The 55311-nt window shown below is 30.1% G+C and overlaps 6 protein-coding genes across 6 annotated transcripts; 2 read left to right on the top strand and 4 right to left on the bottom strand.

Annotated features, from left to right (window-relative positions):
- The first annotated feature begins 17128 nt into the window (after positions 1–17128).
- Positions 17129–17599, top strand: LOC133031535 (uncharacterized). The gene has a single exon (XM_061105058.1). It carries the CDS (start codon positions 17129–17131, stop codon positions 17597–17599), a length of 471 nt encoding a protein of 156 aa, XP_060961041.1.
- Positions 17600–19592: 1993 nt separating this feature from the next.
- On the top strand, positions 19593–26686 carry LOC115722263 (DExH-box ATP-dependent RNA helicase DExH12). Its single transcript, XM_030651424.2, has 3 exons — positions 19593–22645; positions 22885–23274; positions 23403–26686. The coding sequence occupies exons 1-3, from the start codon at positions 19730–19732 to the stop codon at positions 26571–26573; spliced, it is 6477 nt and encodes a 2158-aa protein (XP_030507284.2). The 5' UTR covers positions 19593–19729; the 3' UTR covers positions 26574–26686.
- Positions 26687–27126: 440 nt separating this feature from the next.
- Positions 27127–30574, bottom strand: LOC115722264 (probable O-methyltransferase 3). The gene is made up of 2 exons (XM_030651426.2): positions 29644–30574; positions 27127–27620 (listed from the first exon to the last, which is right to left on the bottom strand). Exons 1-2 carry the CDS (start codon positions 30460–30462, stop codon positions 27618–27620), a joined length of 822 nt encoding a protein of 273 aa, XP_030507286.2. The 5' UTR covers positions 30463–30574; the 3' UTR covers positions 27127–27617.
- Positions 30575–34344: 3770 nt separating this feature from the next.
- On the bottom strand, positions 34345–37204 carry LOC115721959 (probable O-methyltransferase 3). The gene is made up of 2 exons (XM_030651083.2): positions 36350–37204; positions 34345–34951 (listed from the first exon to the last, which is right to left on the bottom strand). Exons 1-2 carry the CDS (start codon positions 37157–37159, stop codon positions 34640–34642), a joined length of 1122 nt encoding a protein of 373 aa, XP_030506943.2. The 5' UTR covers positions 37160–37204; the 3' UTR covers positions 34345–34639.
- Positions 37205–44463: 7259 nt separating this feature from the next.
- Positions 44464–46578, bottom strand: LOC115723968 (shikimate O-hydroxycinnamoyltransferase-like). The gene is made up of 3 exons (XM_030653427.2): positions 46303–46578; positions 44859–45744; positions 44464–44480 (listed from the first exon to the last, which is right to left on the bottom strand). The coding sequence occupies exons 1-3, from the start codon at positions 46576–46578 to the stop codon at positions 44464–44466; spliced, it is 1179 nt and encodes a 392-aa protein (XP_030509287.2).
- Positions 46579–49316: 2738 nt separating this feature from the next.
- Positions 49317–52454, bottom strand: LOC115723456 (probable O-methyltransferase 3). The gene is made up of 2 exons (XM_030652944.2): positions 51611–52454; positions 49317–49897 (listed from the first exon to the last, which is right to left on the bottom strand). The coding sequence occupies exons 1-2, from the start codon at positions 52418–52420 to the stop codon at positions 49589–49591; spliced, it is 1119 nt and encodes a 372-aa protein (XP_030508804.2). The 5' UTR covers positions 52421–52454; the 3' UTR covers positions 49317–49588.
- Between the last annotated feature and the right edge of the window lie 2857 nt (positions 52455–55311).

Here is a 55311-nt window from a genome sequence, read left to right as displayed (position 1 = left end):
CTAATCGTTAAATTTAACAGAATATTCTTTTATTTTTAAGTATATTCTGTTAAACCAAGAATGTTAAACCAAGAAATGCCGTTAGATAGGCACTTTTAATATATAAAGATATAGTACGTTAATATATCGTAATGAACTTATACGCTTAATTAGTAGGGATTTTTTCAATTATATACTTAAAATACAAATTAATCACGAAAATCCCTTAATAAATCTCAATTACAATAATACCTTGACACATCATCAAAAAATACCTCAATTCCAAACTAATATGCCTGAAACGAAAAATAATTCCAAATTCCGTTTTTTTTTTTTAAATTTTCCTGTGTTTTCAAAAGTAACCTTTTGGTTACCTATAATGCTGATAAAAAACTAATTAGTTACTTTTACATTTAAAAAAAAAAAAAAAACTTTATTTTTATATCATATAGTTTGAGATACAATTTAGTTACCTCTAAAATTTATTTGTAAACATCTTAATAATCAAATATTTATTTTAAGTTGTATTATGGTATATTATTATGTAAAATACATTTGAGTAACCTTAAAATTTATTTTTGAAACTAATGAGTTATCATGTAATATAATAAGCTACCATTTACTTTATATACATTTTTGTTACTTTGAAATCTAGGTGTTTATTTTTAGATTATATTACATTGATTTGTTGTTTAAATACTTTTACATTACTTTTTTTATTTTTCTTTTATAACAATATTTATGTTACATTCAAGTCTATTTAATAAACTAATAAGTCACAATAAAGTAGAAAAAAAAAACTCACATAACTTACTAGTAAAATCTTTTCAAAAAAAAAAAAATACTAGTAAAATATTTAAATATTTAAATTGCTAAATCGTTTGAAATTACATTTTTAATTACCTTTTAAGTTTATCGTAGAAACTAATTAGATTTCATATAATATAACAAGTAAGTATATATATGAAATAATTTTATTTAGTATAAGCATTTTATTTTTAAAAATAAATTTGATTTGTTAACTAAATAAAAGTTGCAGAATGGTAACTAATCAGTATATAATTTGAGATACATTTTTAGTTTCTTTTAAAATTTAATTGTATACATCTTAATAATAAATTAGTTATTTTTATGTTATATTATAATATCCTATTATTTAAAATACATTTGAATAACCTCCAAGTTTATTGTATTGTAGAAAGGGTAGAAACTAATTACAAATTAAGTTTTCTTTAAAATTTTAATATAATTTCATGGTAACCAATCAGTATGTAATTGGTATCATACGTACCTCAATAGTTTATTTTATTTTTGAAATAAGGAAAAAAAATATATGTTGACCATAAATAACCAATTCACACAGTGAAAAAAATAGAAAAAAAATGAATACTGCCTATTCTAATTGGTTTTTACATAAAAAAATAAAATAGAAAGTGTACAAATAAACTCTCCTTATTCTATTTAGGATTCAAACCAAAAAGACAAAAAAATTGAAATGGGTGCACGCATCCCAAAACATGTTAGACATGTGAAAATTGATTATGTTAAGCATGTTCCAATATATTAATTATATAAAAAAAAAACGGTAATACAATACATTAATATCAATAATTTAAAAATTGACGTTAATATTGGCATTAATTTAACAAAAACGTGTTGAGATGTAAATTTCCCTAATTAGTAGTATGAGATTTTCTTCTGTGTGACTTAAGAGGGAGTGAGTTTGAAGAGTGTAAAACATCGATAAGAAACTGAAAATGAAAAAAAAAAAATTCACAGCCATGGAAATCATCGAGAAACTATCAATATACCATCGAAAAATTGTCGATAAGAGTCTTCCCCAACCTTAGTACACTTATCATCGATAAAACATCGATATAATGTCGATAAACCATCGATATAACGTAAAAATCTAGATCTCACTGAAATCCTGCTATTTCGCAAAAAAAAAAAACAACAACAACTAACATACTCTTCAAAATGTTTAAAAATTTATTGTGTAAAACGCTTAACCATTATTGCGAGTGTAGCGGGTTTCGTATGGTTATTGTGAGTGATTCATGGCTTTAGTGGAATTTCCACCGTCGTCGTCGCTAGGGTTGAGCATCGGTCGGTTTGGTCGGTTTTTTTCTATATAAAATCCAAAATTCGATTTTCAGTTTGGATTGGTGCAATCTGAAAATCGACCGACCAATCCAGAACCTATCTCAAAACCGACCGTTTTGAACCTCCGTTTGGTCGGTTTAAACCGCCAAAACTGAACTTTTTTTTTTTTTACAAAAAAAAAATAATCCAATTTATTCTATAAATATATTATTCTACATTTTACAACTACAAACATACAAATTAATTGTTCAAAATCTAATTATCTTATTCTTTTAACTTTAATATTAATAAAAAAATAATTAGTGGCGGCTAAACCACCTGAACTTTACAGTTTGTAACATTTAACCACAAAAACCAAAATTTTGGCGGCTAAACTACATAAACCCTGGTTCCGTTTTGCTCTGCACACCTCCGTCCAAAAATCACAGTTAAGTGCCATGGTGGACTGTCCACGTGTACACACTTGTACACGTGGCAAATTTTTAGCGGTCGACGTAATTTTAATTTTAAAAAATAATTATAAATATTCGGGATTGCTGGGATAGGTTGGTGGGGCACGGTATTGAGGAACAAATTTACGAGTGTGGTCGACTGTTGCGGCAGTGGGGAAAAGATGTTTTTGGAAGTTTTTCAAAGCGTATCAAACATTGTAATCAGGAGCTTAAGCGGTTTAAAAGTAGAAGGGATGAAGAGGGGAAGAAACTTTTTTATGATGCTAAGAAGGAGCTTTTTGCTGTGCTTAATCAAAGAGAAGTGTTTTGGAGACAAAGATCAAAACAACTTTGGTTAAAAGAGGGAGATCAAAATAGCAAGTTTTTCACTCAAAAGCATCAACTAGAAGACGTAATAATCAGATTTTTTGCTTAAAAGATGCGGATGGGAACATGAGGCATTGGGTTGGACAATGTGATGGTCGACTTTTACACTAAGTTATTTATTGTTGAGTCTACTCGATGGGATGAGGTTCTGGATTACTGTTCGTGATGAGCATAATGAGTTCCTTCTTTGGCCTATTGGAGATGAAGAGGTTAAAGATGTTGTGTTTCAGATGCACCATGATAAATCGCCTGGCCCTGATGGTATGAATTCGAATTTTTTAAAAAAATATTGGTCCATAGTGGGCAATGATGTGATTCTTACGGTTAGAAATTTATTTTCCAATGAGCAAATGCCTAATGGAATGAATGATACTAATATAGTCTTAATCCCCATGAAAAAGAACCCTTATCAGATGACCAAGTTGCGTCCTATTTCTCTTTGTAATGTTATTGCTAAGATCATCACTAAAGTTCTTGCTAATAGAATGAATGGCTTATTATTAGAGATTATTTCTTTGAATCAAAGTGCGTTTATTCCTGGGCGATTGATCACTGATAATATCATGGTTTCCTTTGAAATTCTGCATTATCTGAAGAGGAAGCAAGTTGGTAAAGATGGTTATATGGCGCTGAAATTGGATTTAAGCAAGGCTTATGACAGAGTTTATTGGCACTTTTTGTGTGCAATGCTGAGACAAATGGGGTTTGCAGACAAATGGGGTTTGCAGACAAATGGGTTAGACTTATGTTGGAAATATTTTCCCAGGATCTAGATTTACTACCAAGTATGTTTGATTTGTTGGGTTTTGTGCCCTAAATAAAACCCATTTCAATATAATCAGATTTACTTATTAATAAAGATCAGAAATAACATTTTATGTTGCATGGTTCACATGATTATATGTATATAATGTATGAATTTTTTTTAAGTCCAGAACATATGAATTTGTTAAAGATTATAGTGTTGTCAGCACAGTGAAATATAATCTTAATTATATGTTCGAAAGTTTATTTCCTGATTTGTCAGAACACTGGATTTAGACTGACATGGTATAATCAGCGATAGGTATTCTTACACCTTGGAAAAGTGTTATGTCCTTTCCAGGACATTGGCAAAGTTTACCAGTATCGGATGTATGGAGTATACATCGGAAGGGACCGATATTGAACTTTGATTAGATATATTAAAACTTACCGTAATATCTATTCAATTCAATATCACCTGTTGATCCTAGATCAAATGATCTTAATCCTGATATGGTTAGGTTCGATCTCAAGGGTACTATACATGTTCTTTGATTTGTTAGTTAAGCCTACTTTTTGGTCAGGGTGATACGTACATTTTGAGAACATGATAGTATAATTGAGTGGGAGCGCTACCATAAATATGGAATCTATAACTTCTATAGGAATTTAGAAGTGAAACGATGATATCCTTCGAGCTTGGCTAAACAGAGATAAATGGTGGAGAATTCATTTCACTTTGCCGAAATATCATTTATACGGAGCTAAGTGTTTTTTAAGGATAAAATACATTGAAGGTGTAACGGTAACTTAGTGCCTTTTCAATGTAGATCATCTATTAGAGGGTCATTGATCACATTAGGGTTATAACAATGGATAAGTAATGACGTGTCTATATCATGGAACATATAGAGCGTTCTATATGACTGAGAGTGCAATTCTAAGTTCTAAGTGTGGATTCAATAAGGAATTAATAAGTTAGGGAATTTACTTGGTAAATTCGGTTCAACTTATTGGAAGCTCGGTTATATAGACCCATGGTCCCCATACTAGTTGAGACCATACTGCTTGTAAGACTCAGTTAATTGATTTTAATTAATCAATTATAATTCTAAAAGTTAGACTATGTCTACTTTATGAATTTTCACTAAGCAAGGGTAAAACAGTAAATAAAGAGTTTAAAGGGTATATTTATTAATTGGGAAACTTTGATTAGTTTTTATTAATAAATAAAATAAATGACAATATATTATTTAATAATTAATTATAGTTATTAAATAATTAGTTTTGACATTTATGTGGTTGAATGAGAAAATTGGCAATTTTGGAGAATGGGAAACTAGGAATGATAAAATAGGAAAGTTGCAAAAGTGAGAGACTTGTTTCCATTTTCTATGGCCGGCCACTTTGTTTCCTTTTATCATTTTATTTTTCATTTTTAAATGCCAAGTAATTCAACCTTAACCCTGTGTGGTATTCTATAAATAGAAGGTAAAGGCTTCAGGTTTCCAAGACAATTGTATCTCATTCTTTTTAGAGTGAATTCCCGAGCAACCACTTTCCTCTCTCTTTTCTTCTCTAAATTTCGAAATCCCTTGAGTGAATGAGTAGTACCCACACACATCAAGTGGTACCTCAATCATAGTAAGTAAGACTATGGAAAATCATCACCAACAAGAAGGAGAGAAAAAGATCCAGATTCAGATCTTGATTATGCTCTGCTACAGATTGGAATCAATGGCTAGAGATCTGAATGGAAGGAGTCATATTTTCCGCTGCACCCACTGTAAGGTTTTCTAAAACTCTTATGTGTTTATTTCATTGTTTTAGAATTCATATTAGGATAATAATCAAACATACTTGGTAGCAAATCTAGATCCTGGTAAAATATTTCTAACATGATTAACATCCTAATATGAATTCTAAAACAATGAAATAAACACATATAAAGTTTAGGAAACCTTACATTGGGTGTAGCGGAATATAATGACTCCTTCCGTTCAGATCTCTAGCCCTTGATTCCTTTTTGTAGCAGAGCATAATCAAGATCTGAACCTGGATCTTTTTCTCTCCTTCCTTTGATGCTGATTCTCCTTCTTGTTGTTTGGATTCTCCTACAATCTTACACACTATGATTGAGATACCACTTGATGTGTGTGGGCACTACTCTATCACTCAAGGATTTCGAAATTCAAAGAGAAGAAAAGAGAGAGGAAAGTGGCGCATGGCCTTTTCTGAAAGGAACAATATGCAAGTCACGAGTTTCCTGAAGCCAATACTTTCTATTTATTGAATGCCTTCTAGGTTTAGGTTAGAATTGTATGGCATTAAAATAATGGAAAAATAAAATGGTAAATCCTTTGCATAGTGGGCGGCCATATAAGGAAATTGGGCCTCACTTTGCAACTTTCTCATTTTGTTATTTTTCATTCCCATTTTCTCAAAAATGCCAATTTTCCAATTTAACCATTTAAATGCCAATTCTAATTATTTAATAACTTAAAAATAATTATTAAATAATATTTTCATTTAATATATTTATTAATTTAGACATATAAAGTATCTTAATTAATAAATAAACCTAGAATCTCTTTTCTTTACAATTTCGCCCTTGCTTAGTGAAAATTCATAAAGTAGACATAGTCTAACTTTAGAATTATAATTGATTAATTAAAATCAATTAACTGAGCCTTACAAGCAGTATGGTCTCAACTAGTACGAGGACCATGGGCCTATATTTTCGAGCTTCCAATAAGTTGAACCGAATTTACCAAGTAAATTCCCTAACTTATTAATTCCTTATTGAATCCACACTTAGAACTTGGAATTGCACTCTCAGTCATATAGAACGCTCTATATGTTCCACGATATAGATACGTCATTAGTTATCCATTGTTATAATCCTAATTTGATCAATGACCCTCTAATAGATGATCTACATTGAATAGGCACTAAAATTACCGTTACACCTTCAATGTATTTTATCCTTAAAACACTTAGCTCTGTATAAATGATATTTCAGCGAAGTGAAATGAGATCTCCACCATTTATCTCTGTTTAGCCAAGCTCGAAGGATATCATCGTTTCACTTCTAAATTCCTATAGAAGTTATAGACTCCATATTTATGTTAGCGCTCCCATTCAATTATACTATCATGTTCCCAAAATGTACGTATCACCCTGACCCAAAAGTAGGCTTAACTAACAAATCAAAGAACATGTATAATACTCTTGAGATCGAACCTAATCATATCAGGATTAAGATCATTTGATTTAGGATCAACAGGTGATATTGAATTGACAAATCAGGGAATAAACTTTTGAACATATAATTAAGATTATATTCCACTGTGCTGACAACACTATAAACATTAACAAATTCATATGTTCTGGACTTAAATAGAATTCATACATTATATATATAATCATGAAATAAATCATGTGAACCATGCAACATAAAATGTTATTTCTTATCTTTATTAATAAGTAAATCTGATTATATTGAAATGGGTTTTATTTAGGGCACAAAAACCAACAAACTCCCACTTGCACTAATATAAAACAAAATGTGCATTTCAAATAATCTCAACACCTTGATATACAAATCAAGTGTAGTAGTAGTAAACTCCTCGTAATAGGATCTGACAGGTTGAATTAACAACAACCTTTTCTCCACCATTACTTTCCCTTAATCACAAAATTCTTGATATTTGTGAAATTCCTCTCTATATGTCTACTCTCTTGGGATATTGGATTCTATACTTTTGGCAACTACTTTTTGGTTAATCAAGAAATAACACTAGTAGTTAAGACAAGTTGGAACGGTGCCACAAATGTATAGAACTTTCCTTAGACTGAATAAGTACCTTTCCTGCAACTTTAACATTCAGTCTCTCTCTGGTAGACCTAGAGACTTCAGATAGTTTTTACACTTCTCCAAAATCACTATTCCACCCCCAGAGTAATCACCATCTTATCAGCAGACTTTCTAGCACAAAGGCAAGTCTGGAAATCTGATGTGGTGTAGTCTAAGAGTTTTAAACACACCCTTATTGACTAACATATAGTTCATCTCCTTAATCTTAAGATTTACTTGATTGTCTTCCAATGTTCCTTTCCTCGATTAATCTGATACCTACTCATTACTCCCACTCGACAGCAAGTGTCTGGTCTAAAGCATATCTGAGACCTTTCACTGTTGATTTAAGAAATTCTTTCATGGCTTTATCTTTTCTGGAATAGTTGAGACTTCTCCTTAGATAAATAAAATCTATGCTTAGAAGTTGTTAAGCTTCTATAGATTGCCTTTGGAAAGAAAATGCTTCAGCATCTTACTAAAGTAAGTTGCTTGCATTAGAGTAAGTAATTACCAGGTATACCACAAGCCATAGGTTTAGATAAACTTAAACCTATAATACTAGGAACAGGAAGTTTTGTTAAGTCCATTGAAAAGACTTATTAACGAAAATTTCCTTTTATGTCCTTGTAATAGAAAACTTTAGGTTACTCCATGTGAATGGATTAAACCATAGTTCTCTTGGCTTTTCTTCTTAGTTTATTATCTTGAGAATCCATTACTTGTTTAAACTCACAATGGATTTTAATCACTAGTGTCTTCCAAGTCATAAGAAGAGTGAGTTCCTAGAAACTCTCCCACTACGACAAGGTACCGTGAACTATGTCTAAGAAATCTAAATGGTATTGACCTCTTCGGTTGTTTTAAGACAACAGAGGCATTGGGATCATCTTGTAAAAAATAAGATGATAGAACACTTATGGAATCAAGAAAAATTATCTCTTTTATTTTCTACTTTATTTTCAGACTTAGTCATTTTCTTAGAAAAGTAGTATTTGTTTAAACAAACACTTTCTTATCTAATGACTACGGGATGGTCCACCCCTAATCACTTAGAATGGCTAACAAACATGCAAACCAGGGTTAGCAGTTCTAGCTTTTCTTTTGATTTCGATTAGGTCATCCATGAATCTAGTAATGATTTACATTAAGTATACAACCATTGCATCATTCTGAAATTGTATTACCATAGAAGTACTTAGGCAACGACTAGTAACTAATCAACAATATGCAAATTGAATTTCTAGGGAGGTAAGTTAGGATATAATTCAAAAACCAATTTAATGATCTTTGAACTGCATATCTACTAACTATTTCTCCACCCCTATCAGTTCGCAAGATCTTTAACCACTTACCTTAATGGTTTTCACCATTGCTAGAAATTCATGAAATTTTTGAAACATTTCAAATTTCTTTTGCATAAGGTAAAATCTAGAGTGATCGTTTTAAGAGTATAACGAAAAACTCATATCCACTCCTGAATGTACATCCATCTACGAATGAGATGAACTTACTTTCAGTGGATAGAGGCATATAAACTCTTTGCAGAGAATGATCTTGTCAAAACCACTATGAACAAGATACAAATGCCATAGATTTATAAAACATGGTTATAGTCTTTTGATGACTTAGCTTTAGTTACATTAAAGAGTTCTTAGAATAGTGTGAGTGGATCCTGGTCACAGAATACTCAAATCATATTCCATACAGTTTGAATCCATTGATAGAAAATGGTTATTAAACACTGTGAAAGTGTAACTGTATAATGAGTAATTCTTTCTTGGACCGCCACTACTAATTTAACTCTAAGTTTGATTTGCCCATACAAATAGGAGATTTCTAAGATTGAGAATTTATATCATTTTGGGATAGAATTTCGGGAATATAATCATATGTGTCATTTAATTTCTTAAGAGAAAATAGAAAATGACATGAAATGATTTATAGACCATTCATCTAATGATATGGTATTGAGCTAAGAGGAATTACGATAATTTCGTTTTAAATAAGAATCCAACAATGCTTCGAGAGTCAAAGTAATCTTATTTATACAATCTTCTTGTTTCATACTGTAAATACTAGTCTAAGGTGTCATCAATTGATGAACAGCTAGATGTTGCATTTACAATATTTATCTTTCGAGATCTAACACTATTATGTTTGTCTAATGGTGAAAATCCATTAGGGATTTATCTCATTAGAACAACAAACCAAGTTAGACCAACAATGAAGATTCAAAATTAAACTACAATTTAATAACAGAAAATAACATGGTTCAATATAAATTCATACACAATTCAGAAATTATTAAACATATAGCAAGTAGGAATGACAAGTGAAAATACTAAAACATACAATCCTAAATAATTTCCAAGATTTTCAACAAACTGATATCAGTGTCCCGTTTAGGCGAGAGTCAAAGCTACCATCCATTGAATAGAGTTGTCAGCTCATCTAAAATGATAAACATTCTAGCAACCTTTTATTCGATCAAGATTGGAATCCGCGTTGTCCCGTTTAGGTGAGAGTCAAGGCTATTCTATCTTATGAGCTTCCACCATTGTTTCATACTCTTGCAAGTCTTCTACAGTCACCACCATTAGGGTGATCAATACTATATAAAAAACTTACAAAAATACTTATCTTTCGAGATTAAACGGTGCTAACTTGCTAATGAACGTTCCTCTATTAGGGATGATTACTCACTAAAACAATAGCTATGTAAAACAAACAATGGAGATCGAATATCCTAATAATAATAATAAAGCTCATTATTCAATGAAAGTTGTATTTTCTTCTAATATTTATTTTAATCAATTTATTTAATTAAAATTTCCAATTTAGAATGAAAAATTCTAAATATAAATTTTAATTTAATATTTATAAATTATACTTCGATGGATATGAAAATACGTGAATTATTTCCATCTTAGTAATAATTTCCAATAAATATTTAGAAAATTATTCAATTTAAGTTGTTTCAAAATTAATTTAAATTAATTTACAACTCAAATTAAATTTTCTATAAATATATATATTGCATTTTGAAAAATGAAGGGTATAAGAATACTACTTTCGAAAATGCTTTAAAATAAAGTAAAAATAAATCCTGGAAAAATTATCTTAATTTTATGTTGGCCCAAAATTAATTTACAACAAAAATATAATTTTCTTATTTAATTAAATATTTAAGAAAAAATTTAAATATTTAAGTATCATGATTAAGAATAACCTTAAATATTAATTTTCTATTTAATTAAATACACTAGAAAAATACTTCAAGCAAAACAGATAATAACTATCTAGACTTTCATTGACTAATTAATTCAATTTCTAATTATAATATATTTTAGTTCATTTATTTTTATTAATCATTAAATAAAAAAAAATCATTGATTTAAGGTGGTCCAAAATAAATAATTTTCAACTTTAATCTATTTTTCAAATAAAATTCAAAATTTCTGCATTAAAGAAATGCAATTTCGAAATTGTGGGAAAAAGATTAATAAAATAAAATAAAATATATTTTGAAAATTATTCAGATTTAAGTTATTTTGAAATAAGACTCCAAACTTAAGATAATTTTCAACTTTAATTAAATAACATGAAAATATCAATAAATAAGTATCATGATGAAAATCAACTTAGATATTGAAATTTTTAATTTAATTAAATGTATTAAATTTAAGAAATAAATAATTAAGTATAGAGGAAACTTAATTATTAATTCTAGTTTAATACTAGGAAAATATTCTAAACTTAGATTGTACCAAAATTAATTATTAAATAATTAATTTCACAATCAATGATATTTTTCTATTTAATATTAGAAATAATAACTAGTATAGAAATAACTATCTAGAATATATATCATTAACTAAGTGTTTTTCTAAAATTAACTTTAAAATATTAAAATGAAAAAAAAAATCATATATTTTAAAAGTTAATTATGTTGTTAATTCAATTTTAATTAGGTTAGACTAATATAATTAACCTAATACAATTATTTAAATAAGGCAAATGAGCCTTCACAATTGGGGTAGTTCATGTGAGGGGGGGTTGGGTTCAGTATGTCGTACCCACTTCTATTGGCCCCCAACTCTCACACAATGCCCAAAAGAGAGGAATTTAACCTTTAAATAAACAATTGTTATTCATTGAATAAGCCCAAATCTAATTGGGCCTAAATAAAATTACTAATGTCAAATTTTATTTTAGCAACATAGTCCATTTTCTTAGTAAAACTTAAATGGGCTTCCTATATGCATCTAAGCCCAATAGAAAATATATAGGCTCACACAGGTCAAATGATTTGGATGGGCCCTCTCATGTTACTAGGTTTACATAGATGAAAGAAGTACAAAATTTACCTGTTACAAATTATTTATAAGATCTATTGACAATTGGACTATGATTAAAATCAGATCATTGGATCTATCAACAAGTTAATCATAGCAATTTAGATCAAATAAATAATAGGTTTGTTAAATTTTTTTTTGAATAAACAATATAAATAAATAAACAAACATTGTTCATGTAACAGATGTGAAATAAGATATTAATATAATTAAATTATTATTCTTAAACTAACCAACTAAATTTTGAAGATTTAGGGTTGTTAAAACAAACCTTAAAAATCTCAAAATTTAAATTTAAAATATCTAGGTTTATTTGAATCAAATTAAATTAAATATCAAATAAGATCAATGATTTGAAAGAAAGAATCTTCAATATCACTTTCAAATCTTATAATTTAATAAAATAAACCAATTTTAAAATAGATTTGGTTAGATAATTATTATTTTAGGAATAAAATAATAAATAAATAATAATTACCATAATTATATGTCAAAATATCTCAAATTAAGCAATATTCAAATTTCTACAAAATATCTAAGTTATTTGAATATTTAAGATATGATTTATAAATTTCCAATAAGAAAAAAAATGATATATATAGAAAAATATCATTTTTAAACTTATAATTTATAAATAATTAAATATTTAACAAAATAACAAATTTTGAATTTGAAAATATTATGGTAAGTGTATCTATAAAAATATCTATGTTAATTTTAAATTTATTAATTATTTAATTTGTCATATAAGATAATTTTAATATAATATTTTAAATAAAAAGACAAAGTTATTTAATTTAAAATATGTTAAATATCAAAATATCTAATCTTATAATTAAATAATATATAAATATTAAAGAAGTTAACAAATTTTTAAATCTTACCATAATTGGAAATATTTCAAAAAAAAAAAAATATTTCAAATTGGAAAAATCAAATTTTGGGAAACAATCCCATGAAAATTCAGATTTTTGGGGAAAAAACCACAAAAATCAGAATTTTGGTGAATGCAGCCCAGGAGGCTGCACGCAGCCTTGGGCGCGCGCGGATGAGGGCACCCAGCCGAGGAAACTCGGCGGATGCAGGGTGCATGAGCGGCAAATGTGGGCGGATGCAGGGTGCACACAGGCGTGTCACGCGCGCGCGGATGGGGCTTGTCCGAGGGTCTTGTGCGTATTGCACCACCCTCGAAACCATTGAACCCCGATTTTTCCAAAATTCATAACTCTTTCAATTTTTATCGGAATTAAGTTCCGTAAAAACGACAAATTGCTTTTTTCACAAGGAATCCAAATAAAATATTTTCAAAAATAGAAAAAAATATTTTTCATGGAAAAAATTCGTACAACACATACATTCATCACATAAGCAAATAAACCAACATGAAACCATCCAAATCAACACAAAACATCGTTTTAATTCATATTTCATGAAAGTAAATTATTACCATGGCTCTGGTGCCAGTTGTTGGAAATATTTTACCAAGATCTAGATTTATTACCAAGTATGTTTGATTAACATCCTAATATGAATTCTAAAACAATGAAATAAACACATATAAAGTTTAGGAAACCTTACATTGGGTGCAGCGGAATATAATGACTCCTTCCGTTCAGATCTCTAGCCCTTGATTCCTTTCTGTAGCAGAGCATAATCAAGATCTGAACCTGGATCTTTTTCTCTCCTTCCTTTGATGCTGATTCTCCTTCTTGTTGTTTGGATTCTCCTACAGTCTTACACACTATGATTGAGATACCACTTGATGTGTGTGGGCACTACTCTATCACTCAAGGATTTCGAAATTCAAAGAGAAGAAAAGAGAGAGGAAAGTGGCGCATGGCCTTTTTTGAAAGGAACAATATGCAAGTCACGAGTTTCCTGAAGCCAATACTTTCTATTTATAGAATGCCTTCTAGGTTTAGGTTAGAATTGTATGGCATTAAAATAATGGAAAAATAAAATGGTAAACCCTTTGCATAGTGAGCGGCCATATAAGGAAATTGGGCCTCACTTTGCAACTTTCTCATTTTGTTATTTTTCATTTTTATTTTCTCAAAAAGGCCATTTTTCTAATTTAACCATTTAAATGCCAATTCTAATTATTTAATAACTTAAAAATAATTATTAAATAATATTGTCATTTAATATATTTATTAATTTAGACATATAAAGTATCTTAATTAATAAATAAACCTAGAATCTCTTTTCTTTACAATTTCGCCCTTGCTTAGTGAAAATTCATAAAGTAGACATAGTCTAACTTTAGAATTATAATTGATTAATTAAAATCAATTAACTGAGTCTTACAAGCAGTATGGTCTCAACTAGTATGGGGACCATGGGCCTATATTTCCGAGCTTCCAATAAGTTGAACCGAATTTACCAAGTAAATTCCCTAACTTATTAATTCCTTATTGAATCCACACTTAGAACTTGAAATTGCACTCTCAGTCATATAGAACGCTCTATGTAACACCCTAACTAGCATAGGCGTATTACGTGATTTTTAAACATACTGTGCAGCTCATTGCTAATCAACGAGGTTTATGGAAAACGTGAATGATTAAAATTTTTTGCTTTTTAATTAAACTTGTAAAATACTTATACAAAATACTCGGGATCCCGATTACAAAACTATTTACAAAAGTTTACTGTCTATACAAAATACTTGTCGCCTAGCGACTATTTACAAAAATAGCATCGCTGTCCCGATGATCGTACGCTCCAGGCCTAACCGCCCCGACATGTAGAATCTTCACCGGCTCGCTCACGGTCCATCAGCTCTAGCCTTGCCCTTACCTACACATAAACATAGCACTGTGAGTCGACAGACTCTGTAAGAAAAGCATAATAATACTCATACATAAATCCCGGTCATGATCAGACGCCCATACCCCTGACCATAACCCTAACTGTCGTGTCCAACACGATACTGAATCCTGAACGTTCATAGGGACGGTACTATTGACAAGTAACAGCCTATACTCGGTCGAACTGGTCATACTCCAGCTGCTGGTCATACTCCAGCCTGTACCGATGTGTTACAGTATCAGCCTATACTCGGTCGAACTGGTCATACTCCAGCTGCTAGTCATACTCTAGCCTGTACCGATGTGATACGTCAAATAGTACGGAACCACCAACCTAAGTATCAGCCTATACTCGGTCATACTGGTCATACTCCAGCTGCTGGTCATACTCCAGCCTATACCGATGTGATATAGTGTCAGCCTATACTCGGTCATACTGGTCATACTCCACCTGCTGGTCATACTCCAGCCTATACCGATGTGACACAGTCGGATGGTTCGAAGCCAACATACATATCTAATGTAATCTAACAGGCTTCCTAACATGCACGCTAAACATGTAATCTACATATGCATACTGTTATACTAATCTTACCTCAATTCCGAATTCAGGTGTGCCGGTCAACCTGACTGAACTATCTCCGCGCGGATTACATGTGCTCCTAAACCATAAAAATCACAACACTATAAGTGATACGCTAAGTCACTTCCCGGGGACTTAAACTAGGAACTAAAAGTTTCCCTATCGATAAAAAGCATGGCAATACCCCAAATAACATAAAAACGAGGGAAACTAGGGTTCTTGAAATTTCCCCAACCGGAATTCCGGTTCTGGGAATTTTCAAAACCCATCCGGAATTCCGGATGCACAATCGAAATTCCGGTTCCTCGCAGGCAGATTTTCAAAAATTCATAACTCAACCAAAACAAATCCAAACAACCTCAAACCTTCCAGACCTGTTCTATAGGACCCAAATAACAGTTCTAAAGCAACAAAACCACCCAGAACTCACAGAATCAAAAATCACCATTAAAGCATCAAGCTTTGAGTTTTAAACTCAAACTTGATCAAACACTACCAACATACAATCAAACCAGTCCAAACCTACTTAAACATGCATAAAATAGCCTCTGAAAACTACTACAAACATCAACAAAATCACAGCAACAAATTTTAACGATTTCTCTTTAAAAACCATAATTTTGAGCTAAAAACTTCCAAGCTTGAAATCAAAGCAATTATCATGCATTACACTAACTCTAATCTACTTAAAACAACAAGATTAATCCACTGTAAATCACAACAAAATCACAGCCACAACAACAACAAATTCAAGCATGCATACATCATCTTTTTCCTCAAAAATCAAGAAATTAAAAGAACAAGGTATAAAGATCTTACCAAACACTTGAAGAACACTAAGATTGAAAGGAAAAGAGCTTGAAAATCAAAGAAATCTCAGCCCTAAAGCACCATACCAGCCGAGAGAGAGAGAGAGAGAGAGAGAGAGAGAGAGAGAGAGAGAGAGAGAGAGAGAGAGAGAGAGAGAGAGAGAGAGAGAGAGAGAGAGAGAGAGAGAGAGAGAGAGAGAGAGAGAGAGAGAGAGCTTTTGAGAATTTTTTTGTAATTTTTTTCTAAGTTTTGAAAAATAGAAATGAAATGCCACTTAACCCATTTTTACTTCAGCCAAAATAAAGCATAATTAAACATATATTTTCCAAATATTAAGCCACAAAAAGACAAACTAACAATGGGGCAAAATGACCATTTTGCCCCCCCTTCACACTAAAATCACATAAATAACACTAAAGGAGTATTTTTAGGAAATTCTAAGTTCCCGGCCACTCCCGACATTCCCAATGTCTAATAAACCGTCCCAATCTACTAACATACTAAGTTGTGATTTTACTGAGCCAAACACTGAGTTCCATGTTACCGGGCACCGAAAATGCAAAATTATGAAAACTACTAAATAACATAAAATGCATCTCAGAATTCAATAATAACAGTATAAATAATTATTTAAATAGCTATAAATAATTTCATAATTAAACATGATTAACTGCTAATTTCCAAATTAAACTAAGCGGTCTTTACACTCTATGTGTTCCACGATATAGATACGCCATTAGTTATCCTTTGTTATAATCCTAATTTGATTAATGACCCTCTAATAGATGATCTACATTGAATATGCACTAAAATTACTGCTACACCTTCAATGTATTTTATCCTTAAAACACTTAGCTTCGTATAAATGATATTTCAGCGAAGTGAAATGAGATCTCCACCATTTATCTCTGTTTAGCCAAGCTCGAAGGATATCATCGTTTCACTTCTAAATTCCTATAGAAATTATAGACTCCATATTTATGTTAGCTGATGATAGTTTTCTCTATTGTAAGGCTACAAACGGGGAAGTTAGCCGAGTGCTTCAATTATTACACTTATTTGTCATGGCTACTGGTCAGCAAGTGAACTTTGACAAGTCCTCTGTGTTCTTTAGTACGAATACTTCGTCTGCAACAAGACATGCTATATGTACTCGAATGGGTATTCAGGAGGTGTCGGAGCATCGTAAATATTTAGGACTACCAAGTACTGTTGGTAGAAATAAAAATGTTGTCTTCGGCTACTTGAAGGACAAAGTGCATAAAAAGATTCAAACTTGGGACAACAAGTTCCTCTCAAGAGCGGGTAAGGAAGTTCTCATTAAGTCAGTGATTCAAGCTCTCCTTGCTTACACCATGAATGTCTTTCTCAATCCTGTTGAAATTTGTAATGATATTGAGCGATCTATTAGTCAATTTTGGTGGAGATCTTCATCAAAAAAAGATATTCATTTGATGAAGTGGGACAAGTTGTCTGCTCATAAAGTCAATGGTGGGGGTGGTTTTCGTGACTTTAGGGACTTTAATTTTCTTTGATCGTAGCATTTATAGGAATGACATTCCTAATGAGCTTCATGCTCTCTTGTATGATGAATGATAAATTTCAATAAAGTTGATATTTCATTTTAAAAAAAAAAAAAAAATTAGCTTTGCTTGCCAAGCAAGAGTGGAGACTTCTCACTTAGGTGATAGCTTGATGGGAATAAAGACATTTAATTAGTTGATATATTTCATCAAGAAAAAAAAACACCTCCACATTAATGGTAATAAATAAAAGATTTGGACATCCACATAATTAATACTATTTATAACACTCCCCCTTGGATGTCCATAATAACTGCCTCATTAAAAACCTTGCCGAGAAAACCCAGTGGGACAAAACTCGGTCAAGGAAAAAAGAGTGCAGTATGAAATTACTCCCCCTCATTTTGGCATTCGTGCAGATCCTTTAATCGACACATTCCAATCTTGTGAACCATCTTCTCAAAAGTTGATGTTGGTAATGACTTCGTGAATAAGTCTGCAAGATTATCGCTTGATCGAATTTGTTGAACATCGATATCACCATTTTCTTGAAGATTGTGTGTAAAGAAGAATTTTGGTGAAATATGTTTAGTTCTGTCTCCTTTAATGTACCCTCCTTTAAGTTGAGCGATGCAAGCAGCATTATCTTCATAGAGAATTGTTGGTACTTCTTTATTAGATGTTAATCCACATGTTCCTCGAATATGTTGTGTCATTGATCTTAACCAAACACATTCTCGACTTGCCTCGTGAATTGCAAGTATCTCAGCATGATTTGAGGAAGTAGCCACCAGAGTTTGCTTTGTTGATCGCCAGGATATAGCAGTGTCACCTCAAGTGAACAAATAGCCAGTTTGAGATCTGGCTTTATGTGGATCAGATAAATATCCTGCATCTGCGTAGCCAATAAGTTGTGACCCACAATTATTAGAATATAATAATCCTTTATCAATAGTACCCTGGAGATAGCGGAGTATGTGCTTAATCCCTTTCCAATGTCTATATGTTGGAGCAGAACTAAATCTTGCTAATAAATTGACAGAGAAAGCTATATCAGGTCTTGTACAATTAGCAAGATACATCAATGCTCCTATTGCACTAAGATATGGTACTTCTGGACCAAGGAGCTCTTCATGTTCTTCTCTAGGTCGAAAAGGATCTTTTTCTACATCAAGTGACACAAAATCAAGTTTTGCAAGGTTTGCCATGGATAAAACTGTATCAATATAAAGTGTAAATTATTAGACATAGACATAAACTTTGAAAAAAAAAATACAACAAAATATAGTACAATATAGAATAAGATAATAAGATTAAACAATATAATATGATAAACAAATCAACACACATATATAATATATAAGCATCTATATAGATATATATAAGCATAGACATATATTGTATAAATATTAATTCATTAGAAAAAAAAATGGCTAACTCGAATGTGTTTCAGTCAGATGAGTATATATATATATACATATATAGTGTATCATGACTTTGAAGCAATTCGAGATCACATAACAAAAACATTGTCATACCTTGGTTAGAGGCTCGTGCTGATAACGTATTATGAAATATTAGTATTATGTAATATTATAATTTAGAGAAAGAAAATAGAGAAGAGATGAGAATTTTCTGAGTGTTTTATTCCAATAGGTGATCTCCTATTTATACACATACAAGAGTCAAATATTAAGAAACTAAGAGAAAGAGAAACTAAGAAAAAAAGAATGTTAATTACATTAATGGTAATAAATAAAAGATTTGGACATCCACATAATTAATACTATTTATAACCAAAAAAAAAAAGTTATTACTCTTTTTTTCCCGTATCCTCCTTCTTCGTCTCCATAATACACGTGATTATTATACTGTAGTATTTTGAGTAAAATATCACTAATAACCTCTTCATCTACAAATTTTTATATTTAGACCAAGGATAATATAGTAATTTACCTAATCATTATACCTTATAAATTAGGAAACAAACACAAAGAAATTGGATTTACATTCTCAACTTTCATTCTCTCTTCGTCATCGTCTCCACAAGTAAGTCTGTAATCTTTTTTTCCTAATTAGGGTTTTTCAAGGTTTACATTTTCTGATTATTACTCTTTTTTTTGCCGTATCTCAATTTGTATAATGGCCGATCTCGGCGGTGGTGGTGCGGAGGCTCACGCTCGATTCAAGCAGTATGAGTATCGGGCCAACTCCAGTCTGGTGCTCACCACTGATTCTCGCGTTCGCGATACCCACGATGAATCCACCGGAGAACCTGAAACTCTCTGGGGCAAGATTGATCCTAAAAGCTTCGGTGATAGGGTTTACAGAGGGAGGCCACCGGAGTTGGATGAGAAATTGAAGAAGAAGAAGAAAGATCGTGATGATGGCCTTCTTGCTGATCTTGGTCCGGCTAAGAGACGCCGGAGGCTTCAGGAGGAGAGTGTTCTTACTATAACTGAAGAAGGTGTTTATCAGCCTAAGACGAAGGAGACTCGGGCTGCTTACGAGGCTATGCTTGGTGTGATTCAGCAACAGTTGGGTGGGCAGCCGTTGAGTATTGTTAGTGGCGCAGCGGATGAGATTTTGGCTCTTCTGAAGAATGATGTTTTGAAAAACAGTGAGAAGAAGAAAGAGATCGAGAAGTTATTGAGTCCTATTCATAATCAGGTGTTTGATCAGTTGGTTTCTATTGGGAGGATTATTACTGATTTTCAAGATGGGAGTGATGGTCTTGATGATGGTCTTGATGATGATATGGGTGTTGCTGTTGAGTGTGAGAAGAATGAGGATGATGATGAAGAGAGTGATCTTGATATGGTCCAAGAAGAGGAAGATGAGGATGATGAATCAGGGCCAGGGGGTATGCGAATGGGGGCTGGGGTTGATGAGGATGATATGCGGGAAGCAAATGAGGGTATGATTCTTAATGTCCAGGATATTGATGCTTATTGGCTGCAGAGGAAAATTTCTCAAGCTTTTAAGCAGAAGATGGATCCACAACAGTGCCAGAAGGTTGCTGAAGAGGTGCTTGAGATTCTGGCTGAGGGTGATGGTAGGGAGGTTGAAAACAAACTGGTCTTGAAACTTGAGGATGTGAAGTTTGATCTCATTAAATTTCTGCTGCGAAATCGGCTAAAGATTGTGTGGTGTACCCGTTTGGCTAGGGCTGAGGACCAAGTGGAGAGGAAGAAGATTGAGGAGGATATGGTTCTGTCGGGTCCTAATTTGGCTGCAATTCTTGAACAGTTGTATGCCACCAGAGCCACCGCTAAAGAGAGGCAAAAGAACTTGGAGAAGAGTATTAGAGAGGAGGCTCGAAGGTTGAAGGATGAGAGTGGTGGAGATCCTGAAAGGAGTGGGAGAGTTGACAGAGATTCCGATAGTGGTTGGTTGAAGGGTCAATTGAAGCTCCTTGATCTTGATAGCCTTGCAATTCAACATGGTAGACTTTCTTCAAATCATAAATGTATCCTTCCTGGTGATTCATACAGGCGCCCAAGTAAAGGGTATGAAGAAATTCATGTTCCAGCATTGAAGCCAAAGCCATTTGATCCTGAGGAGAAGCTTATAGAGATATCTTCCATGCCGGAGTGGGCACAACCGGCTTTCAAAGGGATGACGCAGTTGAACAGGGTGCAGAGCAAGGTGTATGAGACTGCCCTTTTCAAGCCAGACAACCTTCTCCTTTGTGCTCCCACTGGGGCAGGGAAAACTAATGTTGCAGTTCTCACCATTCTTCAACAGCTCGGGTTGCACATGAATAAGGAGGATGGCATAATAAACCACAATGATTACAAGATTGTATACGTTGCGCCTATGAAAGCTCTTGTTGCTGAAGTTGTTGGCAATCTGTCTAATCGTTTGCAGCATTATGGTGTGACGGTGAGGGAGCTCAGTGGCGACCAGGCTCTAACTCGCCAGCAGATCGAAGAAACTCAGATCATTGTCACAACACCTGAGAAGTGGGACATCATTACAAGGAAGTCAGGTGATCGTACGTACGCACAGCTTGTGAAACTTCTGATTATTGATGAAATTCACCTTCTTCATGATAATAGAGGTCCTGTGCTTGAAAGTATTGTAGCTAGAACTGTTAGGCAGATTGAAACTACAAAAGAACATATCCGGTTGGTTGGCTTATCAGCTACACTGCCAAATTATTTGGATGTGGCATTGTTCTTAAGGGTCGATCACAATAAAGGACTTTTCCATTTTGACAATAGTTATAGGCCTGTCCCTCTTTCCCAGCAGTATATTGGAATTACGGTAAGGAAGCCATTGCAGAGGTGTCAATTGATGAATGAACTCTGTTATGAAAAGGTGTTGGCTGTAGCGGGGAAGCATCAAGTTCTTATATTTGTTCACTCAAGGAAGGAGACAGCTAAGACGGGTCGGGCAATACGTGATACTGCACTTGCTAATGATACAATTGGTAGATTTTTGAAAGAAGATAGTGCCAGCCGTGAAATTCTCCATAGGCACACAGATCTTGTAAAAAGTAATGATCTCAAAGATCTTGTGCCTTATGGTTTTGCAATTCATCATGCTGGTTTGAACAGAAGTGACAGACAGCTTGTGGAGGATCTCTTTGCTTATGGTCACATACAAGTTTTGGTTTCCACTGCTACTCTTGCTTGGGGTGTGAATCTTCCTGCCCATACAGTGATCATTAAAGGTACCCAAATCTATAATCCAGAGAAAGGAGCCTGGACAGAACTAAGTCCTCTGGATGTTATGCAGATGCTTGGTCGTGCCGGAAGGCCTCAATACGATTCATATGGTGAGGGAATAATTATTACTGGGCACACTGAGCTTCAATACTATCTTTCTTTGACTAATCAACAACTTCCTATTGAAAGTCAGTTTGTTTCCAAACTGGCTGATCAGTTGAATGCAGAAATTGTACTAGGCACTGTTCAGAATGCCAAAGAAGCTTGTAGTTGGCTTGGATACACTTACTTGTATGTTCGCATGATTCGAAATCCCACTCTCTATGGTTTGGAAGCTGACGTTCTCAAGAAGGATGTGACATTGGAAGAGAGACGAGCTGATCTGGTAAGTTTTTATCTTTTCTACATAAACTTGCTTTGTGTTATTCAAGAGTAGGTTTCTTATGTAGCAGCAGGAATCAGAAGGGTGGCCAGGGAATCATCTTTGTTCATAGTGTGCTTTATTTTTCTATTTTTCGTGTCATGTTTGTTTTTCTTGAAAATTAACTAATTCTTGCTTCAGCTCAATATCATAGGTTTTATTTTAATACGCTCACTTTTTTTCTTTTTTGTGATTCTTTGCAGATTCATTCTGCTGCTACCATCCTGGATAAGAACAACTTGATCAAGTATGACAGGAAAAGTGGATATTTCCAGGTTACAGATTTAGGTCGTATTGCTAGTTACTACTATATAACACATGGAACAATAGCTGCATATAATGAGCATTTGAAGCCTACAATGGGAGATACCGAGCTTTCTCATCTGTTCTCACTCAGCGAGGAGTTCAAGTACGTGACCGTAAGGCCTGATGAAAAAATGGAACTAGCAAAGCTTCTCGATCGAGTTCCACTTCCCGTCAAAGAAAGCTTGGAAGAGCCTAGCGCCAAGATTAACGTTTTGCTGCAAGCGTACATCTCTCAACTGAAGCTTGAAGGGCTTTCACTGACATCTGATATGGTGTACATTACTCAGGTTTTTATCTTACCCTTTGTTGTAATTTATTTTTCTCTTTTGTCATCAGAGTAATAACTGCCTGCAGTTTGTTATATCTGTTTATTAATATTTATTTATCTTATATATGTTATTCTTTTTCTTTTTAGAGTGCTGGACGGCTTCTTCGAGCTCTTTTTGAAATAGTTTTGAAACGAGGATGGGTGCAAGTAGCAGAGAAGGCTTTGAACTTGTGCAAGATGGTAACCAGGAGAATGTGGAGTGTACAAACACCTCTCCGCCAATTCCATGGAATATCTAATGATATTCTAATGAAGTTGGAAAAGAAGGACTTGGCTTGGGAGAGGTACTATGATCTCTCATCTCAAGAGCTTGGGGAGCTAATTCGTGCACCAAAGATTGGGAAAACACTACACAAGTACATTCACCAGTTTCCCAAATTAAACCTTGCAGCCCATGTTCAGCCAATTACTCGCACTGTTTTGAGGGTTGAGCTCACTATTACACCTGATTTCCAATGGGAGGACAAAGTTCATGGCTATGTGGAGCCATTTTGGGTAATTGTGGAGGATAGTGATGGTGAATTCATTCTTCATCACGAGTATTTTCTGCTGAAAAAGCAGTATATTGATGAGGACCACACTTTGCATTTTACTGTTCCAATTTCTGAACCTCTGCCACCCCAGTACTTTATTCGCATTGTGTCAGATAAGTGGCTTGGAGCACAAACTGTTTTACCTGTTTCCTTCAGACACCTCATCCTACCTGAAAAGTATCCTCCTCCAACAGAGTTGCTGGATTTGCAACCATTGCCTGTCACTGCTTTGAGAAATTCATTATACGAAGGCCTTTACGTTGATTTTAAACATTTCAATCCTGTTCAGACTCAGGTCTTCACCGTTCTCTACAATTCAGATGACAATGTATTAGTAGCTGCACCAACTGGGAGTGGCAAGACCATATGTGCAGAGTTTGCCATATTGAGGAATCATCGAAAGGGGCGGGATATTCGAGCAGTGTATATTGCACCCATTGAAGCTCTTGCTAAGGAGAGGTACCGGGACTGGAAAAACAAGTTTGAGGAGCGTCTGGAGCTTTCTGTTGTTCAATTAACTGGGGAAACAGCTGCAGACTTGAAACTGATCGAGAAAGGAAATATTATAATTAGTACTCCGGAGAAATGGGATGCTTTATCACGCCGTTGGAAACAAAGGAAGTATGTTCAGCAAGTTAGTCTGTTTATTATAGATGAACTTCACTTGATTGGAGGTCAGGGTGGTCATGTCCTAGAGGTTATTGTTTCTAGGATGAGATACATAGCTAGTCAGGTTGAGAATCAGATTCGCATTGTTGCATTATCAACCTCTCTTGCAAATGCAAAGGATCTAGGGGAGTGGATAGGAGCTAGCTCTCATGGACTTTTCAATTTCCCTCCTGGTGTGCGGCCTGTGCCATTGGAAATCCACATACAAGGAGTGGATATAACAGATTTTGAAGCAAGGATGCAAGCTATGACAAAACCAACATACACTGCTATCGTCCAGCATGCCAAGAATGAAAAACCAGCAATAGTGTATGTTCCTACCAGAAAGCATGTCCGTCTCACAGCTATGGATCTGATAGCTTACTCAAATGCAGATGGTGGAGGAAAGCCACCATTTTTGTTGGGTTCGCTGGATGATCTTCAGCCCCTTATTGATGGACTCCAGGATGAAATGTTGAAAGTGACTCTGAGTCAGGGGGTCGGTTACTTGCATGAGGGCTTATCTAATTTGGACCAAGAAGTTGTTTCTCAGCTTTTCCAAGCTGGACGGATTCAAGTGTGTGTCGTGAGTAGTTCAATGTGTTGGGGAATGCCGTTGTCGGCTCATTTGGTGGTTGTGATGGGAACCCAATACTATGATGGCCGTGAAAATGTCCACACAGATTATCCTGTCTCGGATCTGTTGCAGATGATGGGTCATGCTAGTCGGCCATTGCTAGATAATTCCGGGAAATGTGTGATCCTCTGCCATGCACCTCGTAAAGAATATTACAAGAAGTTCTTATATGAATCATTCCCAGTTGAAAGCCATTTACACCACTACTTGCATGATAATCTAAATGCTGAAGTTGTTGCTGGAATTATTGAGAACAAGCAAGACGCTGTGGATTACCTTACATGGACCTTCATGTACAGAAGGCTTGCACAGAATCCCAACTATTACAATCTTCAGGGAGTTAGCCACAGGTATCTTTCTGGCCACTTATCTGAGCTTGTAGAGAATACTCTGAATGACTTGGAGGCAAGTACGTGTGTGGTTATTGAGGATGACGACATGGATCTTTCTCCATCAAATCTTGGTTTAATTGCCTCGTACTACTATGTCAGCTATGCTACTATTGAGAGATTTAGCTCCTCATTAACCGCCAAGACAAAGATGAAGGGTCTTCTAGAAATTCTATCTTCTGCTTCAGAGTATGCACAACTTCCTATACGACCTGGTGAAGATAATCACGTTCGGAGGCTAATCAATCACCAGAGATTTTCTTTTGAAAATCCCAAATGTGCAGATCCTCATGTGAAAGCAAACGCTCTACTTCAGGCCCACTTCTCAAGGCAACCTTTGGGTGGAAATTTGGCTCTTGACCAACGAGAGGTGCTCCTTTCTTCGAGCAGGTTGCTACAAGCAATGGTCGATGTGATTTCTAGCAACGGATGGCTGAGCTTAGCTCTTCTTGCAATGGAGGTTAGCCAGATGGTAACACAAGGCATGTGGGAACGTGATTCCATGCTTTTACAACTCCCTCACTTCACAAAGGAGCTGGCTAAAAGATGCCAGGAAAACCCAGGCAAAAGTGTGGAGACACTGTTCGATTTGGTGGAGCTGGAAGATGACGAGAGGCGTGAGTTACTACAGATGACAGATTCACAGTTGCTGGATATCGCCAAGTTTTGTAATCGTTTTCCCAATATTGACATGAGCTACCAAGTATTGGAAGGTGATAATGTGACTGCTGGGGATGTTATTACATTGCAAGTGACTCTTGAGCGGGATCTCGAGGGAAGGACAGAGTTGGGGCCGGTAGATGCTCCACGGTATCCCAAGGCGAAAGAAGAAGGGTGGTGGCTTGTAGTCGGTGATACGAAGAGTAACTCGGTGATCGCCATTAAAAGGGTTTCCCTCCAAAGGAAATTAAAGGTGAAGCTTGATTTTACAGTTGCTAGTACAGAAGTGGGAAAGAAGAATTACACACTGTATTTCATGTGTGATTCATACTTGGGTTGTGATCAGGAATATAATTTCAGTGTTGATGTGAAGGAAGGAAGGATGGCTTGAGGAAGAAGAGTAATGTTTTTGACACTAATGTGTTTTCTTTGGATTTAAATTTGTAATGTTGTACTAGATAGAACTAGTTAATGCAACCTTGCAATAAATGAATTTTCTTCTACTTTTGCAAACACTAACTGAGAAAGTTAAACCACATCTTTTATATTTCATTATGGCACTTATTTTTTGAGATTAAGCATTGGTTGGACTGGCAATACTCAAGTATTCTTCTTTCATCTATTTTGAGGTGGTTAACTTTTTAAGTTTAGGAGGCAAGTTTTTTCTACAGTTATTTGCAATGTCGAAATGAAGATTTTTGGTCGCAATGTCTATTTCTTTTGTCTATCACTTTGTATAGAATTAAAATGGATGTAAAGGGAAGGATTTGTGAGAAAATTAGGAAGGAAGATCTTAGTTGGTTTGACAATTACTTGTATAGAAGGTTTTACAAGCATGAGGCTGATTAATCCATATATATATTTATAAATATATGGGGTGAACATAAAAACGATAGAAATAAAAAATATAAAATGATGTCACTACTAAAGAAAAGAAAAAAAAAAGCACCTTGAACCAGCTAATATAGAATTAACACTCTACATATTTGTTTCCCATTTCATTTGTGCCTTATTACATTATCTCATAGATTAATATATAATTATTTACTCTTTATTACAATGCCAACAGAGAGAAGACAACCATTAATAATTGTCAAATTAAGTTATAAAAATATTACAACTTATTCATTGTAAATTATGGATAAACTTCAATTACAGATCTTAAACCTAAAATAGGAGTAATCTTGTAACAAGAGAAACCCGCATCTTTGAACAGTTTAGACCATTCTTTCTCATTTCTCTCTCGTCCACTAACCAAAGCCATCATCAACATATCAAAAAAAAGCTGAGTTTCAAATGAATTTTCATTGTTATCATTTTTAATATTCATGTCTATTATAATCAACTTTCCACTTTTCTTTTTACTTTTGTATATGGCTTCTCTGCAATTTTTTAGTATCTTCACACTTTCTTCATCGTTCCAATCATGTAATTTTCACTGTTTCAATTATCAAATACAAAATTTATAAGAATAATATTACATAAATATTTATACTTAAATTTTATTTTATTTTTATTTTACACTATTTTTCACTTTTGAATATTATAATTTGTAAAAATAATAATAAAAAAAATTAGATCACTATACCCAATTATTATCAAAATATTTTGTGATATTAAAGTTTTTCTAATTTTTCTTCAAGTAACAAACTTTCAATATCTAATCATATTTCAAAAATAATTTGATCACAATTGGATCTAGGAGTTATTTTAATTTTTCTTTTACAAAACATAAAGTTCAAAAATTAATTTTTTTTTTTTAAATATTTAGTCGAAATGACTAATAATAGTACAAAATAAAGAGTTTAAAGTAAGAGTGCATGTGGGTTGAGTTGAGAGTTTTAGTGACCCAATCCAAAATCGGCAATATGAGATATAAAATAAATCATAAAAATGGAAAAATAAAAAAAAAATTATTTAGAGAGAAAAAAAAAACAATTAAAAAAATATTTAGAAATGCTCTAAAACCTTCTCCACATGTAGAGAAAGAATAAAGATGCTTTAAAATAAAAAACACTTTTGAGCATCTATTGGAAAGGGTTTTAATGCTTTCTTATTCAAATTTTTGGAGAAAACAAACATTTAAAGGAACTGTTGGGAGTGCACTAAGACTTATCGCATCACTAAGAGCACTCTCATTAGTTAATCTACTATATCTTTCAAAATACATTTCCAAAATTTTATATTTTTTATTTTACTTCAAATTTTTACATTACACTATACATTAGCTTCTTCAAAATATATCACAAAAATTCTACATTTTTTAATTTTTAATATATTTTATTCATTTCAAACATATAATATTAATATTACACATATCTTCATATAAAAAATAAAATTAAAACCCCAAACAATTAATAAAATATGTTTAGAACAATAAATAATATTCTATAAATGTAGAGCATGAAAAATAAATTCTAAAGAAGCTTTAATATAGAAGAGTTTAGAGTATCTAATGTAAAGTGTTTTTAGTTTAGTGCTTTAAATATTTTAGAGATTCTCTATTTTAAATCATTTGATGTGAGTGCTTTAAGAGCACTTCCAACAATTTTTCTAGTCTATCCTTTAAACACACCACAAAAACTCTACTTTCTCTATTTTACAGTTGACTTAAAATACTCCCAACAACTTCTTTATTCCGTCCTTTAAAATACATCACCAAAATTCTACTTTTTCTATTTTACAACACACTTTTTGCATTGCATCATACATTAATTTTTTTTTTTTTTAAATACATCACCAAACCCCTACTTTTCAAAAAAAATTATTATATTTTAGGCTAATTAGCAATTTTTCTCCCCGAACTTTGACATGTACTAAATCATGCCCCGTGAACTTTTTTGGCCGTTAAAAATTCTCCCTGAACTATTAAGATTGTTAAATTTAAGGACTTTTGTTTAATTTTAGTAAAAAAATTCTAACATGAATGAAAGTTCATGTGGTATTATTTAGTACATATCAAAGTTTGAGGGGCACGATTTGGTAGATATCAAAGTCTGGGGAGCATGGTTTAGTACATAAACAATCACTGAAAGAGTAAATTAAATGAAATTAGACAAAAGTCCTTAAATCTAACAATCTCAATAGTTTAGTGGGAATTTTTAACGAGTAAAAAAGTTCAGGGGGCATGATTTAGTATATGTTAAAGTTCGGGGGGAAAAATTGCTAATTAACCTATATTTTATTTATTTCAAATATATAATATTAATCTATATACATATCCACATACATAAATAATTATATTAAAACCCAAAATAATTAATAATATATTTACAACAATAAATAATATTTTATAAACGTATAACATGAATAGTGTATGTTAAGAAATTATAAAATGAAGGAGTTTAGAACACTACTATTACATGTTTTGACTTGATGCCAAAAAAGTATTTTTGTAACAATTTGGTTGTCATTTATGTGAGAAATAATAATAGTATAAATATATAAGAGTATATGTGTACCTTCAACAAAACTACATCAGCAGTTGGAACTTCAACAAACATGTCTCCACCAATGAATTTGAGGTTATTCTCATCTTCTAAATCAGCAACCACATGTGGTAAATCCAATACACTACACTCAATTTGAGGAAAAGCAGTTGCAATAGACTTGGCAACAGTTCCAGTGCCTCCTCCAACATCAACCAACCTTTCAACTCCCTCAAACACACCCTTACACTTCTCAATCACCACACTTGTCACCAATCGCGCATCACTAGCCATTCCATCATTGAATAATTGCGCTAATTTCGGCTCATGGCTTCCATAATCCCAAAACGTCCTCCCATTGGCCGTGTCAAATGAGGTTGGACTGTCATTTTGGAACCAAGTATTGAGAACATCGAAAGATTTGGTCAAGACAGGGTTGAGCACGAGTAGCAAGAAGGGTGTAACGCTCATAGGATTGTCCTTGAGGAGTAATTTGGATGCTTCAGTAATTACATAGCCTTCTTTTTCTTCTTCTCCTTCTAATTTGGTTTTTTCTAAAGCGAAGAAGCCAGAGTGAGTTAAAAGTCGCATAAGGCGATAGAGACAATGAGATTTGTTTTTATTGATGGGGAGTGCAAGTGTGAGTTGAGAAATGGTCATGGGTTTTCCATGGTTGTTGATAATATCTGGTATGCCTAATTCAACTGCACATTTTAAGCACATGGAATTGATGAAGTTGAAGATTTGGTTCCATATGTGGGCTTGAGCTCCTAGTAACTTTGTGTTGTTCTCTTCATTCATAGCTAAATCTATATTGTTGTTAAGATAACTAAAACTCTTTAGTTTCTCCATGTAAATATAATATATATGCTCTAGCTCTATAACACATATGCTATAATTTTGTGAAGGCCATGAATGAATATTGGTATAACTTATATCTCTATTTATAGCTAAGTTTTTGCCCTAAATTATTGCGCAACGTATACGTGGGTTAAATTGGGATCTGACTCTAAAAATAAATAAGTTAATATACATAGAATAATTTTATGGCGGTGATTATATTTTTGTCTCTATACTATATATACATTTTTTTAACCACCCATTTATATGTATTTGTTTGTAGTTTAATAAATTTTTCATTTTCAAAAAAAAAAAAAAAAATCTAACACCATATTAAAAAAAATTAATAACCAACCAAAATTAATTTTATATATATTTTTTTAAAAAAAACAATTTTTATTCATCATCATCTCATATAACCTATTTTTTTTTTCCTCCTTTTTCATCATCATCATCGATGGTCTTCTCTCCTTTTTTCGTTCATTAATTTTTTTTTTGACAACAAAATTCTTCTTGAAATGTCTCAAATTTTACTTCCTCTTCTAAGCATCAAAAAATAAAAAACAGATATAAAATCTTAAAGGCAATTTGCTGAGTGAGATCGTTGCCCTTGACTTCAATGCCATTAGAGCTTGCTCCCTTTAAAGGCCAAAATAGTATTATTAAAGGGAATCTTATAATAATATTATCAAAAATCATACTATCAAAAGGAATAATTTTATATTTTTATTGTGTGAATCGATTTGGAGAGTCCATGAACTGATTTATAAACATGGTTTCGAAGTAGAATGGAAAAGAAATATGGGATTTTTGAAAGTATGGGGTTTCTGAATGAAAGAGAGAACAAAAAATGGATTAATTAATTTGAGGAGATTAGAATAAATTAGTAATTTATTTAAATAATAATTATTTAATTCAAGAATATTATTAAAAAATAAATTTATGAATAATCCAAATTATTAACCATTAATATACACTTATCAATTTATTATTATTAGATTAAATATCTATGACTCTATATGTCTACCATAAAGACAAAACTAATAAAAGTTGATCTAAAAATATTACAAAATCACTTTTTGCGTCAAATATAGCTTAACTTTTATATCTCCCATTAGATATGGTCTAATGTGTTCATCCCAATTCTAACCAAGCTATGTATACTTGTTGTTTATAATACAAATCATTTTACATAAATAAAAGTTTAATGAGACTTTTAATTTTTTTTATTTATTTATTTTTTTTTTATTATTTTGGGTTCCTAAAAATATAGACCCTAAGCACTAGTCTAACCCGCTTATAGCTAGGGTCAACACTTGGTTAAACTATAATCAAACTTTTATATCTATATTATTGTTATTATTTATAGCCTGCCTAACGTAATAATATCATTATTTAATATCATTTGGTTTACAATATGTCAAATAATAATAAGACTAATTAGTAATTTTTCCTCCCGAACTTTGACATATACCGAATAATGCCCCTGAATTTTTTTGGCCGTTAAAAATTCCTCCTGAACTATTGAGATTGTTAAATTTAAGGACTTTTGTCTAATTTCATTCAATTTCACTGTTTCAGGTACCAAATCATGCTCCCCAGACTTTGATATCTACCAAATCATGCCCCTCAAACTTTTATGTGTATTAAATCATGTCTCCTGAACTTTCATCCATGTTAGAATTTTTTTACTAAAATTAGATAAAAGTCCTTAAATTTAACAATCTTAATAGGTTAAGGAGAATTTTTAACGGCCAAAAAAGTTCAGGGGGCATGATTTAATACATGTCAAAATTCGGGGGAAAAAATTACTAATTAGCCTAATAGTAATATCATTGTTTAACATAATATTTGGTTTACAAGATCTTTCTTTTAAAACACTTTTATCATAGTTCTCTGAACATATGTTAGTAATATGTTATTTGTAAACCATGTTTTATTAAAATAAACTATATAGTAACTAGTGATGTTATTTTTGTGAAGGTATTTTATTTTTTTTACTATTTATATGTTTTTTAAATCATTATTTGTTTTTCTTAATTATTTGTATTTTATATATAAAAAAAAAAACTTAGTTGTTTCTCTCGCATTGAAAATAACAAAACTTGTGTAATTATCAATTTATCATTACTATTGAACCATTAATATTACTTATTATTATACTATTAAATATCTTCCTTTTTTTCCTCTCTATAAATAAGTTTGGAAATTCACCAAATTAGACCATCATCATATAGGTTGTGGAAGATTACAAAACTCATAATTCCTTATACATGCATGACTTATTCATGAGAATTTTTTTCCAAATTATAAACAAAAACATGGCTTTATGGAAAAACATGGCTATTTTACAAAAAAAAAAAAAAAAAAAAAAAGATAATGGGAAAAATCCAATAAAAAGTTAAAAATATAGAAAAATCAAGTACTATTAGGATAACCACATCAGTAACCAATTGATTGTATTTGAGTGTGTCAATATCATTATTCAATATTAAATAATTAAGCTAATAATTTTGGAATATAACCTTGCCTATATATTGTTCAATATATTACATAATTAACTATTTGTAATATTTAAATGAATTTTATTTAAAGCTTGGATTTTATTCAATTATTATTTGCCTTATTTTAAATTTTTAATATTAATTTAGACAATAAAGTTTTTAAGTATGAAATATGAATATTATAATTTTTTAAAATCAAATTATTTTAACAAAAAAAAAAAAATACTAATAATAATAATAATTTTAAAAAATAAGTATCGTTTGGTAACACTTTTATTTTTTAATTTTTTTAATCCTAAAATAAAAGTAATTTTTTTGTTTTTAAAAATTTTATTTTTGAAAAACAAAAATGTGTTTTGTAACCACTTTTGTTTTTCAATTTTGAAAACAGAAAATAAAAGTGTGTTCTGTAAAGTTCATTTTTATTTTTATTTTTTGACTTTATTTAAGTTGGGTCTAGGTGCGGTGTCGGATTCGGGTTTGGCTCAGAAGCCGGGTTTAGCGCCAGGGCCGTGGGGAGGGGATTTGGGTCCGGGTCTGGTTGGAGTCCAAAATATTGATTAAGAAAAAAAACTGTTTAAAAAAATATTGAAAGTGATTTTTTTTATCTTAAAAATTTTTATTTTTAATTAAAAAATTGAAAAGTGAAAACAGTTTTATAAAACATGTTTTTGAAAAATATTCACTTTTTCAATTTTAAAAACAGAAAATTGATTAATTGGATTGGTACAATTAACCATTTGCTACTTAATATTTATATTGAGGTTATCAAAATATATAATAACTCGACTGAATTGATCAATGTTCGCTCAAATTGGTTTCTTCATCAAGAAACTAATTTCTTCATTAAGAAACCAGTTTCTTGTTAATTTTTTCGGTTGACTATGCCAATTTTGATGACTTTTTCAAAGTTTGCTGTTAATGCTGGAAAAAGTCGCCGAAGTAACTGCCAATGTCAGAAAAGTCATCAGAATTGGCATTGTCACCAGGAAAATTTCCAAGAAAGTAGTTTCTTCATCAAGAAACTTCTTAAAGAAGAAACCAGTTTCTTGGTATTTTTTCAGTGATTTTTTCGGCGACAATGCCAATTCTAATGCATTTTTCAGCGTCGACAGTAACTTCGATGACTTTTCCGGTACCGATCGCTACTCCGATGATTTTTCCGGCACCGGCAGCAAACCCTGACGATTTTTTCGGTATCAATGACAAATAAAACTACCTAAATAAATAAAAACATTAAATATGAGATTTGGAAACCTAATTTACATATATATGGCATATCAAATACCATAAAAAGATCTGAAAACAAAAAAATACCATATAAATTGGTCAAACTTAAATGTATCATATTTATCATAAGAACTTTTAAAATCTCATAATTGTAATTTCTTTTATAATTATATAAGTCATAGATTAATACTTTAAATATCTTTATTACAATACCAACCATTATTAATTGATAAAATTATAACAATAACATTACAACTTATTTATATTAATTATAGATAGAACTCAAAGTCTCAAACTCAATGAGAAATCTTCAACCGAAAATATTTGTTCCCCCATTTGAGTTATTACATATAATTATAACTCATAGATTAATAATTTATATATCTTTATTACATTGCCAACCATTAATTATGGATCGACCTCAATGAGAGAACATTATAACTTATTTATATTAATTATGGATAAATCTCAATGAGAGATCTTAGACCCAAAATAGGAGTAATCTTATAATGAGAGAACCCAGCATCTTTAAAGAGCTTAGACAATTCTTTCTCATTTCTCTCTCGTCCACTAAACAAAGTCATTAGTGCCATATCCATGAAGAGTTGAGTTTCATATGATTCTTCATCGATTTCATCTTTCTCATTTTCAATAATCATGTCGATGACAACCACCTTTCCAATTTTCTTTTCGCTTCTGGTTATGGCCTCTTTGCATTTTTTTAGTATTTTGACGCTATTTTCGTCGCTCCAATCATGTAATATCCACTATTTATCAAAGATAACAATTAACCATTATTCAGTAAAAATAATATTACACAAATATTTATAATTAGGATTAATTTATACAAATTTGATCTTTTGTTTTGTATCATTACTTGTTTTGACAATGTATTTTAAAGTGAATAACTATTTTGGACACTGTGTTTTGCAAAAAGTTGTTGATTAATGGACCTTCTATTTTGTTAAATGATAAAATTGACCTTGTATTTTCTAAAATAGTACAAATAGGACCCTGAACTCATTTTTTGTTAAATAAAACTTAATATATAGCCCAATCTAGAGGTGTATGACAAAATAAGTTACAATTTCTATATCTATTTGTGTTAAGAATTATCTTTAAGTTAGTTATATTAAAAAAAATAATATCGAAAATTGAGCTCATGAAGATCCTATTTATACTATTTTAAAAAATATAAGGTCTATTTTATCATTTAACAAAATAGATGGTCCAATAAATAACGTTTACAAAATACACTCCAAAATAATATTTAGTATTTCAAAATATAATTTGAATCCTATATTTTGTAATAATAAAAATAAAAATTAGACCTCTATACTCGAATTTTGTCAAAATGTCTTTTAGTATGACTAAAATATTTTTATTACAATCAAATTTAAGAGTTCATTATAATTATATGATAAAACACAACATCCAAAAATTAACTTTTTAACATATATGATCCAAAGCATCTATAATCATTTTTTCATTAGAAAAATAAATTGAGAGATTTCTCATTATATGTATAATATTAAATATTGTTTGTGTTTTTATAGTAGCTAGTTTGTTTGAGGCTATTTTGACATGAAAATAGTCTAAACAGTCACATCGATGATTTTATTTGTTACATGAAACAGAATTTAAAAGAAAAATTACTTTACAACTCTATAAATAGTTTCTAAATTATATTTAGAGCTGAAAAATATATGAACACAATAATGCATAATTCATACTTCCGTGAGAAAAAAATTATAAATAGCCTTTGTAATTTGTTCATAGAATTATATTTATGTGAGATCCTGTGTTTTGAATTCTGTGTAAATTAGACTATCTATTTTGTTAAATTCAATTGAGACCATGTATTTTTTAAAATAGTACAAAATAGACCTTAAATTTAAGTTTTTGTTTTTCTTTTAATATAACCAACCTAAAACAAATTTCTAACACAAACAAATGATGTAAAAAGATATAACCATTCTTATCACAATACTTCCAAGTCAAGTTTTAATTTGATAAAAAATAACTTACGGTCTATTTTATACTATTTTGAAAAACACAAGATCTGACTTGTTATTTAACAAAATAAATAGTCTAATTAGTGATTTTTACAAAACACAGGGTTCAAAATAAAATGATACAAAATATATATGAGTATGTGTGTGTACCTTCAACAAAACTACTTGAGCAGTAGGAACTTCAACAAACATGTCCCCAGCAATGAAGGTGAGATTCTTCTCACCTTGTAAACCAGCTACAACATGTGGTAAATCCAAAACACTACATTGAATTTGAGGAAATGTTGTTGCAATAGACTTGGCCACGGTCCCAGTTCCTCCTCCAACATCAACCAACGAATCAACTCCCTCAAACACTCCCTTACACTTCTCGATTAGTACACTTGTCACCAATCGCGCATCACTAGCCATTGCTTCATTGAAACTTTGTGCTAGTTTTGGTTCATGGCTATAATAATCCCAAAGCGCCATTCCGTTGGTCGTGACAAACGGGGTTGAATCGTCGTTTCGAAACCAAGTGCTGAGAACATCATAAGGTTTGGTTAAGGTAGTATCGAGCAGGACTAGCAATAAGGGTGTGACACTCACGGGATTGTCCTTAAGGAGTAATTTGGAGGCTTCAGTAATTACATAACCTTCTTCTTCTTCTTCTCCTTTTATTTCGGCTTTTTCTAGAGCGAAAAAGCCAGAGTGGGTTAAAAGTCGCATAAGGCGATAAAGACAATGAGATTTGTTTTTGTTGATGGGGAGTGCAAGTGTGAGTTGAGAAATGGTCATGGGTTTTCCATGGTTGTTGATAATATCTGGTATGCCTAATTCAACTGCACATTTTAGGGACATGGAATTGATGAAATTGAAGATATGGTTCCATATGTGGGCTTGAGCTCTTAGTAATTTTGTGTTGTTCTCTTCATTCACAACCAAATCTACATGACTACTAGAATTCCTTGATTTCTCCATTATACGATGAAATGTGTATTAAATATGGACGGAATGAATATTGTTATAACTTGTAGCTCTATTTATAAGTTTTTGGTGTGAATTAAATTGTGTTGAGTATCCAAACAAGATATGTGGGGTAAATTATAATTAAATTTTTATATCTAAATTATTATTATTTTTATAAGTATATAAAAAAAAATTAAGGATGGCAATTCAGGTCATACACGACAACACGATAAGAATTCGATATGAATTACTGTAAATTGATAGGGGTCAAAATTGGGTCGAATTCGAGTGACAATTATTATTTGAGTTGGGTTAGGATTAACATATGTGACACGAAATGAACACGAATTAACTTATTTATATCTAATATATTATTAAAATTATTAATTTATAGTAAAATTATTGTTTATTTTCATAAAAAAATATATAATTAGAAAGAAAATTCTGTATAGGAATATAAGATAGATAATTGCATTTTATTCATTGTATTGATTATTAAAATAATTAATAAATATTATTTATTTGTTGATATATTTTTATTTAGTATATTATTTAAATGAGTTTGATATAATTAAAAAAATATATATAAATTAAATACGTGATACTACTTATGCTAATTTGGATCGGCTCTCAGTTAAAATGAGTCATAAGAAAAAAAAAAATAGCCTTTACTATAAAGATAAATGGTATTTTTAAAATTTATTAAAAAAAAATATTTTTTTTAAAGGTATTTTTTTATTTGAGCCCCTAAAATGAGTGGGTCCTAGGCGCGGGCCTAGCCCGCCTATGCCTGGGGCCGACCCTGATGTTGATCAATGTATATTGTAACTATAAGTATATTCAACACAAGGACATGATAGGTCGACACGAGAACACGACATGTCGGGTTAAGGCTAGATTTCTTGACATGAAATATATATGGGTCTAAGGTTGATCAATAAAATATGCATGTCAACCTACATAATACGAATGTGTATGACACGAGACAACACAGATTGCCACACCTAAAATAAATAGCTAGTAATCTTAATTGAGTGAATATGGATGCCACTAACCTTATGTAGTGTTGTAAATACGGGTCGAGTTTTTTGACATGACACGAAACTGACACGAGCTCAGAAGGCACGAAAAAATATGGACTTGGACATGACATGACACGATACTATAAATTGGCACAACAAGGCATGAAAATATGTGCTTAAGCACGACACGGGACGAGAAGCATGAAATGCACGACACAGGACGAGAAGCACGAAATGCACGACACCTAAGCATGCACGAATAGACTAGTCTGAAAAATACGACACGCGACAAGCTCAAAAAACACAACACGACATATTAAAAAATTCTAAAATTTATTATTATTAATATGTATTTATCAATTATAAATAAATTAAAATAATAATAAAATTTAAATATAATACTAAATATTATATTTTATATTAAAACTATTAAAACATTTAAAACTATAAATATGTATCAATTTATTTATAGAGCACATGATATAATAATATTAGTAATTTATATATATATATATATGGTAATCTGTAAAATATTTTTGAGAAATTTATATAAATATAACTAAAGCTATAAAATATACATATATAGTTTAGAATTGTAAAAAAAAATAAAAAAGTAAAGCACGAATTTGAACAAATTTGAACATTGATCGAAACAGGCAGGCATGTTTAATTCAACTTGTGAATTAAATAGAAAGAAAAAAAAATTAAGTAATTGCATTAGAAAATAAAATAAAAGATAGTTGGGGATCATAATAATTTTTATTTTTTTCATTGTTTATTTTTCTGAATTTTAATTATGAGTAATTTGCGGCATAAATACCTAAGTTTAACTCTCAGTTGCAAATAAATACCTAAGTTTAATTTTTGGCGGTAATAATACCTAAGTTATAATTCTGGAACTTTTGTAGGTAACTGACTGTTAATTGTTAAGTAAATTTCCACGTGGCAATTCCTAATTGGTCAAAGTCATTAAATTGTTATTTTTTTAAAAAAATTAATTAAAATATACCAATAAAAAAATGACATGTGGATAATGACATAATATTTTAACGGTTAGGTACCTACAAAGTTCTAAAAATATAACTTAGGCCAAAAATTAAACTTAGGTATTTATTTGCAACTTTAAACTTAGGTAACTGACTGTTAATTGTTAAGTAAATTTCCACGTGGCAATTCCTAATTGGTCCAAGTCATTAAATTGTTATTTTTTTAAAAAAATTAATTAAAATATACCAATAAGAAAATGACACGTGGATAATGACATAATATTTTAACGGTTAGGTACCTACAAAGTTCCAAAAATATAACTTAGGCCAAAAATTAAACTTAGGTATTTATTTACAACTTTAAACTTAGGTATTTATGCCGCAAATTACTCTTTTAATTATTTATTTTGTTTATTTACTTTTCTCTAATTTTTTTCTTGTAGAAACGATACTCTACTTTATCATTATGTTACTTAATTTGATTGTGTATACTTATGTATCAATTTTACCGAACAATGATATGTGTGGTCTTAATAATTTTACATAAAATCTCTACAAAGTCTTTGTCTATGAAGTCTCCATCCATAACAATACAAAGTCTAAAAATTAATTTTAATTAAAGACCTAATTTTAGCATTTTTACTAAACACAAAGTCTAAAAAATTATTTTTTTAAAACCCATGCATTTATACAAAACATAGGGTCTAAAAAAAATCAGGCACTTATTTTTGTTACGTTTTTTTAAGGGATAATTACACAAAGCACATTTTTTTTTTTGTAAAAATTTATATTTTTACGTTCAAAGATTTTTTTTTATATATTTTTTACGGTATTTTATAAAAGTAATACGAAAAATACAAGAAAATTACATAAAAGTAACATAAAAATAATATCTTATCAACATCAAAACGACAAAAAAAAATTAACAATAGTAAAACAGAAAAATACATCAAAAAACTTTATAATCTGTAAATAAAATTATAAAAAAAATGTAAACATAAAGAAATAAGATGAGAAATGGTCATAGACGAAAGAAATGAAGAAAAAAAATTAAAGAATTTTTTTTATTATTATTATTTTTAATTCATATTTAACTTATTTTTAAAATTATAAAATAATTTTTTATAGGTGTTGTTTGGTAACACTTTTGTTTTTAAATTAGGAATGGTAATTCAGATCATAACACGACAACATGATAAGAATTCGATACGAATTATTGTGAGTTAGGGTCATAAAAAATTGATAGGGGTCAAAATTGGGTCGAATCCGAGTGACACAATTATTATTTGAGTTTGGTTAGGATTAACACATGTGACACTAAATGAACATGAATTAACTTATTTATATCTAATATATTATTAAAATTATTAATTTATAGTTAAATTATCGTTTATTTTCATAAAAAAATATATAATTAGAAAGAAATTGTGTATAAGAATATAAGATAGGTAATTGAATTTTATTCATGATTATTAAAATAATTCATAAATATTATTTATTTAGTATATTTATTTAAATATGTATATATATATTAAATATGTGATACTACTTCTGTTGATTTGGACCGACTCTGAGTTAAAATGAGTCATAGGAAAAAAAAAATTTGACCCTTACTATAAAGATAATGGTATTTTTAAAAATTATTAAAAAATATTTTTTTTTATTTGGGCCCCTAAAATGAATGGGCCCTAGGCGCGGGCCTAGCCCGCCTATGCCTGGGACAGACCCTGATGTTGATCAATGTATATTGTAACATAAGTATATTCAACACACAGACATGATGGATCGACACGAGAACACGACATGTCGAGTTAAGGTTGATATTTCTTGACATGAAATATATATGGGTCTAAGGTTGATCAATGAAATATACATGTCAACCTACATAATACGAATGTGTATGACACGAGACAACACAAATTGCCACACCTAAAATAAATAGCTAGTAATCTTAATTGAGTGAATATGGATGCCACTAGCCTTATGTAGTGTTGTAAACACGTGTTGAGTTTTTTTGACACGACACGAAATTGACACGAGCTCAGAAGATACGAAAAAAATATGAACTTGGACATGACATGGCATGATGCTATAAATTGGCGCAACAGGGCATGAAAATATGTGCTTAAGCACGACAGGGGACGAGAAGCACGAAATGCACGACACAGGACGAGAAGCACAAAATGCACGACACGTAAGCACACACGAATATACTAGTCTAAAAAATACGGCACGCGACAAGCCCAAAAAATACAGCACGACATATTAAAAAAATTCTAAAATTTATTATTATTAATATGTATTTATTAATAATAAATGAATTAAAATAATAATAAAATTTAAGTATAATACTAAATATTATATTTTATATTAAAACTAATAAAACATTTAAAACTATAAATATGTATCAATTTAGTTATAGAGTACATGATATAATAAAAAAAATTGAGTATATATAAATAAATAAATATTTAAATTCTAATAATATTAGTAATTTTTGTATATATATGGTAATCTGTAAAATATTTTTGAGAAGTTTATATAAATATAACTAAAGTTATAAAATATACATATATAGTTTAGAATTGTAAAAAATAAAAATAAAAAAGTAAAGCACGAATTTGAACATTGATCGAAACAAGCAGGCATGTCTAATTCAACTTGTCAATTGAATAGAAAGAAGAAAAAAAATTAAGTAATTGCATTAGGAAATAAAATAAAAGATAGTTGGTGATTATAATAATTTTTATTTTTCTCATTGTTTATTTTTCTAAATTTTAATTATTTATTTACTTTTTTCTAATATTTTTTTTTTTAGAAACGATACTCTACTTTATCATTATATTACTTAATTTGATTTCGTATATTTATGTATCAATTTTACCAAACAATTATATTTGTGGTCTTAATAACTTTACATAAAATCTCTACAATGTCTTTTTAGAAACGATGCTATACTTTATCATTATATTACTTAATTTGATTACGTATACTTATGTATCAATTTTACCAAACAATTATATTTGTGGTCTTAATAATTTTACATAAAATCTCTACTATGTCTTTGTCTATGAAGTCTCCATCCATAACAATACAAAGTCTAAAAATTAATATTAATTAAATACCTAATTTTAGCATTTTTACCAAACACAAAGTCTAAAAAATTATTTTTTTTAAAACCCATGCATTTATACAAACATAGGGTCTACAAAAAATCAGGTACATATTTTTGTTACGTTTTTCTAAGGGATAATTACACAAAGCATAATTTTTTTAGTAAAAATTTTATATTTTTATGTTCAAAGATTTCTTTATTACATTTTACAGTATTTTATAAAAGTAACACGAAAAATATAAGAAAATTATATAAAAGTAACATAAAAATAATATCTTAGCAACATCAAAACGACAATAAAAAATCAACAAGAAATTAACAATAGTACAACATAAAAATACATAAAAAAACTATATAATTTGTAAATAAAATTATAAAAAAATGTAAACATTAAGAATTGAGATGAGAAATGGTCATAGACGAAAGAAATGAAAACAAAAATTAAAGATTTTTTTTTGTTTTTATTATTTTTAATTCATATTTAAATTATTTTTAAAATTATAAAATAGTTTTTTATAGGTGCTGTTTGGTAACACTTTTATTTTTAAATTTTTTAATCACAAAATGAAAGTAAAATTTTTATTTTTAAAAAACAAAATTGCGTTCTGTAACCACTTTTGTTTTTCAATTTTAAAAACAGAAAATAAAAGTGTGTTCTGTAAAGTTCATTTTAATTTTAATTTTTTGATTTTATTTAAGTCGGGTCTATGCCCAAGGTCGGATTCGGGTTCGGGTCAGAAGCCGGTTCAGCACTAGGGCCGTGGGGAGGGAATTTGGGTCCGGGTCTGGTCGGAGTCTAAAATATTGATTGAGAAAAAAAACTGTTTAAAAAAAATATTGAATGTGACTTTTTTGTTTTTAAAATTTTAATTTCTAAATAAAAAATTGAAAAGTAAAAACAGTTTTATAGAATATGTTTTTGAAAAATATTTTTACTTTTCTAATTTTAAAAACAAAAAACTGATTAAAAAAGTGTTATTAAACGCCATCATAATATTTAAGTCATTATTTGAAATAATAAAAACTTACAATATGTCAACATAGTGGCAATCCATCTTGATATGAAACAACAAAAAACAAATAACACTTCAAATATGCAAAAAGAACTATGTGAAGATTTGAGGGTTTTATTGTCAATATCAAAGATTATGTTACCAAACACCTTTATTTTTACATGTGTTTGTGATTACCAATTTGAATTTTGTATTTTAAATAAAATTTTATAAGGGATAACTATACAAGATACCATTTTTTTTTTTTAAAAAAAAAATTACATTTTTATATTTAAATTATTTTTTTTTTATATTTTTACAGTTTTCCATATAAATAACATGAAAATAACAAGAAAATTACATAAAAGTAACATGAAAATAACATCAAAATAATAACAATAAATAACATACATATAACAAAAAATCAACAACAAATTAACAAGATAACAACATAAAAAGATCTTATTTTCTGTAAATAAAATCAAAAAACCCGTAAAAATGTTTAAAATTCCGTAAAACCATATTTTTGTATTTTTTATATTATTTTTATGTATTTGTGAAATTATCCCAATATTTTTTGCATAAAGGTTGGGAGCAATTTGATCAAAATATTTTCTTAATATAAATAGATCCAAGAAATTCTTAACCAAATAAAAAAATGGAGGAGCTCCAAATCTAACAAAATATTTTGTCATTTTTACAAATATTTTGGTCATGTGAAAAATATTTTTCATTTTTATATGAAAAAAATATTTTTGTCATGCTTATAAATAAGCATAAATATTTGGTCAAAAAGATTTTTAAAAAACATAGAGACTAAAAATTTATAATTTATTATAAGAAAATTTACACAATACACTTATTTTTTTTTCATTATTTTTTTTTTTTACATTTTTACAGATTTAATTTTTTTTTTACAAGTTTTAACTTATTTTCTTAGAGAAAAATGTTGCTTCTTTGTTGCCTTCCCGTAGCAACAATGTCAAAACAACTTTCTTATAAAACAACATTTCATATTGTTGAAAAAAAAACACTTTGCTTTCCCGTAAGAACAACTTCAAAACAACGGTCGAAAACAACAGAAAACAATACCGTTGTAAAAAAAAAAATCGGAGAAATATGAAAAAACAAAACAATAGATCTATAAAAATATAAAAACTTTATCATTTTTGTATATTTATGAAATAGTCTCTTTATTATATCACATGGTCCAAACAACTAGCAATACAAAATATTAAAAAAGAGGAAATTACACTCTATACTCTTTGTATATTGTTCTCTTTTATTTTTACCCTCTTTTTTAAAGTATATCATTTTTACCTTTTTGTTTAAATATTGTACCAATTTTGCCCCTATCACTTCAAGATATTCTCCATGTTATTCTTTTATGTCAGGGTTTTACGTATAATACATATAAAAAGAGGTATGTTTCAATTAAATATAAAATTAGAGGTAAATTTAATTAATTGATTAATAAAAGTGGTATTTCTCAACTTACCCCATATTAAATAAAAAGACATAAACCTTTATTGTTTTATTAGGTTTTTCTCAACAAAACAAAAATATACATTAAAGAGTAGAATTCCCAACACACACCATCATATAACAACTTCTCAAACACTTTCATGTGTTCAACTTTTAAAGCAATAGCAACAAATAAGTTACCATTATTAATTGGGCCTGGAGGTAAAATGTAAGCTTTACCCTCTAAACGAAGCCCAACAGGGGTCACATAAAAGGGCCGACCCCATCCAAAATCAGAATCATACATTGGCAGCCCAATCCAACAAACTATCCCAAAATTTGGGCTTTCGTAAACATCAGCCCCACGACCAGGCCCATGAATGAGATTGGGCCTAAGCTCCAAGTAATCAATAGCCGATCTCAAGTAACTATTATCCATTTTAACCAAAGTTTGACGAATCTTGCTAGCACCATAATTTATTGGGTTATTTACAAGATCACCAATGGTAACAACAGTTGAAGTTGCATATAAAACATTAGCAAATAAATGAGGTTGGAGTGGTGGGTCCAATTTAGTCCTACCATTAATTAGAGTGAACAATTTAGTAACTTGGTTACTTGGAAGTGACCTTGCTTTTGATGCACATCTCCAAATATGAGTTGATAGAATCTCAAATGTGCTATAGTTATTGGTACCATTTTGTTGAGATTTGGCTTTGAGAATCTTGATTTGGTCCTTAGTGAATTTGAAAACTTTTAATATTGGATTGGGCTCTTGTTGTTGAGTAGATTTGGAGAGTGGTTGTAGTGATTGTTGGTACTCTATGTGATCGAAATTTGGTTGTGGTGGGTTTCTAGCACGAAGTAATGCTCGGTCGAGGATTGGGTGTTGTGATAGGTGAAGACCACGAGCCACTTCGGACCATGCGTTGACGAAGTACATGGCTGCTGTGCCATCGGCTAAACGGTGTTGGTTACTGAAACCAACTGATATTGCACCACATTTGAACCGAGTAATCTACAAAAAAAAAACAATTTACCTATTTCGATTAACAATTTACTATTTTTCGGTCATTAAGTTAAAGAAATATATGGCTATGTGTATTTAAGCTAGTACTTTTAACAACAACAAAAAAATATGACTGCAATAAAATTCTAAAATAAAGTACTTTTAACGCTATTTTTTTTTATTAAGGTTACATGTGTAATAATTACAAAATGTTAAGAAGATTTCATGTAAATATCCCTTATTATTATTGTTGTTAATTTTCTACTATTTAATTAATAAAGGTTTAAATATAATAATGTAAATATATGAGGTAAAATAAAATAAAAAAAGTTAGTGTCTTAGTGAGCTATTTTAAAGTATAAAGAAGAGTAGCGAATTAGAATGCTTTTATATTCGGGATTTAGTTCCTTTGATTCAAATAGTCTAATTAATGATTGGATTGATCTAACAGTTGTCGAATTTTATTATGTTTAGGATTACATTTCTTTTAATCTAAACTATATGATATATCTTATTAGTATAAAGAAATCTATCTTAAATAAATATGATTAGTTAAGCTATGTATACCTGTGCAGCTAAAAGAGGAAATGAAGAAACACCAGCAGAACGATCAATAAAGGGAGTAAGCTTTAGAAGCTCAACAGTGGGCGCACATCCAACCAAATCATCCATAACAGATTCTGTCTCAGCCACCATAAAAAGGACACCCTCCAAATTACAATTGATTTCAAGGCGACCACCATTGTCATACCTTAGCCGACCCACCAAGGGATAAAAGGGCACCAACACCTTAGCTAAGGCATGTTTAAGAAGCTCAGTGTCAAAAAAACTTGGCATCACCATTATTGTTTCTATACAAGTATATATTAGTTATATGCACACTTGTAGTCATTAAATCCAAATTTGACAGCCAATTGGATCTTTTGGTGTCTCTTTTGCTGGCTTCACCATTGTTTCCTCAATGTTAATCACCATATCCATTATTATTATGAACTATTTGTTGGAAATTATTTTACCAGGATCTAAGATCTACTCACAAGTATGTTGATTTAACAACCTAAATATGAACTTCTAAAACGATAGAAAATTAAACACATAAAAGTATGAGAAATCTTACATTGGGTGCAGCGGAATATATGTCTCCTCCCACTCAGATCTCTAACCCTTGATTCCTTTCTGTCGCAGAGTATAATCAAGATCTGAGTCCGAATGTCCTTCTTTGTTGACTCTGAATTCTACACAGCCTTCCTCACTATGATTGAGGTATTACTTGATGTGTGTGGGCACTACTCTATCACTTAGAGGATTTCGAAAACAGAGAAGGTAGAGAGAGAGAGAGAGAGAGTGGCGGCTTCAACAGAGATTTTGAGTGAAAGAAAATAATGACAAAGTGTGTGTAAAACCTGAAGCCTTTACCTTCTATTTATAGAAGACCACATAGAGTTATGGTTGAATTACTTGGCATTAAAAAATGAAAAATAAATGGAAAAAGGGAAGCAAAGGTGGCCGACCTAGGCAATGTGGAAACAAGCCTTCCACTTTTCCAACTTTCCTTTTCCATCATTCCTAGTTTCCCATTTTGTCAAAAACTGCCAATTCCTTTATTCAACCACATAAATGTCAAATCTAATTATTTAATAATTATAATTAATTATCAAATAATATATTGTCATTTATTTATTAATAATAAAACTAATTAAAGTTTCTCAATTAATAAATATACCCTTCAAATTCTCTATTTACTGTTTTACCCTTAATAAGTGATAAATTCTCAAATAGACATAGTCTAACTTTAAGAATTATAATTGATTAATTAAAATCAAATAAATGAGTCTTACAAGTAATATTGTCCCAACTAGTGAGGGGACCATGGGTCTATATATCCGAGCTTCCAATAAGCAGATTAAGAATTTACAACTTAAATTCACTAACTTATTAATTCTTCATTGAATCCACGCATAGAACTTAGAATTGCACTCTCAGTTATATAGAACGTTCTATATGTTCCACCATATAGACACGTCATTAGTTATCCATTGTTATAATCCTAATTTGATCAATGATCCTCTATATGGATGATTTACACTGTAAAAGAATTTAATTACCGTAACACCCTACAATGTATCTTATCCTTAAAACACTTAACCCTGTATAAATGATATTTCAACTAAGTGAAATGAGTACTCCACCATTTATTTTCGTTTGGTTAAGCTCGAAGGAAATCATCATTTACTTTCTATTCGCCAGATAGAAGCTATAGATTCTATATTTATGTTAGCGCTCCTACTCAATTGCACTACCGTGTTCCCAAAATGTATGTATCACCCTGATCCAAAAGTAGGCTTAACTAACAAATCAAAGAACACAAATAATACTCTTGAGATTGAACCTAATCATATCAGAATTTAGATCATTTGATCTAGGATCAACTTAGTGATATTGAATTGAATAGATATTACGGTAAGTTTAATGAATCTATATCAAAGTTCAATATCGGTCCATTCCAATGCATACTCCATGCATCCAACCCAAGCTTTACTTTAACCAATGTTCTGGAAAGAACATAGCATTTCTCCAAATGCAAGTAAACTCTGTTGTATATTATCATATCAGTAAAACCCAGTGTTCTGATAAATCTAGGAATCTTTATTCACATAGTCATGTTTACTTTCCACTGTGTTAACAACACAATAAACATGATCAAGTATGTGAAAAGGGTTTGAATGAATTTATAAATCAAATAGACAAGCGATTGATAAGATGAACCAAAACATACACAAATGAATGAAAAATACTTCTGTTATTTTATTGATATTGAATAATTTGGATTACATTGAAATAGAGTTTTATTTAGGGCATAAAACCCAACACTATTATAGATTTTATGCTATGTGTAGTTCATTTAATGTTATATTTTGTATACCTCTATCAAAATATGTAATAACTCGACTGAATTGATCAATGTTCGCTTAAACTAGTTTCTTCATCAAGAAACTGATTTCTTCATTAAGAAACCAGTTTCTTGTTACTTTTTCTGGTTGACTATGCCAATTTTGATGATTTTTTCAAAGTTTGCTGTCGGTGCTGGAAAAAGTCGTCGAAGTAGCTGCCAGTGTCAGAAAAGTCGTCAGAATTGGCATTGTCACCGAAAAAATCTCCAAGAAAGTGGTTTCTTCATCAAGAAATTGGTTTCTTCTTTAAGAAACCAGTTTCTTGGTGATTTTTTCAATGATTTTTCCCGCGACAATGGCAATTTCAATGAATTTTTCGATGTCGGTGGCAACTCCGACGACTTTTTTGGTACCGACCGCTACTCCGATGATTTTTCCGGCACCGGCAGCAAACCCTGACGATTTTTCCGGCATCAGTGACAAATAAAACTACCTAAATAAATAAAAATATTAAATATGAAATTTGAAAACCTAATTTACATATATATGACATATCAAATACCATAAAAAGAGCTGAAAACAAAAAAATATTATATAAATTGGTCAAACTTAAATGTACCATATTTATCATAAGAACTTTTAAAATCCCATAGTAAATGTAATTTTCTCTATAATTATATAAGTCATAGGTTAATACTTTAAATATCTTTATTACAATACCAACCATTATTAATTGATAAAATTATAAAAATAACATTACAACTTATTTATATTAATTATGGATAGAACTCAAAGTCTCAAACTCAAAGAGAAATCTTCAACCGAAAATATTTGTTCCCCCATTTGAGTTATTACATATAATTATAACTCATAGATTAATAATTTATATATCTTTGTTACATTGCCAACCATTAATTATGGATCGACCTCAATGAGAGAACATTATAACTTATTTATATTAATTATGGATAAATCTCAATGAGAGATCTTAGACCCAAAATAGGAATAATCTTATAATGAGAGAACCCAGCATCTTTAAAGAGCTTAGACAATTCTTTCTCATTTCTCTCTCGTCCACTAACCAAAGTCATTGTCATATCCATGAAGAGTTGAGTTTCATATGACTCATCATCGATTTCACCTTTCTCATTTTCAATAATCATGTCGATGACAACCACTTTTCCAATTTTCTTCCCGCTTTTGGTTATGGCTTCTTTGCATTTTTTTAGTATTTTCACGCTATTTTCGTCGCTCCAATCATGTAATATCCACTAATTATCAAACGTAACATTTAATCATTATTCAATGAAAATAATATCACACAAATATTTATAATTAATATTAATTTATACAAGTTTGATCTTTTGTTTTGTATCATTACTTGTTTGGACAATGTATTTAAAAGTGAATAAATACTATTTTTGGACCTGTATTTTGCAAAAGTTGTTGATTAATAGACTTTCATTTTTTGTTAAAATAAAACTTAATATATAGCCCAAATCTAGAGGTGTATGACAAAATAAGTTACAATTTTTATATCTATTTGCGTTAAAAATTATCTTTAAGTTAGTTATATTAAAAAAATAATATCGAAAATTGAGCTCATGAGGATCCTATTTATACTATTCTAAAAAATATAAGGTCTATTTTATCATTTAACAAAATAGATGGTCCAATAAATAACGTTTACAAAATACACTCCAAAATAGTATTGGGTGATTCTACAATGCACTCCTTTAAAAGGGATGTACTGATACACCCTAACTTGTTTCGGCATCCATAACAAATTTTTTGGCTAATTTTTTTTCATATTCATGTACGTTATAGCTATTAAAGATATCCTACAAATTTTTGAAAAATTCGAAATAATTTACAATATAGAAAACAATGTTCAAACAGTCCATTTTACACGCGTATAAAATAAAATAGTCACGCATACAACACACTATTTGAACATAGTTTTCGGTATGTTAAACTTTTCCAAATTTCTTAAAATTTTGCAGGATCTCTTAAATAACTATAACGTACATGACCATGAGAAAAAATTTGGCTAAAAAATTATTTCGGATACTAAAACAGATAGCGGTGCATCAATATATCCATTTTAAGGGAGTGTATTGTAGAATTTTCCAATAGTATTTACTCTTTCAAAATATACTTTGAATCCTATATTTTGTAATAATAAAAATAAAAATTAGACCTCTATACTCGAATTTTGTCAAAATGTCTTTTAGTATGACTAAAATATTTTTATTACAATCAAATTTAAGAGTTCATTATAATTATATAATAAAACACAACATCCAAAAATTAACTTTTTAACATATATGATCCAAAACATCTATAATCATTTTTTCATTAGTGAAAAATAAAATGAGAGATTTCTCATTATATGTATAATATTAAATATTGTTTGTGTTTTTATAGTAGCTAGTTTGTTAATAATCATGTCAATTTAAAAGTAAAATTACTTTACAACTCTATAAATAGTTTCTAAATTATTTTTAGAGCTGAAAAATATATGAACACAATAATGCATAATTCATACTTCCGTGAGAAAAAAATTATAAATAGCCTTTGTAATTTGTTCATAGAATTATATTTATGTGAGATCCTGTGTTTTGGATTCTGTGTAGATTATACTATCCATTTTGTTAAATTCAATTTAGACCATATATTTTTTAAAATAGTATAAAATAAACCTTAAACTTAAGTTTTTGTTTTTCTTTTAATATAACCAACCTAAAACAAATTTCTAACATGTAAAAAAAATATAACTATTCTTATCACAATACTTCCAAGTCAAGTTTTAATTTGATAAAAAATAACTTACGGTCTATTTTATATTATTTTGAAAGACACAAGATTTGACTTGTTATTTAAAAAAATAAATAGTCTAATTAGTAATTTTTACAAAACACAGTGTTCAAAATAGTATTTAGCCAAAATAAAATGATACAAAATATATGAGTATGTGTGTGTACCTTCAACAAAACTACTTGAGCAGTAGGAACTTCAACAAACATGTCCCCTGCAATGAAGTTGAGATTCTTCTCACCTTGTAAACCAGCTACAACATGTGGTAAATCCAAAACACTACATTGAATTTGAGGAAATGTTGTTGCAATAGACTTGGCCACAGTCCCAGTGCCTCCTCCAACATCAACCAACGAATCAACTCCCTCAAACACTCCCTTACACTTCTCAATTAGTACACTTGTCACCAATCGCGCATCACTAGCCATTGCTTCGTTGAAACTTTGTGCTAGTTTTGGTTCATGGCTATAATAATCCCAAATCTCCATTCCGTTGGTCGTGACAAACGGGGTGGAATCGTCGTTTCGAAACCAAGTGCTGAGAACATCATAAGGCTTGGTTAAGGTAGGATCGAGAAAGACTAGCAAGGGTGTGACACTCATGGGATTGTCCTTAAGGAGTAATTTGGAGGCTTCAGTAATTACATAACCTTCTTCTTCTTCTTCTTCTCCTTTTATTTCGGTTTTTTCTAAAGCGAAAAAGCCAGAGTGGGTTAAAAGTCGCATAAGGCGATAAAGACAATGAGATTTGTTTTTGTTGATGGGGAGTGCAAGTGTGAGTTGAGAAATGGTCATGGGTTTTCCATGGTTGTTGACAATATCTGGTATGCCTAATTCAATTGCACATTTTAGGGACATGGAATTGATAAACTTGCAGATATGGTTCCATATGTGGGCTTGAGCTCTTAGCAATTTTGTGTTGTTGTCTTCATTCACAACCAAATCTACATGACTACTAGAATTCCTTGATTTCTCCATTATACTATGAAATATGTATTATATATGAACTGAATGAATATTGTTATGTAGCTCTATTTATAAGTTTTTGGTGTGAATTAAATTGTGTTGAGTATCCAAACAAGATATGTGGGGTAAGCTATAATTAAATTTTTATATCTACCTTCTAATTATTACTCTTATAAGTATATACAAAATTAGGAATGACAATTCAGGTCATAACATTACAACATGACAAGAATTCAATACGAATTATTGTGAGTTAGGGTCATAAAGCACGAATTTGAACATTGATCGAAACAAGCAGGCATGTTTAATTCAACTTGTCAATTGAATAGAAAGAAGAAAAAAAAATTAAGTAATTGCATTAGGAAATAAAATAAAAGATAGTTGGTGATCATAATAATTTTTATTTTTCTCATTGTTTATTTTTCTAAATTTTAATTATTTATTTCATTTATTTACTTTTTCTATTTTTTTTTTTGTAGAAACGATATTCTACTTTATCATTATATTACTTAATTTTATTTCGTATATTTATTTATCAATTTTACCGAACAATTATATTTGTGGTCTTAATAACTTTACATAAAATCTCTACAATATCTTTGTAGAAACGATATTCTACTTTATTATTATATTACTTAATTTGATTACCTATTATTATGTATCAATTTTACCAAACAATTATATTTGTGGTCTTAATAATTTTACATAAAATCTCTACAATATCTTTGTCTATGAAACCTCCATCCATAACAATACAAAGTCTAAAAATTACTATTAATTAAATACCTAATTTTAGCATTTTTACCAAACACAAAGTCTAAAAAATTATTTTTTTAAAACCCATGCATTTATACAAAGATAGGGTCTACAAAAAATTAGGCACATATTTTTGTTATGTTTTTCAAAGGGATAATTACACAAAGCATAATTTTTTTTTTTTTGTAAAGATTTTACATTTTTACTTTTAAAGATTTTTTTTTATTACATTTTACGGTATTTTATAAAAGTAACACGACAAATACAAGAAAATTACAACAAAAAAAAACAAAAAATAACATACATATAACAAAAAATTAACAACAAATGAACAAAATTTCAACATAAAAACACTGTATTTTATGTAAATAAAATAAAAAAAATCGTAAAAATATTTAAAATTCCGTGAAACCATATTTTTGTTGTTTTTTTGTTATTTTTGTGCATTTGTGAAATTAACCCTAAAAAAAATTGAGTATATATAAATAAATATTTAAATTCTAATAATATTAGTAATTTTTGTATATATATGGTAATCTGTAAAATATTTTTGACAAGTTTATATAAATATAACTAAAGTTATAAAATATACATTTATAGTTTAGAATTGTAAAAAAAAAAATGAAAAAGTAAAGCACGAATTTGAACATTGATCGAAACAAGCAGGCATGTTTAATTCAACTTGTCAATTGAATAGAAAGAAGAAAAAAAAAATAAGTAATTGCATTAGGAAATAAAATAAAAGATAGTTGGTGATCATAATAATTTTTATTTTTCTCATTGTTTATTTTTCTAAATTTTAATTATTTATTTTATTTATTTACTTTTTCTATTTTTTTTTTAGAAACGATACTCTATTTTATCATTATATTACTTAATTGGATTTCGTATATTTATGTATTAATTTTACCGAACAATTATATTTGTGGTCTTAATAACTTTACATAAAATCTCTACAATGTCTTTGTAGAAACGTGTTCTACTTTATCATTATATTACTTAATTTGATTACCTATTATTATGTATCAATTTTACCAAACAATTATATTTGTGGTCTTAATAATTTTACATAAAATCTCTACAATATCTTTGTCTATGAAGCCTCCATCCATAACAATACAAAGTCTAAAAATTAATATTAATTAAATACCTAATTTTAGCATTTTTACCAAACACAAAGTCTAAAAAATTATTTTTTTAAAACCCATGCATTTATACAAAAGATAGGGTCTAAAAAAAATTAGGCACATATTTTTGTAATGTTTTTCTAAGGGATAATTACACAAAGCATAATTTTTTTTGTAAAAATTTTACATTTTTACGTATAAAGATTTTTTTTATTACATTTTACGGTATTTTATAAAAGTAACACGAAAAATACAAGAAAATTACATAAAGATAACATAAAAATAATATCTTAGCAACATCAAAACGACAATAAAAAATCAACAATAAATTAACAATAGTACAACATAAAAATACATCAAAAAACTATATAATTTGTAAATAAAATTATAAAAAAAATGTAAACATTAAGAAATGAGATAAGAAATGGTCATAGACGAAAGAAATGAAAACAAAAATTAAAGATTTTTTTTGTTTTTATTATTTTTAATTCATATTTAAATTATTTTTAAAATTATAAAATAATTTTTTATAGGTGCTGTTTGGTAACACTTTTATTTTTAAATTTTTAATCACAAGCTGAAAGTAAAATTTTTATTTTTAAAAAATAAAATTGTGTTTGTAACCACTTTTGTTTTTCAATTTTAAAAGCAGAAAATAAAAGTGTGTTCTGTAAAGTTCATTTTCATTTTTATTTTTTGATTTTATTTAAGTCGGGTTTAGGCCCAGGGTCGGATTCGGGTTCGGGTCAGAAGCCGGGTTCAGCGCTAGGGCCCTGGGGAGGGGATTTGGGTCCGGGTCTGGTCGGAGTCTAAAATATTGATTAAGAAAAAATCTGTTTAAAAAATATATTGAAAGTGACTTTTTTTGTTTATAAAATTTTGATTTCTAATTAAAAAATTGAAAAGTAAAAACAGTTTTATAGAACATGTTTTTGAAAAATATTTTTACTTTTCCAATTTTAAAAACAGAAAACTCATTAAAAAAGTGTTATTAAACGCCATCATAATATTTAAGTCATT

The sequence above is a fragment of the Cannabis sativa genome, chromosome 9, assembly GCF_029168945.1.
Source record: "Cannabis sativa cultivar Pink pepper isolate KNU-18-1 chromosome 9, ASM2916894v1, whole genome shotgun sequence".
In the NCBI taxonomy this organism is placed as follows: Eukaryota; Viridiplantae; Streptophyta; class Magnoliopsida; order Rosales; family Cannabaceae; genus Cannabis; species Cannabis sativa.
This window is presented reverse-complemented; position numbering and strand designations above follow the sequence as displayed.

Coding starts and splice junctions, on each gene's coding strand:
- LOC133031535 (XM_061105058.1), top strand. CDS start 17,129: ATGGCTACTGGTCAGCAAGTGAACTTTGACAAGTCCTCTGTGTTCTTT.
- LOC115722263 (XM_030651424.2), top strand. CDS start 19,730: ATGGCCGATCTCGGCGGTGGTGGTGCGGAGGCTCACGCTCGATTCAAG. Junction 22,646..22,884: donor AAGAGAGACGAGCTGATCTG/GTAAGTTTTTAT, acceptor GATTCTTTGCAG/ATTCATTCTGCTGCTACCAT. Junction 23,275..23,402: donor ATATGGTGTACATTACTCAG/GTTTTTATCTTA, acceptor TTTTCTTTTTAG/AGTGCTGGACGGCTTCTTCG.
- LOC115722264 (XM_030651426.2), bottom strand. CDS start 30,462: ATGGAGAAACTAAAGAGTTTTAGTTATCTTAACAACAATATAGATTTA.
- LOC115721959 (XM_030651083.2), bottom strand. CDS start 37,159: ATGGAGAAATCAAGGAATTCTAGTAGTCATGTAGATTTGGTTGTGAAT. Junction 34,952..36,349: donor CTCAAGTAGTTTTGTTGAAG/GTACACACACAT, acceptor TTTGATAAATAG/TGGATATTACATGATTGGAG.
- LOC115723968 (XM_030653427.2), bottom strand. CDS start 46,578: ATGGTGATGCCAAGTTTTTTTGACACTGAGCTTCTTAAACATGCCTTA. Junction 45,745..46,302: donor TTCCTCTTTTAGCTGCACAG/GTATACATAGCT, acceptor TTTTTTTTGTAG/ATTACTCGGTTCAAATGTGG.
- LOC115723456 (XM_030652944.2), bottom strand. CDS start 52,420: ATGGAGAAATCAAGGAATTCTAGTAGTCATGTAGATTTGGTTGTGAAT. Junction 49,898..51,610: donor CTCAAGTAGTTTTGTTGAAG/GTACACACACAT, acceptor TTTGATAATTAG/TGGATATTACATGATTGGAG.